At 37.3% G+C, this 60,948-nt stretch overlaps 3 protein-coding genes across 4 annotated transcripts in view; all 3 read left to right on the top strand.

Annotated features, from left to right (window-relative positions):
• Positions 1-660: 660 nt before the first annotated feature.
• ccdc6b (coiled-coil domain containing 6b) lies at positions 661-22,084 on the top strand. The gene is made up of 9 exons (XM_051914664.1): positions 661-922; positions 5,913-6,062; positions 7,518-7,646; positions 7,720-7,823; positions 8,091-8,251; positions 11,648-11,804; positions 14,643-14,737; positions 15,925-16,046; positions 19,086-22,084. The coding sequence occupies exons 1-9, from the start codon at positions 689-691 to the stop codon at positions 19,254-19,256; spliced, it is 1,323 nt and encodes a 440-aa protein (XP_051770624.1). The 5' UTR covers positions 661-688; the 3' UTR covers positions 19,257-22,084.
• A 1,291-nt stretch (positions 22,085-23,375) lies between these two features.
• Positions 23,376-32,683, top strand: slc16a9b (solute carrier family 16 member 9b). 2 transcript variants are annotated; one of them, XM_051914662.1, is made up of 6 exons: positions 23,376-23,624; positions 24,339-24,555; positions 25,080-25,223; positions 25,901-25,996; positions 29,123-29,959; positions 31,393-32,683. In XM_051914662.1, the coding sequence occupies exons 2-6, from the start codon at positions 24,351-24,353 to the stop codon at positions 31,575-31,577; spliced, it is 1,467 nt and encodes a 488-aa protein (XP_051770622.1). In that variant the 5' UTR covers positions 23,376-23,624; positions 24,339-24,350; the 3' UTR covers positions 31,578-32,683. The 2 variants fall into 2 exon arrangements, with proteins under 2 accessions (XP_051770622.1, XP_051770623.1); XM_051914663.1 differs by lacking the exon at positions 23,376-23,624 and having other exon boundaries at positions 24,408-24,555; positions 25,055-25,223.
• Positions 32,684-53,211: 20,528 nt separating this feature from the next.
• Positions 53,212-60,948, top strand: part of fam13c (family with sequence similarity 13 member C) — a 15,884-nt gene continuing 8,147 nt past the window's right edge. Inside the window, 4 exon segments of the mRNA XM_051915305.1 lie at positions 53,212-53,688; positions 58,421-58,613; positions 60,411-60,552; positions 60,835-60,916. Of these exon segments, the coding sequence (XP_051771265.1) occupies positions 53,520-53,688; positions 58,421-58,613; positions 60,411-60,552; positions 60,835-60,916 (586 nt within the window). The 5' untranslated portion in view covers positions 53,212-53,519.

Raw genomic sequence — 60,948 nt, 5'->3', positions numbered from 1 at the left:
GGCCTGGGTGTTCAGCTTCCTTTGGCAGGCTCAACTAGTAGTGACTCGCTGTCGCTGAAATGCTGATTACAGGTAGATAAATTACAATTTGCTGTTCATACAAACATTTCACAAACTACTATCGAAAATAATAATACCTGGCAGGCCAACAGTTGTCTTCCTCCAGGTGACGCTTTGAGCCGCTTTAAAAAAAAATGTATTGGGAATATTTGTACACTGAAAAATATATTATTTTAATTTAATATTTGAGCATTTGATTAAACTGATATATGCTAAACATACAAACAGACATGTGCCACAATAATCCTTATAAAAATGTAATAAAAGATTATATCTATATATTTATTTTTAAAATCTGTCTAATCCAGTAACCACAAACCATTGTGATTGGTCCAACCTTATCAGTGCTGAGAAAATGAACGGCTTGCACATGATGACGATGTCTGCGTGCTGCTTCAGCAAAAGTCTCAGAGAAAATTTACGACTGTTTAATGATATTATGAAACTTTGAATTGGAAGTACACATTAAAAAGTTAAAACTGCAGAATTATTACTGAGCCACCCCCACATTGTGCCTGAACTCTAAGCCCCGCCCATTTCTAGAATCAAATCAGTAGGGGTCGCTGTGGGGTTCTACAGCAGTATTTCATTCCTCATCCTCTCACTAACTCACACACGCTGATGCTCAATGATGGCGGATAGTGCGAGTGAGAGCGACACTGACGGAGCCACCCCTCATTGCTCCTCATCCTCGTCCTCCTCCATCCTCATCTCTTCATTCCGTCTAGAAGAGTTGTCGAACCGCCTGGCCTCTTTACAGCAAGAGAATAAAGTGTTGAAGATCGAGCTCGAGACGTTTAAATTGAAATGTAAAGCTCTGCAGGAGGAGAATAGAGACTTGCGCAAAGCCAGTGTCACCATAGTGAGTCATTCACAACTGTTTTTACAAATAATACTTATTTACCTGAATGCATATGGAAGCATACACTAACCATAACGAGTTTAGCGTGTTACTGAACTCATTTACAGTAGCTGCTACGGTTAATTTACGCGTCACTAAAGCTAATGTGCTAATGATTAGCTTTTATTGTCCCCTGTTTTCCGTTATGTATTGTTTTAAAAAATAATTTACTAAACAAGCACCCTTTAGTCCCCATTTATTGACTCTGCTGAAGTTTTGGTTGTGTTTAGAGTCTACGAAACTGTCAGTGAAATGTGAGTCTTAGCATAAGCTAGCAGTAGAATATTAAGTTAATTCGGTATAGTAATTACTCTGGGAATGTCAGCCTCATTTTGATATGTAACTAACTTGATTTAAATGAATATCTATATAAACAGTTAACAAAAGTAGTATAAAATACACGGTTCGTTGAAACTTGATCTTATTATTTTAAGTGACGTACAGTAGAATGTACCAATAGGAGCACGATCCTTATGACTCCCATAATATATTAAAATAATATGTTGTTGTATTAAAATGTGGCTAACTATGATTAGTTAGTGATGATGCTGTGAGCACGTTATGAGTCATCTGCCCTCTTGTTGATGATTTGACCATTAATATATAAAGTAGTACAGTTTAACCCTGTAGGCTAAAACATGACTACATTTTTTTTTTTTTTTAAATGGAACAATTTATTTAACCTTTAGATATAATATTAAACAATCAAAAAGGTTTTCATATGTGTTTTATGTTTGGTATCATCAGGCTTTTATGGCTCATCTAGTATGATATGTTGCTATTTATATGGTCTAAAAATTATAATAGCTTGTACTGTAAATAAACAAGATTTTTATAATAGTATTGCAGACTACTTACTTAAAATGCATATAAATATCAGTCGTTACTCTATATTCTCCCATTAATATGTCTTAAGATTATTTTAAAATGCTTAATGTTTTCTATCAAAGCTCTGTAGTTGTATTTGTGGGGGCGAAACATATAATGCAATGCAATACGATGATGATTGATAGATGTACAAAAAAACATTGCTCAAAAGCCTGATGTATCATATTTGATACTCCCATTTTAACATGATTTTTCTATTTAAAAAAAATGGATGAATGGATAATCAAGTAAACCTAAGTTGCTTCAGTAAATATTCATCTTGAAATGTAACTAACAACAATATAAAGGTTATTCTTTTGCTTGAATTTAAAAACTTCATAGCAAAAAAAAACACATACCACGAGCTGAAGGTAGATAATTTTTAGAATCGTAATAAAAGGCCTTTTTCTTGCTAAATATTATAAACTATCAATCAGACAATGTAGTAGATTGTGTACAAGTCTTTTCTGCAAAGTTTTGATCATACATAGTTCTGTCATGAAACTCTAGATGGCACAGGCTGATAGGTCTTAAGCAAGCTGATGATAATTACAGCATTAACTACTAGACGCAAGCGGATTGGTCCATGTCACATCTGCAGCCAATGAGCTTGTTGCTCACACATTTAAATGGCTGGTTACATTCACTATAGCAGTTTACAGTGCGCTTCAGAGTTCTTCTAAAACCCTCCACCTTCCCCAGCTCCACCTATACAGATCTGCTATGGGTTATTGATATATGCTATTTGTGCAGCAGCAGCGCTATGTCTTACTCACAGCAGCGTATCGGCGTATGTATTGGCAGTAGCAAGTTCCTGTACTTGCTCTGCAGCAGCAGCAGCATAGCAGATCTATTCTGCCAAGACCAAATACATTAACATTTTCATATCCATTACCAGAGAGTTGTCATAATAGAAATGTTGATATTTTACAGGCCTTAGAAATTTGCATATGATAATGTAGGCTTTATAGGGTTAAACATAAATCTATCATGTAGTACGCTGAGTACGTAATGTAAACCATCACACCTGAATGATGGATTGATTAACCTGTGAGCATGAAATATTGATGATATACTTTAAAGCACAGTACAGTACAGTCTGTCATCAGTTTGTTTTGGTTCCTAGTTAATATTTGATAATCATCGAACAGTTGTTCTTGTGTGTTGTGATCATATGCTTATGTATACACTTAAAAGTGAGAAAGCGGTTGGTCTCTGATTGGGCGGCTTTATCAGGTTTATTTCATTATTTTATGTATATAGACTCCATCCTCATGCACTTCCCATTCTCTCAGAGTTACAGTCTGCAGATGACTACATAGTAAGACCTATATGTAGAAACATATTTTCTGTTAGACTTTCAGTTCCTTATATGTAACTCATAAGGGTTTTGGAGCACATTGCAAATTGGTCTCTAAAAGTCAGATGAACTTGGCTTGTCGCTATAAATTATAACCAAACCATTTTGCAGAAAATGCTTTTGATTTATCTTCATGATGTTGCCTGTTTTCCTGCCCAGCTTTTCCTGCCTCCTGTGTTTCTCTAAATCATTGCAGCTGCAGTTAGAAACAAACTTCAGGCTTTTAGGTCTGTTGTGCTGCATTCATTAGTCAAAGAGGCCACTTTCTTATATGCTTGTAAAACTGATTCTTCAATGCTTGTGAACCTACAAGAAGTGTTGCTTTATGATTCAACTGGGATGGTCAGCATGTTCCAGCACCATTTGACTATCAAGTGTCACACATTTAAGCATTCTTCATAACATACAGAGAATTTATAAGACTCTAATGGCCAGATTTAATAACGGCTTGCACCAGCACAAACCCTCTTTTGGCATTAAAAAAAAAATTACTGTCAGGACACCATTTTTTTTTTTTTTTTTTTATTGCAATTTTGTTTTGTATAAGCATTTATAGGAGTTTCCCTGTCAGATGCAAAAATTATTGTAAGAGAAACCGCTGAGAACAGAGAGAGCGCGTGTTAGAAGAGAATGTTCTCCACTTTTGTTCGTTTATTTGGAATTTTAATTTGCTGTGTCTGTTGTTAGATTACCCTCGCCCAATTACCATCAGCTCTGCTCGTTTGCGACTCCATGCTAATTTGCCCTGCTCTTGGTAGATTGTCATTAGAAATAGGCTGCTGTCTTTGTATTCTTTAATTTGCGCATTGTCGGTTCATCAGCCACAGAACTTTACACTCCCATCTGCACTTTTATGGGATTGCGGTCTTACACTAATTTGCCCTGTTTAGTAAATCTTTCCCCAAATGTTTTAAAAATAAATTTAATTATTTGCACGTTAATAAGTTTTTGATGTATGAAAACTATTAAAATGCTTTTCTGGTGACCATTCCTGAGCAAATTGTGCATCCTTGTCTGCACAATGTACAAATAGCAGAAAAACAATTCAAAATGGTCACCACAATGTGATTAACAAAAAGCTTTTTACTGTTTTATTCAAAGTCAGCCCTTCATTATCAATTTTATGACCATTTATTACCATTTCATATGCGTCATATGCTTGCGAAGTGAAGGAATGGGTTTGTAGCCAACATTGTGCAATACAAGGTTTGGGGCCAGATTTATTAACAGCTTGCGTCAGTGCAAACACTCCTTTGGCATTGAAAAACTACTGTCAGGATTTACTAAAGACACGCAGTGAAAAGGTGTGGACACACTTATTTTTGCAGCTGACCTTATTGCATATGCATTTGTAGGAGTTTTCCTTTCAGATGCAAAATTTACGGGAGGAGAGTATTTAAGTGAATCATGCAAGGTGATTTACTAAGGTTTGTGCTAGTCAATTTACTGGTATTTGCGCCAGTATTTACCACCCAAAAAAAGCACGTCTTAAACCAGACACTAATTTGCGCTCCTCTTTGTAGATTGTGTTGGTCATTATGGAAATGATCCGGCTGCGTCTGGGTTCTTTAATTTTCGCGTCTTGAGTAGATCATGAGCAGAACTTTCCACTCACATCGGCACTTTTTTGGAATTGTGCTCTCACGCTAATTAGTAAATCTGGCTCTTAGTGTTGTCACTATACTGGAATTTGTAACTTCAATACAATACCTTGAATAATATCGATCTTGTGTGTCGAAAACTGCCATATTGATATTTGTATCAAATTTTTTTTGATAATTGGTAATTTTATAGCAATAGCTTAAACAGCACAGGGAGGCTTTATTTAAAATTTACCAAAAAAAGTAATAAAATAAGAACAAATAAGTTGCAAATGAAATACAATAGAATAAAGAGACAAATGAAATAAACATGGATAAGTTTTTTCAGGTGGGGCTAACAGCAGTAACCTATTCAGGTAAGAAATACTACAGAAATTAAATAAAGTAATAAAATGTAAAAAAAAACACTGGATAGTCTTCATTGTAAATTAAATACAGATCAATGCTTACAACTAAAGTTACAAAAGTTATTCAGTCAAGAGCAAGGTCTTTTGTTCTTTGGTTAACATGACAGACAGCAACAGGTTTATTAGGCTGATGTCGCTTTAAAAGCTTATATGCACAGATCCAAAATACTGTTACACATGCGTTTTCTTTCTTAACTATTTGCATTCCAAAACTGACTATTTACGTGAATACTCGCCAAGATGGACATTTTAACATAATTTTGTGTGTATTTGATAATTTTTAAGCACTATAAGCCATTAAAAAGAACTCAATTTGGTACCCGCAAGCTGTTTGAGAGGCGGCTTTATGTGCGCGCCACTTATAAAGATCAGTGTCAGCGCAAAACCTGGGAATAAGTAAAATGATAATAATAAATGCAGGCCCTGCAACACCACTATTCAACCGGAGCAAATAAGTGAGTGAAAAGAGGGAGGCGTATATCAGTTTGCCAATGGAGACGAGAGAGCAAGAACTCGCAGCTGGTATCAGTGTATCGATACTGCAGAAAAGGAGTATTGAAATCGCTTCAGATATTTCAGTATCGACATGTATCGAAATATTGATATTTTTGGCAACACTAATAAGGTTAATGAAACAACTACCATTTACTGATGTATTTTCAGTTGCTGTAGACTAACATTGTTGCGCTTTCTAAAACATCTTTTTTTTTTTTTAGCAAGCGAGAGCAGAACAGGAAGAAGAGTTCATCAGTAACACCTTGTTCAAGAAGATTCAGGCCCTTCAGAAGGAGAAAGAAACACTAGCAGTCAACTATGAGAAGGAAGAGGAGTTCCTCACCAATGAGCTCTCTCGAAAACTCATGCAAGTAAGTGCTCAGCTGTCTTTTGATATGTGTCTGGGATTAGCTTTCTGTGGTCAGCACTGAAGAAATGGCCGCTAACATAGATTACATTTGATGCATTTACCAGAGCATTGAGTGTTTCTCAAGAGCACATATTGCATAGCAAATGTAGTGCACTTGATAAGTAAAATAAGATGGTTTCCACCATAGTGTGCAGAGCTCGGTGATAAGTCACTAAGGAAATGTTGTTCAAAGTATGATTTATCGGCAGCCTTGAACAAGCCTTTTGGGATCAATTAAACATACACACAGCCTTGTTAATAGTGATAGATGGCTGTTTCTGAGCTCACCTACCTAGGAAATAACTTACTCAAAAGGCCCTTTCCAGTTCCACCACACTCTTGAGGTTCGTCCACCTTAGAGGTAGTGATTCATGCTCTTTTGGGGAACTGTTTCGGCAGTGCTGTTTTTAAGGAACTTCTTGTGGTTTAAGAGTCAAGGGAATTCTGTTTGTCCTCAATTTCCTGTGGAACATGAGAAAAAGAGGCAGAGAGGAGTGCGGAAGAAAGAGCTGCAGAAAAGCACATTGTCACCTGTGACTGCATATTTCATCACAGATGGGTAAATGTTGAGTCATGGTTGCAGTTTGTTGGAAATGCAGCTGTAAGCTCTCAGATTCAACAAATGTTCTCCTGAGCTGATGTCCAGAAAGCGTTTTTCATTAAAAAATAAACAAATAAATTACTGAAGCACAATGATTTTCGTGACGTTTACTTCCAAATGTATAATTACTTGCTAATGTTTTTGAAAGAAGTATCTGACGCTCACCAAGGTTGCATTTATTTGATCAAAAATACAGTAAAAACAGTAATATTGTGGAATTATTACAATTTTAAATAACTATTTTCTATTTAAATTTATTTAAATATTTTATAATGTAATTTATTTCTGTGATGTCAAAGCTTGATTTTCAGCATCATTACTCCAGTCTTCAGTGTCACATGATCCTTCAGAAATCATTCTAATATGCTGATTTGGTGCTCAAGAAACATTTCTTATTATCAGTGCTGAAACAGCTGTTCTGCTTAATATTGTTTTGAGGAAACTGTGATACATTTTTTTTTTTAAAGATTAATGAATAGAGAATTCAAAAGAACAACATTCATGTACAATAGATCTTTTGTAACATTATAAATGTATTTACCATCTCTTTTGATCAATTTAATGCATCTTTGCTGAATATGAATTTCTTAAAAAATATATATGTATTATGGACCTCAAATGATACAATGACAACTTGCATTTAATAAACAAAATACATACATACATACATACCCAGAAGTGGAAACAGAAGAAGAACCATTAAAGTCCTTTCCATAATAATACAGAGAAATATGAGGTTTGAGCAGCTTTAGTCTGGCACACACTATTTTCATAGTTTTATCTGTTTAAAGTCCATTTTCTCCATGTCTTGCTCAGTTACAACATGAGAAAGCTGAACTGGAGCAGCACTTAGAGCAGGAACAAGAGTTTCAAGTGAACAAACTGATGAAGAAGATCAAGAAGCTGGAGAACGACACAATCTCCAAACAGCTCACCTTAGAACAGGTAACTCCACTGAATTTTGCTCAGCAAGTCTTCTCAAATTTTTGCATATATTTGAACTTTCTGTTATTTTTAGCTCAGACGTGAGAAGATCGACTTGGAAAACACTTTAGAGCAAGAACAAGAGGCTCTTGTGAATCGGCTATGGAAACGCATGGACAAACTGGAAGCAGAAAAAAGGTCAGTGCTATTCTGTGTTCAGTAACTGCTGCTTTGGGTAACACTGCCACGGCTCACCTCAGAAATTTAAACACTACCTCGTAACTGAGAACATAGTGAAGCCACTTTGAATATTTAAAGTGCCCTACATGCATTTGCTGAACACCTGCTTTTGTGTTTTTTAGGTTTATTGTGCATTTAATGTTATATCTGTAAGTTTTCTTTCCTGACTTTAGTGGTTAGATTAAATGAAAGAGATTAGAGGTCTGTTTTGTTCCACTCCTGCAGGATTCTTCAGGAGAAGCTTGACCAGCCTGTCTCTGCTCCTCCGTCCCCGAGAGACATCTCCATGGAGATCGACTCACCTGAGAATATGATGCGACACATCAGATTCCTCAAGAGTGAGGTGGAGCGTCTGAAGAAGAACCTCCGCACTGCAGAACTACAGCGTAAGTTCCAGTACTGCATTACATTTACTTTTTGTCCTTTGAAAACATGAAATAAAAATTGAGCCTATTAAATGGCATTCATCAGATTCGTTCTCTAATGAATATGCCAAAGCATATGTTTGTCTTTTGTAAACTTTTTTATTTTTTTTTATCAATTTAAAGCTACACTATGTAACTTTTGGCCCTCTAGCGGTTAAAAAACAACACTGCATGCATTTTGCTGAAGAACATTGTTTTGATTGTGCTTCGGCTCTGCGTGACTGTGTGGATGAATATGGTTCTTTCTCACAACTAAAAAATGAGAGTAAGATTATCCTACTGTTCATAAAGCATTTACTACTAGGCTTAAGAGATATAACCGGTTTAGATGGAAAGGATCTCAAGCTGACTAGCTGAAGACATTACTGTAGATATACCCATTAATAGACATGGTACTTCCTTGAAAATAAATTCCTGCACAGCGCTACAACAACCATATTGAGACAACCCTTCACAGTAGATCATGCTTTACAATGAACTCTGTTAGAGAGCTACATATGGCAATTTATCTGTTCAATAAAACACCTTACTCGCCTGTTGAGTAATAAAAACGCAATCTCTACGCAATCAAATGCTTTTACAACTATTCAAACGCCTCAGTTTTTGCCATCTCTGAAAAGCCAAGCCAATGTTGATTCTCAAAAATCAAATCAAAATTTATTTATAAAGCACCTTAAAACAAAGTGTGTACCAAAGTGCTCTACAGTTTCAAAGGGATTAGATAAAACACAATAAAAATACAAGGAAAGAAATAATACAATATAAAACATAATAATGTTAGTAAACATAATAAAGATAGTACCATATAAACAAGAGAAAGATGATGATAATAATAATAATATAAACTTCTGATCCAAACTAATGGTCCTTACAAAGTAGCAAAGGCCTCATCAAACAAGTATGTCTTAAGATGAGTTTTAAACATGTTTACAGAGGTAGACGATCTGATAGACATTGGAAAACCATTCCACAATTTTGGAGCAACAACTGAAAAAGCGCGATCTCCTTTACTTTTTAACCATGACCGAGGAATTTCAAGGAGCAGCTGATTTTGGGATCTCAGAGCTCAAATATATTTTGGTGCCAGTCCATGCAGAGCTTTAAAAGTATACAAAAGTACCTTGTACTTTATTCTAAAATAAATTGGTAGCCAGTGTAAAGAGGCAAGAATAGGGGATATATGATCCCTCTTTCTTGAGTTTGTCCGCAACCTTGCTGCTGCATTTTGAACTCTCTGAAGACATGACCGCGAAGACTGACCTACACCCAGGTACAAAGTATTGCAGTAATCAAGACATGAAGAAATAAAAGCATGAATTACTTTCTCCAGATCACTGAAAGATAAGACAGATTTGAGTTTAGCAGTATTTCGCAATTGAAAGAAACTATTCTTCACAACTGAATTAATTTGTCTGTCAAACTTTAACTCTGTCAAAGATAAATCCCAGATTTTTAACATGCAAAACTAGCAAAACTAAAGCAACACTGCTACCAGAGTCAGTCTTTACTAAAAGGTCATTAGCTTCCCTAAGTAGAGCTGACTCTGTGCTATGACCTGATCTAAAACCAGATTGGAATTTATCAAAAACATAATTTTTAGTTAAAAATGAAGTACGCTGACTAAAAACTATTTTTTTCTAATATTTTAGATAAAAATGGTAGCTTAGATATTGGCCAAAATTATTTGGATCTGTAGGATCTAAGCCATGCTTTTCAAGAAGAGGCTCGACGACCACATGCTTAAGACTTGAAGAAACACAACTACTAGTCAGACTGCAATTTATAATCGAAAGAACACTTGGTAAAATTATTGATAAATTATGAGACATAGGGATTAATATGGAAGTTAATATCAGATTGAGATTGTGTAATCAATAGTCTCATATCCTAAATTTTTTTGAAAAAACATTTCAAGTTAGTTGTGACAACTAACCTGTGCTTCTCCCATATACATCAAAGTACCCCGAGCAACTTTTCTCTATTTACAAATATAACAAGATACGCATGGGCAAGTGATGTATGTATGCAATTTCAAGTGAAAACCATCCTGCTAGATCTAAAATATAAACGTGTATAACAGGCTTACCATAGTGAATCAAGGTAAGACCTTTTTGGAATAAGAACTGATTATGTATTGACTCTAATTCATTTGTTGACTTAAACTTTTAACAAATAAAAGTTACATAGTTTACCTTTAATAGTTTACCTTTAATAACTTGTGCTGCTCAGTAACTTGTGCTGCCTCAGAAACATTGTTCATTTTCACCTTTTCATCAAAAGTCAGGTTTTTTTTTTTATAAAGAAAGTAATACTTTTATTCAGCAATGACACACTAAATAGATCAAAAGTGACAGAAAATACATTTATAATGTTACAAATGATTTCTAGTACAAATAGATGCTGTTCTTAGGAACCTTCTATTCATCGAAGAATCCTAAAAATATTGTGTAAACCATGATCCTTTTTCAGCACAATTGACAAAAAATATATATTGAGCAGCAAATCAGCATATAATGATTTCTGGAGGATCATGTGACTGAAGACTAGAGTAATGATGCTGAAAATTATTTTTGCAAATTAATGCAGCCTTGGTGAGCATAAGAGATTCTTTTAAAATATTCAAAAATCAAATCAACCCCAAACATTTGAACGGGGGTGAGTATGTAATAAAGTAATTAAAAAAGCAAAGAATGTGTCCAGTGGGATATGGTGAACTTGACCTTCAGCCTCCACATCCCAATTAAAAAGCCTTCTCAAATCCTGTTTTCACCACTGTAGCCCAGTGATTTTTTTTTTTTATGCCATTCCTGTTCATGGCAACTAGATGGCAGTGTGTGCATTAACAACAAATACACATTGCTCTGATGAAATACTCTGTATGGCCCTGTCCTCAAGGGCACACTTGATGAGAACTTGTGGTCTCATGCTTTTTGTGTGTGTTTGTGAAGTCTGTGAGCGCAAAGGCTGTCCCTCTTTATTTTTATGGTTCATAAATTCCTAGTCTTCTACCCAACAGTCCTCACCTGTATGTCTGTAAGAGCTGAGGGTGTCACAAGTTATGTTGATATGTTATCACAAAACATTTTCACAGTTGCAAAAAAATTAGATAATGCTACCTTGATGACATTTATATGTACGTGTACATGATTAATAAATGTCAGACTGTTGTAAGGTAAGAACAAATGTTCAAGTGACCATTCCATCAGCTGGTCTAAAACTTTCTCACAAGGTCACATGCTTTTTGTCATATTGCCCTCATTTGATTTTCTCATGGCTGTGCATGTGAACCAATGCACTGTTACCATATGACTTTACCATAAAGATAAGCTCAACTCTTTGCTGTGTTTGTGTTTACAGATACAGAGAAAAGGGCTCAGTACATAGAAGAAGAGCGCCACATGCGGGAGGAGAATATCCGCCTGCAGCGGAAGCTCCAAAGGGAGGTGGAACGCAGGGAGGCGCTGTGCCGGCAACTCTCTGAGAGTGAGTCCAGCCTGGAGATGGACGATGAGAGGTACCCGCAGCCCAAACATCACATGTGACACTATGGGAGTGCAATATGTATCATCTACAATAATATTGTAAATGTTGTTTTACCGATGTGGAAGCTGACATTATTAAGCTTTGGTAGTAGGGCTGTGACAGTGGCAGTACTACTACCAAATAATAATAACAAAAACCAGGAAGGAAACATACAACCTAGGGCTGGGCGATACAGCTAAAAAAAATTATCAAGATATAATGTTTCATATTGATTGGTATTGATAATTATTGAAAAATTAATAACCTTTAAAAAAAAAAAAAAAAAAAAAAAAAAAAATACAGAAGAAAAAAATGTTTGAATTTAACCAATGCATTTTTAATTAAGGCAAACAACAAATCATTTTAAAACCAAATAAAATGTTAACAAATCTTTCTTATATTTTATATGAAGATTAAATAAGTGTTAAAGAAACTTAGAGCAGCACAATTCTGGATAAATTGAGAAACTTTTGTTTCAAACTGAGATCACGATTCTGAACTAATATATATATATATATATATATATATATTATATATATTAGTATAGATAGCTAAGGAACTGTGAACATTGGAAAATATTCCTTAGGAAAAAGTGACATGATGTGACATATTGTTCACAAGCTGTTTTATTGACGTCTTTCCGCGGTTGAAACACAAATAAAGTGATTACATGAGACATGATACATTCTGGTAAGTTGTACTATATCTTTCAACATACCTTTGATGTTCATGCATGTTTTTCGAGATATAACTATCGAAGAGGAAGAAAAGACTCGCGCTCCGCACTGCCGCCTGAACTGAGGCATTACAGCGATCTGACACGTCACATTTAAGAGCGTCAAAATGCCATTTATTGTTTGAATTTCATGATAAAATGGACAGAATTTGAAAACTGAAACTTTTATTCTTATCAGAAGTAACAAAGCACAAAGCTTTTTGCGATTATTGGATGGGAGGCGCTACAAATAATATTTGATGTAGGAAAAAAAAAAACGCAGACCTGGCAACCCTGGCTTGAACTATAGGTGATTCATAGGGTAAAAAAGAGCCTGCTTTAACGTCACTATTTTTAAACTGTTAATGCGTTAAAATTCAACACGAGTGATTTTCTTCACACACAGTATGTATGAGTTGCAGTCTGACACGTTTTCCTGCACCCTTTTGATTGACAGGATATAGTCGGCCCTGATCATCGGCAGTTTTTAAACAATCGGCCGATGGCCAATAGTGATAATAATAGCTTTTATCGGCCAATATCGATTGTTGGCCGATACATCGGTGCATCTCTAATGTAAAATAATTCTAGACAAAGACCAGACAGAAACAGAAGGCTTAAATAAATGGCAAACAGAGGACTAATAAACACACCTGAAACGAGGACTCTAATCAAATCAGTAACCATGCATGCAAACAGGGAGAGAAAGGAGGAGAACTGAACTAAATAATTAGGAGATAACTGACACTTAGGGTACATTTACACGACAACGATATTCTTAAAACAGAGAAAATTTTTCTTTGAGTTTTCCGTGTACAGACGACACCATTGTCAAAACTATCCCCATTCATTCAAATCCGTGAAAATGACTAAAAACGCTGTATTCTGCTAGCAGACCATTAGATGGCGACGAACACTATAGACTGCACGTGTAATGCGCTTGTGCATGATGTCATCGTTTTCACAAGTTCGCTTTTTGTTGTTTACACAGAGACCTTTTTCAAAAACTTGCACTTTGAAACCCGTTTTCAGACCACCAAAACGCTGTTGTCATGTAAATGAATGGCCAAAACGCATAAAAGGTTTTCTGTTTTTAGTTGAAAACGGTGTCGTGTAAACGGCCCCTCAGATATAAACTGAACAGAAAAACAGATCAAAAACACAGAGGCAAAACAGACAAAAAGGTCTGAACAGCAGATTTTATCTTCTGCAGGTGCAAGACATTTAGGCTATATCTGATGTTGCGCTGCCAGTAAAAGCAAAACTAAATTACTAGCTTGTGTGAAATGTGCTATACAAATAAAGCTGCTGCACCTTAACCAGTCTAATAACAAGCACAAACTGTGTTAAATAGAATTTGATGTGCAAGTAAAAAAGGTATCTGTCCTACAGCTTTTTCTACTAAATTCTTAACATGTGATTGCTTTAATTTAATTTTTCAATGTGTAATTATATTAAAAAGTACTTATAATCGCAATATTGGTTAAAAAAAAAAAAAAAAAAAAATCGCAATTAGATTATTTTCCAAAGTCGTTCAGCCCTAGAAAGAAAGGTTTATAATCACCTGCGAAAATGGGTGAGATGTAAGTGAAGATTTGGGAAAAGAAACAAGAGATTCCAGTGGAATAACGCATTGGAGTATTGTTAAATTCATTGAAAAAAAAAAAAAAATGGGTGACCAGATCGCAAAGCAGAATACAAAGCCAACAAATGGCTTAAATTTATGCCAAATTAATCCAAATATTTCCATGATTGTGATGTAACATTTAATTGCTAACCTATTATTTCTTTTGTAAACAAAGTTTTGTGCTTCACTCATGTTGTAATATTCACTTAAAACAGCATTCACATACAAAAAGTGCTTACAATGTGTTTGGCGGTTGTCAAGATGACCGGCCCAGCCCTATTTGGGAGTCATCTGTCACAGAAAAACCCACACAAAAACAAATTCGGCAAAATATTTTCTAATTACCGTAATCAACAGAAAATATTGAGATGATATTTTTTTGCCAATATCACACACCTTATGTAACACATACTGCTTCATTTAGAAGCTCTATTTTACCAGTTAATTTCACTCCATGAACATTTTAACCTCCACCTATTGTTATGCAGGTACTTCAATGAGATGTCCGCTCAAGGCCTACGTCCCCGTACCGTATCCAGCCCCATTCCCTACAGCCCGTCTTCCAGCAGACCCATTTCACCAGGTACACCATGTTTACTTGAAAACATGTACTTTATGCAACTTTCATAATTCATCAAAATCATTGTAATCTGCTATTGAAAGTTGTCTTTGAATATGGATCAGACAGTTTCTATTGTGGTATATATTTTTTTAATAATAATAAAAGCAATACATCTGTTTTTCCTTTTCCTTACACAAAGATAATTAAACTATTTTCTGGTTCTGGTTATTAGTTTGTTCATTCCAGGAACACGCAAGTTTTAATTTCTTCATAAACTGATTCTGACTTTTGTATGATTGTAGCCAGATTCAGTCAATACCTGTCTTCAGGAGCAGGTCTGGCCAACATTCCTTGTCAGAACAGAATAACAAGGCAGATACTCAACAACAAATCCACAAGCAAAGAGTTCTGAGAAGGGGTGTTACCATCACAAAGACTGTTCTAAACAATAGGCAGCAAAATTTTTTTGCCTGAAATCAAAGCATGTATCCTTCATGGATAAGCCAATTGAAATGCATTGCATTGAGTTCAGTGAAGATTTTCAGAGAGACTGAAAGGGAAATTATTCATCATCGTTAACTCATGTCATTCCAAACCTGTATGACTTCCTTTCTTCTGTGGAACACAAAAGGTGAATTTTTGAGTGGTACCTGGCTGCACTTTTCAACATAATGAAATTAAATGAGGGTTGGGTTTGTCGAACTCTAAACTTACAAAAAAGCATTGTTAAAGTATGGTAAAAGTGCCTTATATAACTGTGAAAGATTTTGATTTGTTCCTCCAACAAACCAATGTTTGTGTTCGGTGGCCGATTTGAGAATGAATGTTTTTTGTTGTTGTTGTTTTGTTTTTTTTAGATCAGATCTTTTCCGCGAATTGGTTATTTAAAATTGCAAAACTGGTTTGAATTATTTGTTCACTCATGTTCACTTGTAGTTAACTCATTGTCTCATGTCAAAAGAGATGAATTAAGACTTGAATTTCTGTTCTCACGAAACTACTCAGGAGACGTGGAATATATTGCAAAACCACAAGTCCCACTTTTACGATCCTTTTATGTTGCTTTTGTGTCTGTTTTAAATCTCGAAAGCTGAAGTCCCTAATGTGTGGGAAAAAAGCGACCAGTCCATCAACACTGTATAACACACTTCAGTGAATTTGCTAAAGCCTCGCTGACTTTGTGTACCCCATTATGTTTGGTTTTGCAGGGTTGTCATATGCGGGACACACAGTGGGCTTCACCCCGCCAACTACACTGACCAGAGCTGGCATGTCCTACTACAACACACCTGGCCTGCATGTCCACGTAGGAGCCTCGCACGGCATTGCAGTGAGTTCCTTCTGCTCTGCACCATCATGGCTTGTCTGGGTTTTTCCCCCTTCCTATTAAGCCCAAAGTTGTGTCTGCTAGTGTCATAAACTTTCAATTTTGTCATCAGCATGGAAATCCATCCTAAAATCTCCGCCTTTATTCCATTTCAGAATGATTTGATCAAGTGGTGTACACCAGATGTTGTTTAGGACATTCAGACTGACACTTTCATTTCCCCTTTCTCTTAAACATACCTTGTTAGACTGCTCTGCTTTTAATTCAAGTAAACACATTACTGTTTAAGATTAATTAAATATATTTAACATCATTAAATTTAGTGCATTCTTTCATTCATTCAGCTATTTTAAAAGACTGAAATAAGAGCACCAATGCAAACAATTTATCCTTTTTATCAGTCAAATTCATTTAAAAATGTCAACAGATATGAAATATGATCAGTAAGAGAAAAACACTGTTAATGAGAAGACTAGCACTGGACCGTTGCAGGTTAGTGGGGAAATATATTTATTTTTTTATTCAGAATGCACAGTTGTAAAAGGAAATATATTCATAGGAACATTTCAGCAGGTTCAAGATAATTAATGTTAACGAAAAAAAAAGTCATAAAACGAAGTAATAATCTGCATTCTCATGTATCTAGGTGCGCTGAGCACTGTTACCGGAAACTTCAGATTTGTAACAAGTAGAACATGGAAGTAGTTGTGCAAGTAATCCATAGCCTTAGCTGCTGACATGGCCCTTGACCTACTACATAGTATGTGCGTACTATGCACATGCAGCCTGAATTGTCAAAATATGTAGCTTTTCTCTGGGCCATCACACTAAGGAAAGAACTTTTTTTTAGTTCGGCACAATAATCTATAAAAACATTATTATGATATCAGCAAAATCAAATATTCATATTTATTGTTATATAGGTACATAAACCAATTTCAATATGTATATACTAGAGCTCCACAATTAATCATTAAATGATTGCGATCTGGATTCAAATACCCATGCAATTTTATTCCTAAATGACAACAATATGGCTATTTCTATTAAACCTTTGACAAGTACTGTCACAGTGGAACATTCAAATATGCGTTGGTTTCAAAAAAGATTGTATCAGTTACATCATTACACCAGTAGTGACTTAAATGTATTTGTCATTTGATTAATCATTCATGAGATTCATTCAAAAACGCAGTCGTCAAACAAGTGAAGTCTTTGAGTAAGTCATTGAATCATTCATTCAGACTGATTAAAAAAAAATTAAAATTAATTAAATATATTATTTAAATAGACAGAAGCAATTAACATTTTGTCATAACCTCTAGTAGATCACATGATTTTTGTTTAGTTGTCTATTCAGAATCATGGGACAGTTGTGAGCTCCATTTATATAAAAAAAAAAAAAAAAAAAAAAAAAGTAATTCACAATTTATCCAGTATTCTACAAGCTCTAGTGTTTTAAATTAGCAGTTGCCCTTTTTTGCTATTATTCCTTGTTGAATGTGTTCCCCAGACTGTTTATTTAAGTAAAAAAAAAAAAAAAAAAAAAAATTATTTTATTTTGAGATTAAAATGGGTTTGTTTGGTATGGACATACGGTATTCATTTTATTTGTGCAGGTCTTTAAAAAAAGTCTTACGTGTCTTAATTTTGACTTTAAAAACTGTAGATACCCTGTAATATACAAAACACAGAACAGTTTATTCAGTACAGTTTCCATGTGGGCCTAGTCTTTGTCTTGTTGTAATGTCTTTATTATGTGTTAAAGGTCATTTGGATTACATGTCAAACATTCATGATCTAGCCTGTTCTTCAACTGTTTTGAGCCAAAAACGTAACTGACTGTTTTGCTACATGACCTGCACACAAAATAATGGTAGCTCATCACAGCCATGTGTTAAAAGGATCATGGTGTTTTTATGTATTATGTTTTTGAGGTTCACTTATAATAGTTTTTTTGCACACACAAAACAAAAAAAATCTGTATGATTGAATATTATGTTCATTTAAAATATCCTGTATATATTTAAATGAATATAAATTTAACCATTTATTATTTTGTAAAACTATTTTTAAGATTTTTATTTTTATTTTTTTTTTCAAAATCTGTATTTTTAACAGCTGTACGTTTGTTTAAAATGCTTTGGATAGCATAGATCTTGCTCTATCAGCCCGTATGTTATTAATTTTATTTGTGCAGGTCTTTTAAAAAGTTCTTAAAAATCCTGAAATTTTATTTTAAAAATCCTACAGATACCCTGCAATTCAGCACTCCAGTCAAGTCACATCATGCTTATTTATATAGCGCTTTATACAATAGATTGCTTTAAAGGGTACCTATTATGCAAAATCCACTTTTACGTGGTTTTGGACATAAATCTCCATGTAAGGACATATCTCCATGCAGCATGTATTCTCTGGCTCTGTAGGCTGAACACCGATACTGACAGTTTCCGTCATTTTCAGTGCTTGAGATTGTTCTGTTTGTTGCATGAGCTCTTGAAGCTCCGCCCTCTTCTTGAAAGGGGGCTTGGAGCAGCAGCTCATTTGCAATTAAAGGGACACATGCATACGGTGTGTTTTTGCTCACCCCTCAAAAGTGGCCATTTTAACATGCTCTAAAAAATTATATGTGGAGTATTTTGATCTAAAACTTCACATACACACTCTGGGGACATCAGAGACTTATTTTACATCTTGTAAAAAGGGGCATAACAGGGGCCCTTTAAAGCAAGCAGCTTTACAATATTAAACATGACAAACAGGTAGTTTGAAGGTGTTTACCAGCCTGAGCAAACTTTTTCAGAAATTTCTCTTTGGCATACTGTTTTGAACTCCAGAAACAAACTCCAAACTCCTTAATTTTGTCCTGATTTTGTTCAAAATGACATCACGTCAGTTCATTCTTCGATTTTGCTTGAACTATATAGGGCTGATGTGAATCAGCTTTAGAACTTCAGCTGTTCTAAACATCAGTTTTGTCACATCCCATGACAAGTTATAGATGATTTAGTGTATTCATTGTCCTTTCTCACCCCACAGAGACCCTCCCCAAGAAGAAGCAACAGTCCAGACAAATTCAAGAGGCCCACGCCTCCACCTTCCCCCAACACGCATGCTGGCGTGCAGCCACCACCACCTCCTCCACCCACCGGACACCCAACATCATCCCAGGCAGCTCAACTGCAGCAACAGCAGTCCTTGCAGCCATAGATCAATGCGCCATCGCAGAGGACTCCAAACAGAGCTGCTTCACTGTAACATCCTTCAAGCCAAAGGCTTAAAAAATCCTTATTTTCATTGTCTTGCACTGAAACCATAAATTTGTCTTGTGTTCATAATTTTGTGTTGAACATCTCTTCAGTGTATAGCACAGTTTTAGCAAGTACTTAGTGCTTTGACATCAGTTTATGTCAAGCGATCTACGCCCATAGCAATCTCTTAGAAATTGCTTGGTCATAGATGGACAAAAAATACTATTGAGGAAATGATGTGGTCGTATATTTTTCATAGTTTATTATTTTGTTCAGACACTTTAAAAGTGTCAACCAGAGTAGAAAAGTAGGACATTCCAGAAAGCCACAAGTACGTTCAGTAGGTAGGTTCAGTACTCCAGATGGAATCATGGTCAAAGCGGCTAATGGCCTTTTATTGATAAAACTCTGGCCCAAATATTACTATTGAATTCTCAGTTAAATAATTCATAAAAAGTGTCTCAGAAAGTGATTAAAAAAAAAAAAAAATCATCCTGTGTATACAGCAATATGCATTTGATAGTTGCCTCATAAACATATTTGGAAAGCAAGACCGCAAAATATGTTAATCGTGCTGAAAATAATTAGCATTAGAAATGTCCAGGTCCTATTTCATCTCAAAATCAGAAAAAAAATTATATTTTGCATAAAGAAAATGGAACCTTCTAAGGATCAAATCTAGCCTTAAAATAGGCTTCATTTGCTTTATGCAAAATGTGTTTAATTGCATTTCTTTCTGACCTGAACAGTAATTGACTTTGAGCAGTGTTTGAATGAGAACATTTTGCGGCTGCTGCAGATGTAATGCGTTGTTGGCATCAGCCAGACTTTAATCCTCCTGATAGTTTCTAAAAGCTTTTTTATATTTCAGCAAGACACTTGAAACATGAAATGTTGTAGATACTAGTCTTTGTGTGTGTGTTTGAGTAGAGTTTGTCTTGTTTCTTTTTACAAACACACCTGCAGCTCTTTTCTGCTAAACAGTGTCTGGTACCACTGTGATATTTGTTTTTCTTACTTCAAAATATACTGAGTATAAAATTGAATTTGGAAGTGAATTAAAGCATGTGTAAATAGACTTTTTGTAAAATTCCCTTTTGAAAAGTGTTACGAAAATGTTTCATGCAGATTTACTGAAGGTCAAACCAATGATTCATTGCCTGGTACTAACCTGGGGTGTGTTTCCCAAAGCCAACTATGGTCGCAAGTTCCGTCGTTACCAACAGAGTTCAACAGAACTTGCGACCATAGCTGGCTAATGATGCTTTTGGGAAACACACTCTTTGTTGGTTGTGGTTAAAGGGTTAGTTCACCCAAAAATAAAAATTGTCATTAATTACTCACCCTCATGTCGTTCCACACCCGTAAGTCCTTCGTTCATCTTCGGAACACAAATTATGATATTTTTGATGAAATCCGTGAGCTTTCTGGCCTCTGATAGACTGCAACATAATTACCACTTTCAAGGCCCAGGAAGGTAGTAAAGACATCGTTAAAATAGTCAACGTGACTACAGTGTCTTAACCTTAATGTTATGAAGCGAAAAGAATACTTTTTGTGCGCAATAAGCAAATAAAAATAATGACTTTATTCAACAATTTCTTCTCTTCCCTGGCATTCTCCTACGCTGTTGACATAGTAAAAAAAGTGCAGCACTTCTGTGTTCGACGTCCAAACGCCGGCTCGTTATTGGCCGGCTCCTATGTCAGCATCACACGCGTGTGTCATGCTGCTCATGTGTACAAAGTCAGTGATCTGACATAGAACCTGGAAGCTCTGCATTACATCTACAACATAAAGAGTGCAGGAGACTGACACGGAAGAGAAGAAATTGTTGAATAAAGTAGTTATTTTTGTTTTTTGTGCACAAAAAAAGTATTCTCGTCGCTCCATAACTGTAAGGTTGAACCACTGTAGTCACATTAACTATTTTAACGATGTCTTTACTACCTTTCTGGGCCTTGAATATGGTGGTAATGTTGCAGTCTATCGGAGGCCAGAAAGCTCACGGATTTAATCAAAAATATATTAGTTTGTGTTCTGAAGATGACTAAAGGTCTCACAGGTGTGGAACAACATGAGTGTGAGTAATTAATGACAGAATTTTCATTTTTGGGTGAACTAACCCTTTAAGTTAGTTGGTTACGGTGGCCAGGTGAATGCTGAAAGTGTACAGCCTCCCACAAAAACATGACTGTATTCGCTGCAGCATGACATTAGCGCTTTTCACCTTTAATACAGGGTGTGTCTGTAACATTTTTGTCTTTCATTCTTTCACAATGTATTCTCTGAGAGCACAATTCATTAGATTGAGCAGGAGAACCAGGAACATATTTAATGTTTCTCTTTTGTTTACCTTTTTTTTTTTTTTTTTTTTTTTTGTCACTTGTAAATATTCATCTTTGTATAGAAAAATACTTTTTTCATTTGACTTCAGTTTTACCAGTGTTTGTCTTTTTTTTTTTTTTTTTTTTTTTTTTGGTCATTTCCAGCCCCACCTACCTTTTATTGATTGATACCTTTTATTGTTGACGAATGAATGTAACGTTTGCTCATTTTACTGCTATCATTAACAGATAGGACACCTTTGAGCCTTAACTCACTGTGGTATTGCTCTAGCTTATCCCCACATCAGACTATTAATGCCTTAATATGTGGTTCACTGATTTGTTTGTCACAACAGATACTAATTCTGGTTTGCATTGCATTCTTTGTAAAGTAAAAACTTGCTACATTATGTAATGGTTATTTTGGTTATTAAAAAAGATGATGATGATTATAACTGAAGATGTCGAATTGGACCCTACACTGTCTTTTAAACTATTATTTGCAGGATAATTTCTTTTTTATGTGAAGCTAAAACACCTTTAAGTCAGTTTGGATAAAAGCATTTGCTAAATGCCTTAAATATAAATGCTTTGACATTGTTCTGCTGGTTGAATTGCATTGCAAAATTGACACCTCTTCACTGTGTTGGTTGTCAACAGATGATATTGTTACACATCATACATTTTTTTTTCCCTAATGTTTCAGCCTAATCTGCAGGTCTTATAACATCTTCAAAAAGTAGTGTTTTCTTAAAGTTATTTGAGATATTTTGAGGGAGTACTTTGAGGAAACCTTTCTGGCAGCTTTTGGTCTTGTGATTTTCTTTTTTTCCCACAAGCTGTTGCAATGGGCTTTATCTTTGCAGTGCATTCCCTCTGTACAAAAGACCTTGGTCTGATACTGTGAGAAATTTAGCATGAGTGTCAGTCCCGTTGGCAGAATCTCAAGAGCCTGATTTGATAAATATGGATGATTTAAAATGTGCATTTTAAAGGTTTTATATTTATGTATGTGATCTCAAAATGGATCGTAAAGAGCTGGAAACTGCATGAGAATAGCTTGATCTCTTGAACTCTGCAACAATACTGTTTGCACTCGCACTGCACTAACTTTTCTATTAAGACATTGCATGCCTTAAATGCATTTTTCCTAACCATATGAAAAATGTAGTTGTCATTGATTTATGTCACATATTCTTAATAATTATTATATTACCTAAATCACCATTAACTTTCTCTTGATAGATAGATAGATGTTTTTTTATGACACATTATAAGTGGTGTTATAAAATACGCAACTGAACTGTAGTCGATGGTCCCTTTAAGATGTGAAAGGAGGCAGATGATCATGGTAACACGTGTCACTGCTGTATTGTCATCATCAACCGGTTCGGACTGGAACTGCAGCGCACATACATAAGGATGCACGTGGCATGTGTTTACAATTCAATTTACTGTAAGAGAATTCAAATTAAAGCAATCAAATTAATCTAATTCCATAAACGCAGTTGACATACATTGTCCATGTCACAGGAAAACTCCCCATACTATATTCGGTGTACACACAGCGGATGCTTCCTGTAAATATATATAATGGCATTTATAATTTTAACAGTGACGAAAAGTAATCGGTTAAGTGTTAAGGGGAAATTATCGATGCTGGGTTGACACTGCAGACAGGCTGTGTTTATTGTCATTTAATAAAAAAGGAAGTTAGAGCATAGAAATGTGAAGCTGGACCAGCGAGAACAGCTTCAAACCGGTTTAAACGCCTGGCAACAAAAGCCGGAGCTCGCGCAGAACACACCGCACAATGATGAAGGACAGACCGGGATGTTTCAGCCCAACACATCCACAATCAGTCATTTAGATCATAGCGCTCATCTCACATTAGGACACAATGATATGATAGGACATTTAAAATCATAACGGTGGAGAGCCAGTTCAACATCCTGAACTGAATTTACCACAGAAATCATCATCATTTCCCGGTCGCTGGGGTAAGACATTACGTTCATTATCTTTATGAGATGTTATAATGTTTTTAATAGTATTATTCTGTGATATATTGGATATTTCACATCACAAACAGGTCTTTAGCTTTAAATGAAACAGGCTGTACGTCGTTTTTCAATGTTCTTTTCATGTTTTTTTTATTTTATTTTTTAACTTTGATTATATTCACAACAACAGTTTGAATTGTACATTTGTGTGAAACTTAAAATAAATAAATAAATAAAAATACATATGCTGAAAATAAACCAAGAAGTATTTGAGTAGAGTTCAAGAGCGCGCACGGTTGCAGCTGTGCGCTCTCGTCCGTGCGCGTCTCCGCAGTCTTGCACTGCTTTCACGCGCGTTCCGCACATCCTGCCGTAGGTGTTGTTTTTTAGTCACTGTAAGTTGAGGTTGAAATGCAAGATATTTTCCTCTACGAATAAAATCAGATAAATTAATAATAACAATAAAGGTTTGCAGAATATCTAAGCTGATATTTTTCATGCAATTAAGGTGAATGGGGACTGATTACTGAGCACCATAAAAGCATTATAAAGTGGTCCATTCTACAGAAAGTCTGTGTGTGTGTGTGTGTGTGTGTGTGTGTGTGTGTGTGTGTGTGTGTGTGTGTGTGTGTGTAAAAAATTAAATGATCACAGAATTTTCATATATATATATATATTTTTTTTTGGTCATTTAACTCTTTTTCACCACAGGAAAGTGTAAACATGAGCGCCCGGAACAGTAAGCAAGCCCCGGACGGTGGATGGGGTTGGGCCATTGTGGTTGCCTCTTTCATGGGTCAGCTCCTGGCCTACGGCTCGCCCCAGTCCGTGGGGGTGCTTTACCCGGAATGGCTGAACACCTTCCAGGATGGCAAAGGCATGACAGCATGGGTCGGCTCTCTCGTGTCTGGGGTCGGACTCATTGCTAGTAAGTTTTCAACACTGATATGAGATACTTTATGCTTAATAAATCTACTCTGCATAAAGATATGCTTTCCATTGCATTTTTTTCCCTTTGTTTCAGGGTAAATATACCATGGTAGACAATAAGCATAAACATAATGAACCACAATAACTATGCTTTCCAACTCCATATGATCATAATTCAACTTCAAACAATAAATACTAAGCAATTATTGAAAGAAAAGCTTCTCATGCTTTTGTTATAAGCTTTGACCTTGTTTTTCATTATGAAACTTGTTTACCAATAAAAAAATGAAGAGTAGCGTGTCAAATCAATAGGGCTACAATTGTGACTAATGATTTTCTGTTTGTGTCAGTGGGCCATTTGACGTCATGTCCTGTGTTTTCATAAGTCAATCAAAATATGCACTTCAAATCTGACTAGTTAAATGCCTCGGCTTACAGTAGATCATTTTAAGCAGTTATTGACTGTATTTTTATTGCGTTTCCCATTCTCTAATAAGAGGATGCTTTCATCCTTTTGCACAGGTCCCATCTGCAGTGCCTGTGTTGTGAACTTCGGGGCCAGACCTGTGACCATCTTCAGCGGGGTCATGGTCTCCGGAGGGCTTATGCTTAGCGCTTTTGCACCCAATGTTCAGTTTCTCATATTTTCCTATGGGATAGTTGTTGGTAAGTGTTTCATGTTTCAGAGTTACCTTGGGTCATAGGTCACTCCAGATGTGGGCTTATGGATGATATAATGCTGAAATATCCAAAAAATTGCTAAAATTAAATGCTCTTATTTTCATACTATTTGTTCAAAATTTACTAAAACATTACAAGTCGCCATATTTATTGGGGATAGTTCACCCAGAAATGAAAGTTGTGTTGTCATTTTGTCATTGAATTGTTCCAAACCTGTATGAATTTCTTTCTTCCGCTGAACACAAAAAAGAAGACTTTTTGAAGAACATTTAAAAAAAAAAAAAAATACTATGGAAGACAATGGTGCCACATCAGTTTGATTACCCATATTCTTCAAAATATCTTCTTTTGTGTTCAGCAGAAGAAAGAAATTCATACAGGTTTGGAACAACTTGAGAGTGAGTAAATGATGACAGAATTTTCATTTTTGGGTGAACTATCCCTTAAAATCCTATTTCAAATATCTATTATATCGATAAATGTATTGCTTACTTAATTATTCTGTTGTTTAGGGGATATTTAGAGTTTGAGTATGGTCTTGTGCTCAAGTCCCTTGGAAATCTTGGAAATCTGTTTACCTTTATTATACGTGATTATAAGATTATAATTAAGATTATATGAGCAGGTGAACTTTTCTTTAACCTCACACTTTTATTATACAGGACTAGGCTGTGGACTTGTTTATGCTGCTACTGTAACCATCACTTGCCAGTATTTTGACAAAAGACGAGGTCTTGCTCTCGGCATTGTTACAACAGGTAAATATATGATCAGTCAAAAATAATACACTACTAGTCCAATGTTTGGACACACTTGACTGAATTTATGTTTCTCACAATTTTAAAAACCTTTTGATCTTAAAACATGAATTTCTCTACAAAACTGACAGTTTATTTATGTGTTCATATATATTTGTGAATATTAAAAATATGAATATAATGTGAATATAAAAAATTATGAAATTGTTTTCATGACTTTTTCTAAAATGTGTAAAATAGGGGGGAAAAAAGTGTGATTATTATAACAAAAATTGCTATTGTGATTTAAAATGTGACTTAAAAATATTCCAGGTTTGCTGTGCTTGTTTGTAGGGCTGCACAATTTAGCCTATATATATGTGTATGTGTGTGTGTGTGTGTGTATATATATATCAATATGGCTATAATATAATAATGTATTATATGAGCAATATCACACGAGTAGCTGTACAGTATCGCTCTATATCAACATGGCTGTGATTCAGTCATAGAAGGCAATCGCAACCGTGCTGATATAGAGCCATGCTGCATGGCTACTTGTGTGATATTGCATTTATACAACAGTTCGACGGCGCACATGTGTAAATAAATAAGAAACAACAACGGAGTGTCTTTAAAAACTCTCTTTTGTGTGAAACTACTTCCTTCAAGTACTTCTTTCAGATCTCAAGTTGACAGTTTAACAGTTGAGCCCAAGTCTTCGTTACTAAAACATCACTTTAGAAATAGTAATGAAGGAACATTACATAATACAATAAGCTTCAATGAAGTGACTCAGAGTTATGAGAGAGAGATCAACTAAGTGAGTGCATTACCTGTATCTAGCTGATATATTTCATGTCAATCTTATATTCATAATCACAAAATCAGTTTGAATGTCCCCTGAGGAATATCTTTGTCTTTGACCTTTTAACAGTTAAGGGGATTTCCCATGACAGTGCTAGTCGATGCATTTGTAAGTTGCATCTTATTATGTGTTGTTTAAAGTAAAATACAACCTTGTTTCAGTTCCTTTCAAAATACTGATACAGTCAAAAAGACAGTTTTTGCTGACATCTAATGGTGCAGTAATGTCACTTTCACTGAAGTCGAAATCACAATCACTAACGAACCCTTTCTCAATACCAAATACAGCATGTTATTATAGATATTATTTATTGAAAAATAATAATTAAATAAACAATATTAGCCATTATGAAAGTATAATAAGTTTGTACAATAGGAAATCAACACATCAAACAGTTCAGTCAAAAGTACAAAAGCAGAGCTAGGTATAATACAGGATTTCAGTTAAATAAAAATATGAAGTTATGAAACTTAACTTTGCCCTAAGCCAAATCGATTTGCTCTGGAACAAGTAATAGATTAACAAGACCAAAGATTGTCCATTTGATATACCCAAAATGAATTACACTTCATGTTTAAACACCATCTACATAAGAGCCAGCGGCAAATCTGTTCTCAGCGGGTACATGACCTGGATCTTACATCTCCAAAAACATCTAAACAAATCGTCAAATAGGCACTACGTTTATGTATAGGTTGCATAACTGAGGTCTGAATAATTACATTCTTGCCTAAAAAACTCTTAAAACTACATTCTGTGACACAACAACAGCAGTATTTGTAAAATTATAGTGGGTTTGCTCGTCCGCCATGACACTCGCTGTGAGAAATGCTGCAAGCGTAGTGATACAAGCGGAGAAACGGTTCCCATGGTGATACTGGTAGAATATCGCATGGCTGAAAAAGACTCTCAGTCAATCAGATTCCCAAATGCACGTTAAAGTGACCCAAGCTCAGAGCAGATGCAGAGATGGAGTTTGTGTGGAGCAGCAACTACTGTGAACTGAGCCGCTCTAAGCTGCTGCAAACACTAGCAGATACAAAGTTTCAAAGATCAAAGTGCACAATAAATGGAGTTATTGTCTCCCAAAAGAAAGAACCTATTCTGAACTGCCTGAAATGAGTCATCTGTAATTTTAGTCTTACTTCCTGCACAAACCTAAAGAGGTTTGTTACAAATTTGCATAATGCCAGCATTAGCTTCATTGGCTGCTCACAAACAACGTCTAATTTGACCCATCCTCAAACACTGTAGTTGTAGCTGAGGCCTGGAAGAGTTTGGTTCGTGTTGTTGGAATGTCGAGAAGACGCTGTTTTCTGCGGTACAAAAGCCCTTTGCATACACTTCTAAAGAATGAGGACTCGGGCTCAAATTGATACGGTAAAACTGTATTGTTACTGTTCTAATCACTGTGCATCAAGTGCTGAGGAAGACTCTGGAGCTGAAATTCAGATATGGAAATGGGGATTTGGTTTCCTACACACGCTCTAAAGGCAGAAACACACCAAGCCGACGGTCGGCCGTCAGGCAGTTTTTGTTCGTCAGCCGACTAAGTTTTCTCAACGTGTTCCGCACCGTTGGCTGAAGTTGGTCCTCATCTGCTTTTTTTCGGCCTATTTGACATGTTGAATTGGCGTCGGAGCTCGTCGGTCCGTCGGGCCATCTGATCATTCCGATTGGCTGTTCAGCTACTGCCACCTACTGGTACGGAAAGGCATTTCATCTTACGCAGGCGCAGAACGGACGTGCTACTTGGCCGTCCGGCTGTCGAGTGTAGGTTTGGTGTGTCAGGCCAACTTTGGACCCAGACACTGCCAACGTGAGCCAACCCCGGAGTCTGCTTTCGTCGCCACTAGTTCGTTGGCGTCAGCTCGGTGTGTTCCTGCCTTAAGCCAATCAAAACAGACTGGGCCATCTGACCAATCAGAGCAGAGTAGGCTTTCAGAAAGGGGAGTTTAGAGAGACTGAATCCTTTATCGAACCGTTTCAGACACTATGAGAAAAGAGGTGATGATGCAATGAATATTATGAGAAAATGTTTTTTGACCTAGTATGCATGTAAACCTATTGTGGGAATTTGGAAAACTTCAAAATAGATTAATTAAATCACAGCCTTTGCAATTTTATAATCGGACTAAGCCATATTACAGTTTCGGTTTTATTTCTATTTATCGTGTAGCCATAGTACTAATAACATTCATATCCTATAAAAGTAAAACAATTCAATCCCAATACTGGTAATACCCAATAGGAATGCATTAACCTTCTCATGTTTCCAGGTACAAGTATTGGAGGTTTTCTCTACGCTACGGCGCAGAATGAGTTCATTGCACTCTTTGGACTCGACGGCTGCCTTTTGCTTATTGGCTGTTTTGCACTAAACATCATCGCCTGTGCTGGACTCATGAGACCACTGCACCTGCCGGCCTACTACCTGAAACAAAGAGCAGCGCTGGCCGAGAAGGCCGAGGAGAAGGTTCTAGAAAAGACCCCTGTTGTGGAGGACCCCATCAAAAAAAATCAGTCCGTCAACGTTCTGATCACAGGAGAGACGAAAGAGCCTCCACCGTACGAGAACAGCTTTCTGAGTTATGTGGCGTTGGTGCGGCTCACGAAGAAGAAACAGAAGGAGTACTCCGAATACTTGAACTCGACAGGGGAACTGCTTCAGAACAGGGTCTTCTTGGCCACATGCATGTCTTTATTTGCGTATTGCCTAGGTGCGTACACTCCTCTTCTCTTCCTGGAGGATTTGGCCCAGAGCGAGGGTCTCATCAATGGCATCAGCACCATCCCGCTGGTCTCGATCATGTCCATTGCTGCTGGAGTGGGGAAGCTGCTGCTGGGAGTCATGATGGACATCCGCTGGATGAACAGCATCTTTCTGTACGCCTTCACCCTGCTGGGCACGGGGGTGGCTCTTCTCATAATCCCCGTCACCAAGAACTACGCTGGGCTGCAGGTCATCTCAGCGGTGCTGGGGTTTTTTTCCGGAAACTGGTCCGTCATGCCCTACATGACCACTAAGGTTGTGGGAATGGATCGTCTGACTGAGGCATATGGGATCTTGATGTTCTTTGGTGGATTTAGTATAATGCTCGGACCACCTGTCGCAGGTAATTTTTTAAACCTGTTGTCTTGATTTTAGTTCTGTTAAATTAGGGCTCAGATGCAATGCAAGCCTTTAAAATGAACTTCACTCACAAATTAATTAGTACAGATCAGAGGTTGGAAAATTTTGAATTTCCGCTTCTTTTCAGTGAATCAGTCGGAATGTGAATTGGAAATTCACTTCAGTAATTAGTAGATTAATTAGTACAGACCAGAGGTTGGGAAAAAATAGCTTCTTTTCAATTCATCAGTGGGAATTGATCACATTAACCACAGGATGTTGAATTGGTATGTCTTGGGGATGAAGATTTATTTCGAAGATTTTTTGGGACATTATGTGTTTTTCCACTATACTACATTAAAATAAAAGTTAATTAAATATATATATATATATATATATATAAATAAATAGTTTCTATAAGTGGGTCAATGACATACCTTTTTTGTCAGGATCTATTTATCCAAAACATTAAAATTGCAATTCAAATTAATAAAGGATAGGTTGATTTTCAACCAGCTAAGTAAGTAGTATATGTAACTGAACAATGTGTACTCCTTTCTCTGTTACCTATTACACCCAGATATTCCTGTTTATTTCTGAGCAACAGTCCGTCAATTGATGCAAAATACATCATTTAATAACTTATTTTAAAATAATGATTGTACACTCACATGTATTTAAATTGTAAGGAAAATAGGTTATTGCTTTTAACTTAATGGTTACACCACATTTTGAACGGTCAGATCAACAGTGGAGCAGTGTCAAAATCAAAAGTGCTTTATGAATGTTGAAGTTTTTGGCAAAAGGGAACTCTATAGTCACGTAGCACCGATTTCAAAAATGTTTTAACATTTCTACAGCATAGACAGCCAAGTTCTATTAAAGGCCCATCTTGCCATCAGTGAATGACTCATTTAATTATTTAAGTATTTTGGCAGGCATAAATTAAAAAATGTCAGGGTGGAACAACGGTCCTAATATCATAATGAAGAAAAAAGTCTCAACAGAATAAAAATTTTTGAAAAGAAACCTGTTTTTATTAAATGTATATTAGAAATACTTGAAAAACGTTTGTCTTTTAAATTACAGTCATTTGGTGCAACCAACATGCAGATAAAAAAAAAAAAAAAACATGAAACAGAAATAAGCCCCTCTTTACTGGGTCAAAAATCTCTTAAAACATCAGATAATTTGACCTTTTATGTGAAGGCAAGATTAGTTCAGTTTGTAAAATGTTATTATATGGAAGATATTTAATTCTACTTCCATAAATTCAAATTATAATGCTGCATCCTGTTTGCTGTATCAATTCAAATTCAGGAATTGAATTAGAATGTAAAAGACAAAGTTCTAAATTTCAAGAGAGTGTAAAGATTCAGTAAGTTTACCTGTGGAGTGATACAGTATGTAACTCTGCCATTTGTTTTGTTTCTACAGGCTGGATTTACGACTGGATGCACTCCTACAATCTGGCGTTCTACTTCAGCGGGAGCTTCATGCTGCTGGGAGGAGCTGGCCTTTTTCTCTCGGCTTTGACCTGTTGGAACAAGAACCAGGAAGAAACCAACACACCAGACACAGAATACACAAATGATTTTGACAAAGTGGCAACGGTGGCCTGAAGCATAAATACAAGATTAACTGCTGTACAGAAGATGAATCCTCACTCTCCCTATTTACAAAAGGCTGAAGCGTACAATATTCTGAACATGTCAGCTGGATGTTTTTCCTCAGCATGATACACTGAAGAATTCTAGAAAATGAAGAAAGGACTGTGCTTAGACTGGTTATTTGTGGCCTTGTTTTAAGAGGCTCTGGTCCTGCATTCAGAACACATAGGTTTTCTTTTAGATTTGTCTTGTTTACTGTATGGATGGTAGTTGAGTAAATTGAGATAGGAGTCTTCAGTGCCATGTGTCACCAATCTTAGAAAAACAAACATTTCAACCATCTCAAGTTTTCAACCATCTCAAGTTTTATGAGATGACTGTATTGTTTTTTTATGTATAGACCTACAGAACTTCACTACACTAAACTGCAAATAAATATAATTTTTGGCATTTGTTTAACTATTTCACAATCTGAAAAAAAATCTGCAGTATTTGGAAGGGTGATAATCAATGTCTTGTGCTGTACCAAAGTTTTGATTGTCGTTGGTTTATTTATTGTATTTGATTTGTGTGTCTGTTCATAGGGGTCAGACATGCAGCACTAGACTAATTGTGCTTTTATGTTGATACCTTGGTTTTTTGTTGTTTTTTGCCTTGTTATGAAAAAGTTGGATTTCTTAGTGACACAGACTATAGTCTGTAGCTGATTTAAAACCACATGCTATAAAGCAATATGTATTTGTGAAAATGCTGTCAGATTGTTTTTTATAGCAGTTTAGCTATCTTTTAATTTCTTTATTTGTATACTTTTTGAAATACCAGTTCTTATTGACTGTTTTACACATTTTGCAATAGACTGTGTATGTTTGTATTTGTACTGCTTTCTGTTTGTTTTCCTTTTTTCAACTGTGGCAAGATATTTTAACTTGAAATATGTTTTTATTATATTAATATTCAAGGAAAAGTTTGTTCCACCACTGTTAATATTGTTAAGGAAACCATCACAGAAAACATTTTTGTTATGGCACCTTTAGGTGTAGTGCCATTATTATTTATGTTCCTTTTATTGTTTTATTTGCATTTTTATGGTTTTTATTATTAAAGTATTGATGAAATAATTGTTGCTTGCTTTATTTAACAGCCTAATTTTTCAACACTAGTCATGACCAATGCAAACAAACCTAGACTTAACAGTAAAGATTTGCACTCGGTTTCATTAGACTGCCATGATGTGAGGTGGCCTTGCCATCTCCATGGATACAGTAACCATAGTGAATGCAATCAGAGGTCTATTTATGCAGTCACCAGTGTTTGTTTACCTTCAGGTTCTGATAAAGTCTGTAAAATGATGATACATATAAATAGTTTTTGATGCTTATATATGTAATCAAATCCAAGCTGTGATAGATATTACTCTATATAACCTAGAACAGAATAATGTTAAACATAAATTTAAACCAAAGACTAGACTGATTCCCAGATGTAGCTATGTTTATGAAACGTTTCCAAATGTCACAAAAACAAATGGGGAGATTTTTCAAATTAAAAGATTCTCCTCAACTACAGTGCAGAACATATTAAAGGCACAATATGTAAGATTTTTGGATTAAAATATCCAAAAACCACTAGAGAAATAAGCAATTTTAACCAGGACGTCGCCTATCAATGACATCATACCTGCGTTACCCTCGATTTCAGTTTTATTATATAAGGGAACATCTGTTTGGATACATTTATAGACAGAAAACTAATCATTGTTATATAGTTCAACACATTTAGTCTTAGGCCTATTGTTTGAATCCTGTTTTCTTGATTTTCCGCGAATACCATGTTTTTATCATGCTTCAGAGACAACACTATTTTATTAAGTGGCTAACATAGCATAATCAGATGCAGCTTTATTTTTAGTAACAATAATACAGCATTTTCTCTGTCATACGATATGTTTTAAAATTAATTGCATGCCATTTATCAACACAAACCATCCAGCATTTATTAATATGATATTGTAATATCAATCTAGCTTACTGCAGTGTGCAACAAGTCGCCCAATCAAACGCACAGAGTAATGTTATAACATTATTTTCAACACACTCAAATGTATCTAATATGATAAACAGCACTGCTTTACCCCACATACGCTTGACTGGAAGAAGCGAAGCGGCGACTGTGACTTAATAAAAGTTCAGCTGCTCTCGAGGCGTGTGTCGCACTCGTCTCTCATTATCACCCGCTCCAGCGGCCTCATTCTGCTCCCACAACACTCGGTCCTGCTCTGCTTCATACTACAGTAACGCAAATAATCTCATTTATGAACGTGAGTCCCGTCCCGATTCGTTTCCACCAGCTGTGAGGTGAAGACGACATCTCCCATGATTCCGCGATCAATCTCGGCGTCATCAAGCTACGCCTTTGTTTTCAATAGGCGACCTCTAGTGGTGAAAATGTGCATAGTGTGCCTTTAAGTAAAACTTTAAACAGTCATAAATGCAACACTTCTAAATTTTATTGCTTCTATTATTGATTATATTTACTTTAATACTGGTTCAATATTGCTATGAGCATTTTATTGTGGACAGATAACCAGCTTTCACCCCAAATTATTCAATAAAGAAAGAGATTTTAAAGTGTTTGAAAATTCTGTCATTAATTACTCACACTCATGTCGTTCCAAACCCGTAAGTCATTCAATCTTTTTCAGAACACAAATGAAGATCATTTTAATGAAATCTGAGAGCTTTCTGTCCCTCCATTGACAGCCTATGCAACTACTGCTTTCAAGCCCCAGAAAAGTAGTAAAGACATTATTAAAGTAATCCATGTGACTTCATGTAGCAGTTTAACCTGTTTTATGAAGTGGTGCTCTCATGAACGCGTATTGGAGATTAATATTTTGTAAATAATGTGGTAAATTATTATTATTATTATTATTAGTGCAAACAAAGCACCCGTATCGCTTCATAAAACTGAGGTTAAACCACTGGAGTCAGGAGGGTGAGTAATTAATGACAGAATTTTCATTTTGGGGTGAACTAACCCTTTAAAATCAGTGATTGGAATATAGTGAATGTATTATATAGAGAACATAATATTTCTTTATTGAATAGTGCAGTATAAAAGTAAAAAAAAAAAAAAAAAAGGCTGTGTAAAAGTATTTTACATAAGGGTAAGATCTTAAAACAGTGTGTAATCATGGCAAAGTAATCATAAAATAATCTTGTATAATAAAAAAATATTTATTTATTTTAGTTTTAAGCAAACAATTTCACAACTATATTTTGTAAGATGTATGCTTTTGGACTTTACTGAGCAGCTCATTTTGAATAGTAGGTACTTTTCTGTCTGTTGGAAATAATATAACAGCTGACTAAGTGGAAAGAGTGTAATCCATCTGCAGTCTGGGTTTGGCAAAATGTCTAGAGAGGAAGAGGATGGAGACTAAGGGCAGCCAAACACTTCCTCTCCTGCATACAGAGTTGAAATGAATAGTGGTCCTTAACACAATTAATTATAAGTTAAATGTAGTTTATCTGCTTGTACTGTATCTAGAATAAAGTTATTATAAACAAAAGCAAAACAGGCAAAACATGCATCACCTGCAGTCACCAGAGGGCATCATTGAACAAGGCAGACAGTCCTGCTATAAGCAACTTCAGCCTCAATAAGATGTTGACATCATTTTGTCAGCAAATAATAACCTGATAAAATGTATCAAACATTAAAATATTCAGATTAATTGTTTAGTATGTATATCATAGCATATTTTTTGTGATATGCATAGAAAATGTCATAGGGTAGAGCACCGTTTAAATGTTTAGACTGATTTGAGAATGGCGAGCCGTTTGTCTAATTAAATTAGGCAAAACATCAGAGACACTGGAATATTTTTGTCTTATGAAGATGTACCTACAAACGCAAACTGTATCACAATAAGTGGCCAATTCGTGACCATGGTAACGGCTAAAATGGATGCTGTTGTCCTCTGCTGTTTAGATTGCCATGTCTGATGAACTTATTAATAGCCAGCGTATCCCAGTGTTTTTGCACTAGTCTTCAGCTCTATATGGTTCACGTGGAAGTAGGCTATTTTAAATTGTTTTGCAGCACATTTTATTTCGGTATTTGATCCACTTTTGCCTGTGTCTCATCTTCACAATCACATGGCAAAACAATAGCTGGGTTTATTTTGATCCGAAGGACTCTGACTAACACATCTTAGTGTAAGAAATAACAATAATCTCTACAGTAAATGAACATAAGATCTCTATTTCTGGCTTTTGGCTATTGACAAAATATCCATTAGCTGAGTCACTCTGTAATCCCATATTTCATGTAATAATATATCTAAGTGAAATGGCTTCTGTTCAACAGCACTATAAGACTTGGGTATCCCAGCTGTCTTTTAATTTTGTGAAAGCCCATGGGAGGCTTTCCAGTGCCGGACATTCCATTTTCCATTGGGGCATTATATCTCTGAGTATTAGCATACTGTTTTTGCTTGTGCAATATCTTTGTGCATCAAAGATGGTAGCATTCATCAATGTCAAGTGCAATAATTCAGCACTGTAACAGGTCAATCAATCTCCTAGCAGGCACTAAAGCAACAGCTAAATATTTTGCACTCTATATTTTAACAGAGCTCAAATATGTGCTATCATACTATTTTCAATATTTAAAAAATTAATAAAAAAAACCAACACAAAACGGTGTGACATCAGAGGGAGTGAGGAAAGGTAGATTTGTTTAATAGGATTTAGAAGGAAATATTTAGTAAGATTTAGAAGGAATTTTTTGTTTTTTTACAATTTATTTATTAGTTTATTTATTTATTTCCATACTCCAGCCCAGTAGGTGGCAGGAATGCAGCTATCGTTTGTTTGCCAATCACCATAAAACGGCAAAAGAAGAAGAAAAAAGGACAATGGAGGAGCCAGAGGGAAGGAGGAGCCTGGTGGAGCTGAAGGGGTTGGCGGGCTAAGGTGTAGCTGGAAGCCCGGAAGTCTGCGCCAAAACTAGGATGACAAGTGACCAATGCGGAGCCGGAGGGACGAGGGAGCCTGGTGGAGCCCGAGTGATGGTGAACCACCTCGGAGCTAAGAGAGCACAGAGCTAAATTGGAGACGAAGGGCTGACAGGTGAAGGTGGAGACATGGTGAAGGTGTGAGATGGTCCTCACTGCAGAACACGAGATTTACAGGGCGCGGTTGGATCCAGGTTCAAACTCCTCCCACTTTACATATGAGAAGAGTCTCGCTGCAGCCGCGCTGGACATCCAACCCGGCCCACATCCAAGTGTGACGTAAAAAAGCCAGGCCAATGCCACCCTGCAGCTGATTCTTAAGATTTTATTGGTCATGTCAATCACAGTACTGATTGCCTACACCAAACACTGATCCCTAAACCTACCCATCTCCACCCCCTGGATCTGGATCCAACCTAGCCCCCTGGATTGCGCCTTCTGCAGTGAGGAGCTACTGCAAAGTGTAGCCAGTGGATCTGCCTCACAGAGCCATGCTGGTGGAGAAGGGGCACGGACGGAGCCAAGGACCTATGAGGCACCAGCGGGGCAGACTAATCCAGATGAATGGATGGAGCCAACTGAGAAAATGGGAACAAAGAGGTGGGGAGATTGCAGTCCTCCTCCACAAGCAGCATCTGGCCTAAGATGTCGTCTATTCTGCTCCAAAAGATGTACTTGACAGACTCATCATCAGTGCACCTCATGGCACAGATCCAGGATCTCCTCTGCATACTCCTCCAAAGATCGGCCATTTTGCAATGGGCAATCCATTTTTATACTTGTTTTGAGGGTCAGTTATTTTGTCACGTGTGTGTAGCAATCTGACATGAATAACTCAGAATGACAGTGCTACACGATTGTGTGGGGTGCCATTTTAGTTTACATGACATGACAGACCAGCAACAGCCCTGTTGAAAAAAACAGAATATGCTGGTTAGGTATGTTTTGAAGCATGGCAGCTGGTTTGAGCTGGTTTATGCTGGTACTTAGGTGGTCATGAGCTGGTTATAAACTGGTCCTGAGCTGGAGCTAATTGCTAAGGACCAGCTTAGGACCAGCACGTGACCAGCTTAAACCAGCTCATGACCAGCTAAGGACCAACTTAAACCAGCTCTAACAAGCTCCCATGCTTCAAAACATACCTAACCAGCATATGCTGTTTTTTTTCAACAGGGAGGGGGTCACACATTACACAATATTTCAATAGGAAGAATCACCGACAACTCTTGCTGCATCCGAAAACTGATAAATGCTGCTTTCAGAGGACGCATTCCAAGGTAGGAAGGCATCAAGGAACATCCGAATCCAAAGTTAGCTTCACTTCCTGTCTTATGCAATGCCTTCATCTGATGGATTTTTGAAGGCAGCATAGATGTATCCTTCGCTACCTTTCATATCCCATAATCCTGTGCTTTCTATTCTGTGACAGTCGAGCTAAAAAATAAAGATGGCGTCTGAAAGTTGCAATTGGTGGTTTGTGTGTAAATGTATTGTTTTGAAAATTGTTTTCCACTTTTGATGTCATTTTTTTTGCAAGAAGGATCAGAGCAGGATCAGAGAAGAAAAATAGTGCATCCACCATTGCAACATAGTTCAGAAGTTACACCAAGAGAACAAGAATCAAAAACAATGAAGGATATGCTTCTAAGTTTACTTGTTTTGTTTTTGAATTGCTCTTTCCAGACTCTTCTTCGATGACTGCACACCGTGCTCAGTACTGTGCACATTGCCACCTAGTGGACTCTTCTGTCCTGCTTGTGCATGTGATGTTGCACGTGCACCGTCTGCGCGGTCTCGAAATTTGGGCTGCATGCGGACGGGATGTCCGCCAGCCCTCCGAATGACGAAAATTACGTCATGCGGACGGTGCACGAACAGGGACGGTCGAAGTATACTTTGGGCTGAAGTTTTTGGATGCAGCCTCTGTCTGGTCTACAAAACTACGTTTCACAACCAAACATGCGAGAATTTGGCGCCACCAACTGGCATAACCAATGTAACCAACTAAGCATTGTATAATTATACAGTGTTATACACTATAGTATAGTATTATGAAAAAAATGTGATTTATGTGATGCTTGCCAAAATGTTGATTTTGTCAGAATATATGGATAATTTTTAACAGCTGTGAATTTAATCCATTTTTTGCCAGGTTATGTAGTTACTGTATCTACCAGCAGGGGCTAATTGGACTGTGTTAACCAGCTGTATCTTGACCTCTTTTGGATGAACTTCTAACCTACATTTCAAGTATCTAAAGTCATGTTTTTATTTTTACCTGAGGCCTGTTTTTCACTTATTTTGCTTTGGTCGGGCAGCTGTTTTTCATGACCTTATTCTTTTGTCCAGACCAGACACTCTCTTCACTATAAGCAGGGCAATCTCTCTTGTTCTGTCTCTCTGTTCTTTCAGCTATACATTATTCATTCGATGTGTCCACTCGGCAGAACTAATCTGGCCTTCTGGTGATGACTGCACATTAAAATGCACCAAAATGAGCATGTTTCTTGTGTTTGGCCATTAAAAACCATAAAAGGATGGGAAAGATCTCTGGAGTGCACTATAAGGGAGTTCCCAAAATAGAAGGTTTACAATTCACTTAGACCTGAAATGTTGACTTGAAAAATTTGGACATGCATGACTGAATTATTGTTTCTCATGAACATTTTGATCTGTAGGTTTATGCTTGAATTTTTTTAAATGAGTTTCAAATAGTCAAATATAAATTGTGTCTATGGATGAATTTCTTTACAAAACAAATTTTTACAGATGATTTGGACTGGATAGTAATGGAAAAGCAACCAACAAGTGTCCAGCATACATATGATCTCCTTCAAAACTGTTTTTGTACCTTTGAAAACAATCATCATAGTTTTGAAACATAGATCATAGGATTATAGGTGTACCAAACAGACTGTCAGTCAGTGCATGGTATTTTTCAGTGACTCTTTCTGCTAGTTCTACAATGTTACATAGTTACACCAGTATGTGGCGACAAAATGACTTTGTGTCTTTATGAGTGTCATTGAATAATTCATTCAAAAACTCTGATTCATTCAGGAACAACAGACCACAGCTCTGTGGAAATGGTTCTGCTGTGGTGTCGTTGGAGGTATTTTCGCTGGTGGAGCAAAGACAAACAACTGTAACTGCCAATATCAAGCCTAAAAAGTAAGTTACTCAATAACTTATTGTTTGTTAAACTGCTGTATAAACCAATATCACATTTGTGCTGTTTTGAATAGCTATCTGTTGAGTACGTGCGTTTCTACACATTCGTTGCTTATTTTCAGTACTACTGTACTGTACACCACGACGGCGAATATAAATTACTGGTTTATTGTGAGGAAAAAATGATTCTAATCATCTGTCAAAATTTCAAGTGGTGGCAACTTTCTCCACCTCTGAAATGTCTTTCTCCGACTGACCCCATGCAAGCCCTATTTTCAACCCTTCCCTCTAACTGTCTGTTTAATATGAAGTGTATTCAAATTTTTACTGGTTTTGCTTTTTGTAACTCGAGTGCTGTTCACCACGGACCTTCCATGCATTGGAGCAATAGCCCTATAATCAATTTTAATATAGAGAAACTTTTCACAATCCAATCAATTCCTGACAAAACACATATTTGAATATTATTTCTCAAAAATATGTCACTTTACGGAAATAAAATGCTGCAAACAGTTTGACATTGATTAAAATCCTTCCAGTCTCTCACTGAAACTTGTGTTTTGGCTCTGCTATACTGTAAGTTTAATGTCAAAAATATGGACTTGTTGATTTGAAATTAAGTAACAGATGGATATGTTTACGTCACAGGATCAGGGGTTGATTATGTTCAGCATAACACCATGTTGTTTCACTGTTTTTTGAATCCAGTTTTAGTATCCTCTTTACACCTCCCACCCTTCCTTAGGCACATATGTTCAATAATTCAACCCATGATTCTTCTGAATAACCAAGTTATTGAAACAAGTCAATAAACTCTATTCTTGTAATTAGAATCGGAATGTTTTGGAAACTCTTTTGAGTTTGTTTCAACTTTATTGTTGATCAGAGACAGAAATTACCCAAGACTTGACTTGAAAATCTCACAGGAACTGACAAAATGCCCCAGACATTTAAAATAGCCTATATGGGGGTAAAAGAGATGTCTAACTTTTTACTTTATTTCAGAATATTTTTGATAAATGCTGCCTTGGTGAGAATAAGAGATTCCTTTCTAAAACATTACTTAATCTTACCGACCCCTTACTTTTGAATGATGGTCAGGGGCGTTTCCTCCGAGGAGGCAAGAGAGACAGTGCCTCCTCAAAAAAAAAAAAAAAATAGGATGAGAAAATAATCCATATTACATATAAAACAACACAAATATTACAAATTATGACATTAAAAAGAGCGAAAGTCACTCGTATTTCTTAAGGAACACTGCCCAACAGCGACACCCACAGGTAAAGTTACAGCAGGAGTCATGCCTCCCTTTGCTCTCATAGAAAACCATAGAAAACCATCAGACCCCCAGCGTGCGGTGGGTTTTGTGGGGGGTAATTGAGAATGAATGGGAGAAAGTCACGTGAGAGGAGGCAATGTCTCCATCGTGCTATGATTGGATATAATTGGTTATGATTGGATATGATTGGTTTGTGCGATAAATCCCGCCTCTTGTTGACGTGCACGTTCTGCGCGTCAGTTTGAATGAACAAATGATGGCGTCAATGGGAAGACTAATTGAAAAGTAAGTAAACAGATCACCCAGTTAGATATCACTGCTTTATGTCACGTCAAAATCAAACTTGAAATGGACTGAAAACACGATGACTACGGGGTTTTTAGTGCAATCAGCTTGGTGAAATTAAAAATACATCTTCGTGTCTGTGACAGACGGTGTTTACGGAGCATGACTGATGATCCAAAATAGCCTAAGTTAAAAAGAAAAACATCAATACACAAATAAAATATATTGTTTAAATTATTATTGCCTTTAGTTATTATTTTGGAATGAATGTTGAAATGCTTAAAACACTAACTTGATGAGACTGACTTGGTTTTGATAAATAGAACATTTATTACAATACATTGTTATTGTAAAATTACAAAATAGAATTGTATTTGGTTTCTTTTTTTCTTTTTTGATGTAATGTAAAGTAATGTTCATTTAACAAGGAAGATGTGTCAACGTTAAGAGTAATGCACATGAGTTTACATTGATTCATAAATAAATAAAAATTTTGCCTCTTCATTTCAGAACACCACTGCACGCCACTGATGCTGGTATACATGTGGAATACAATTGAGAAGAAAAATTTTATAAAATATTAAAACTTGTTTTCAGAAAAGTACAAAACTCACTAAATATTTGTTAGATTTGATCATTTCAATCATGAACCCTTAATGCTCATTGCATGAAACGACATTATCAGCAAGCATAATTTATTAATTCCCCCAACACAATGTCATTGCAATTCATAACTTGTTTTTGCTATATTATACTATATAATTAGTGGCTATATTTGTATGAATTAGTAATTCATGCAATATGCTTGTGCCCCATCCAGTGACAGTTACTGTATGTTTAGTGCTGTACCTTCATGCTTACTATTAATATATATATATATATATATATATATATAAATCATACATTTTCGTGCGAACACATCACACAAATTCACTACCTCATAAAATAGTTATGTTTTCCTGTAAGATTGGGTTGTTCCCCATGCGTTTTTGTATGAATAATGCCCTTGAAGTAGAGCTGCACGAGTCACGATTAATCATGTGATCTTATTCCTAAATGACAATGATTCGGCTATTAGGGTTAGGGTTATTTTGTCAGAACCTCTAGTAAATTACATGTTATTTTGTTTAATTGTCTATTCAGTATCATGGTAGAATCGTGATATTTTAAATAAAAAATATTGTGATTCTAAATTCATCCAGAATTGTGCAGCTCTACCCTGAAGACAAGAAATATTACCCCTTAAAAGTTAATTTCTGGTGCCTCTCACTTGGCTGGTCACTCACTCACACGTTTCTTCCTGTTCCACAGGATCTGGTCAGGATAAAGTATTGCAGCTACCCTGATTCTGCCAGTAGGCTTGGGTCACCATCTCTACACGTGAGCCCTAGTGCACCAGATCTGTCAAAACACATCACACCATATCGAAAGCTCACCCTCTCTGTCTCTTCTACACACACGGGGTATGTGGGACTGATCAAGACCAGTTTTTGTAGATGTTTTTCAGTTTCTTCCAAGTCAAGCCTGGGACATCCGCACCATGCAAATGAAAGCGCTTTGAGGCAATCTGTGGGGATTTCACAAACAACAACACCAAATGACCAATCCAATGATGCTGAAATCTGTGATCTTTTACTGAGGTAAGACTTTTCCCAAATTAATTGCTCATAGGTTGCTCTTTCTTAGCATAGGAGTTATCAACATGTACCAACAAGTACCTGTATGTATATACAGTATATATATATATATATATGTATATATTAGAAAAATCATGTTAAAAATGGAAGTATCAAATATGATACATCAGGCTTTTGAAGAACATATTTGTTCAGCTCTCATTCATCATTGAATTGCATTGCATTATATGTTTTGCCTCCACAATGAAAACTACAGAGCTTTGATCATAAAACTAAGCATTCAAATACCATCTTACTAAGACTTTTTATTGGGAAATATAAAGTGAAAACTGATATTTATATTCATTTTATGTAAGTAGTCTGTTATACAGTTACAAAGATCTCATTGATTTATATTACAAGCTATCAGAAATTCATCTTATTTTTTGGTCATATAAATAACATCTGCACCAAATTGCAGTTTTCTCAGTTTGGGCCTCTGAATAAAACTGAGGTGTTTGTTAGGGCTGCTCGATTATGGCAAAAATCATAATCACAATTATTTTGATCAATACTGAATTCACAATTATTTAACAAGATTATTGGTGGGTGATATGATCAAATTCTTATTTCATGATATGATTAATTTGAAATGTCAGTTAAATTTCACAATCAATACTTTAGAAAAAACTAATATTAGGTTAAATAATGTAAGTAAAAAGTCCTCAAAACAGTTGCAGAAGACAAGTAAACAGTCAGCAATACAATAAGAAACAAAACAAAACCAACAAAAAATACAACAGAAAAAAAATTAAATAAACAGTGCTTTAGTTTTTCAGGAAGATGTACTAACAGGGGTATTCGAATAAGTAAAAGCCTACAACAGAAACTGAATAAAGTAATCAAAAGTTATTAATTCAAGAGCAGTGAGTGATTTTGTCTTTGATTTTGTTGTTTGATTAACAATGACTGCAGCATGTTTATTAGGGTGCTGTCACTTTAAGAGCAGCACGGATCCAACATGTATTACATTCTAAACTATTTACATTCCAAAATTGACTGTGTTTACCTATATACTCACCAAGGTGGACTTTTTGACATAATTTTGTGTGAATTTGACCATTTAAGAGATATAAGCCACAAAAAAGACTCAAAAACTCAATTTAGCTCACAGTATACTTTGCTTATGCGCGGTCGGCTCCGTCTCGGAGCGCGTTCAGAAATTTGCCTGGGGTATCTCTTTCGTGGCATAATTTGCTTTTAATGACACTGTTTAATATCAAAGACATCCCGCAGTTTATCAACAATAGACTGCATTTTACAACACTCACTTATTTGGCTGATTTTGATGTTATGTTTGGCTTAGGGAGGAATGAAAACGCACCGCTGTGAAGGAAAGGAAGGGGTGCTGGACAGAATGCGGCAGCTGCACAATAATCGTTTTACTTAGATTATCTTGTTTTCATAATTATTAGAAGCCAAATTCGAAATCAAACAATCAGTTACGATTAATCGCAATGCCCTACCTTGAGTATGTGCTCCATATTCTTCTATATCATACTACACTCACTGGCCACTTTATACACCTTCTTAGTACCAGGTTGGACCCCTTTTTGCCTTCAGAACCTCCCTAATTCTTTGTGGCATAAATTTTGGTCCATATTAATATGATAGCATCACACAGTTGCCATTTGGATATAGTGAATTCATTGTCATGTTTAAGAAACCAGTTTGAGATGATTTGAACTTTGTGACATGTTATCCTGCTGGAAGCAGCTATCAGAAGATGGGAACACTGTAGTCATAAAGGGATGGACATGGTCAGCAACAATACTCAGGTAGGCTGTGGCATTTAAACAATGCTCTTTTTTCAAAAAACTTTTTGAAAGTGGTAGTTCTGCAGACTGTCAATGGAGGGACGGAAATTTCATTAAAATTAGGTAAAATTAGATTTCATTAAAAAATAGGTGTGTTCGATTTGAAGCACCACATCAAAGTACGAGCACGAGAGTGATTCGAAAGTACTCTCAATAAACTATTCCATTAAAAAAAAAAAAAAAAATAGATTTTTCTGACTATTATTTTATGTCAAGCTTTACAGGGTTAAAGGATTAGTCCACTTTCAAATAAACTTTTCTGATAATTTACTCACTCCCATGTCATCCAAGATGTTCATGTGTTTCTTTCTTCAATCGAAAAGAAATGAAGGTTTTTGATGAAAACATTCCAGGATTATTCTCCTAATGGACTTCAATGGCCTCCAGACAGTTGAAGGTCAAAATTACAGTTTCAGTGCAGCTTCAAAGGGCTTTAAACGATACCAGATGAAAAATAAGGGTCTTATCTAGTGAAACGATCGGTCATTTTCGAAAAAAAAATGTAAATGTATATGCTTTATATAAACAAATGTTCGCCTTCTAAGTGCTTCCGCCAAAACCGCATTTCCGTATTCTCCAAAGAGTTTACGCTGTATGTCCTGCATATTTGTGATATATGAAAAGTGCTGCGCGAGTCTGTCTCTGGTTTAGCGCACATTTGAATTTGGCAGTTGATCATGTGATGCACTGAACCAAAGTCCCTTTAAGACAAGTCATTTCACTCGGCGGCCATCTTTGAAACGCCTCTCGGGCATGGAAGTGCAACTCCTATCTCTTTGAATGGGGAAACATCAAATTCTCCAAAGCTGTTTGCCAAGCTTTTGATTAAATTTCATATTTGAAATCACCAATGAAATCTGACAACAACTGTCTCATAAATTATTTTTTCAAACGCTCGAATCATGACAAAAAAACTATTTTTTAGGCTGGATCAAGCTAATGCGCATGCGCAGACCTAAATGCGCGACTCTTCTGCCTCGTTTCGGAGGCGCGCGTCTGACTGTTTCTATAGAAACCGGTGCTTCTAACGGCCGCTGCAGTGACGCGATGACTTTACCGGTCGGCGATTGGCTCTTATTTTGAAGGCGGGATTTATTCTGCCATATTGCGCGTTACACTTTCTCCCATTCAAAACAATATGAGTGACACGTCTTGTGTTATTCTATCCACCTTATTCCTAACTAGCCTACTGCGTTTCGAATTATGGGTTGCACTTCCGGTTTGGGGAACTTCCATTTAAAAAGACTGAAACGAATCGTTTCAAATCATAAGGTTGCCCTGCAAATAAAGCTTATCTGTCAGTTTGACTGAATGAGCTGTCAATTTTTCTTTCATGTTTTATTTTCAGACATCATGAGAATAACTTAAGGCTTGGTATTTTAACGTAACATTATAACAAGAATATCTATGGCAAGAGCTCTTTTCAGTCGCTGCTTTCTATCCTTGTGATTATTTTCTTTTGTCCCTTTGCATACCGCTGTAATAGTATGAAAAAGGACAACATATACTGCACATCTGTGGTCTGGTCTCCCGATATAATTGAAGGGTGAGTAGAATAATGTCATCTCGTTGTACCCAAACATATTATTGCGTTCACTGAGCGAGCTTTTCACTGACTGTTTACAGCTTAACGGAAGTTACACCCATAATTCGCGCAAAGTGTCATGGGGCGTAGGAATAAGGTGGATAGTCTTTGACGGAACGTTCTAATCACACCGGGACCAGCCAAGACTGATCACACCGGTGTGATCGTACGCGCCAAAGGGTTTTTAATTTGGTATACATTAGAATATGATGAGAAATGTTTGAGTTCATATTGAGATCTCATAGTTTGAGATTCTGAAACTCTAGAGGAGACAAATGTGAGGCTTTTTTTAAAGTTAAATATCTGAGTGTTGGGAACCTTTAGAAAAAAGTCTCAATCTGCTCTCCATTTAATCTCATTGCTGTCTAGGAAAAACAATTAAGATCTCATTCATGATTTTTCTTTCTTGTCGGTTAACACCAAGCAAAGCATATAACAAAGACATCAAGTAAAAGAGTACAAATCGGTCGTTTGTGTGGTACATTATTGAAGGTACTGTAAGCTCTCAATATTATGTTCCAGTAGACCTGGTAAAGTTAATTGGTTTGTAGTAGCTGCACTCTATGCAGACTGGTTATTAATTATATTAATTATTCATGAGATTTCAAGTGGATGTGCTTTTAAGTTATGCGTGTACTGAGATACAAGCACGATTTTTACGTGACAGGAGTGCATACTGTGTGAGCATGTACTGTGATTCCTTTCTGGTCCTCATTGGAGAGTCCTGAGATGTGAGAAGCATTCCAAGGAGAAAATCTGCGGGATTTTCCCACATCGGCAGGCTGATCATGATTCTCACTTTCACACACACGCTTTTCCTATGGAAAAAGCGTGGTTTTTTTTGCGCTTCTTGGAATGTATCAGATTATGAAAGCATGTCTTTTGACAATTAAACAAAATGATCACATGTTCTTGAACTTTAATATGATACCTGCAAATAAATATTGTGGACAGCGTCTGATCTGATTGTAACTCTTTCTAGTTGTTTTTTTGGGAGATGGAGACTGTGTGTGAAGAGAGAGATCCAGGTTTGCACGGGTTTGTGGGAGCTGTGTGTGTTGATTGGAGGAACCGGTTCTGCGTCACCCCACCAAATATAAGGTAAGAAGCAAAATGCCAATGCTGAAACAAAGATGAATTCATTATCTACTGGATCAAGTCAACAGCTTTTTTTTTTTTTTTTTTACAGCCGAATACAGTGACAGGATAATTAAAATGTTAGTGAATAGATAAAGATACAATAAAAGTTATATTGCATTTCTCAGACCTGCTTCTACCCATTTACCAGGTCTCCTTTCTTCTCTCCTTTCTTTTAGCTTGACATTCTTACTGACAGAGGAAGACATACCTCAAACGCCTGAGGTAAAACACTCTGTAAGTTCCTTCTAAAACAGCACATCATCTATTCATATCTTAATTTTAAATGTCATAAAGCAATTATTTTAATTTGGCTTCAAATGTAATCTTCATCACTTAAAGCAAAAGTTCTGATAAAAATTTCGATTCTGTCATCATTTACTCCCCCTCATGTTGGTCCAAACCTGTATCACACAAAAGGTAATTATTTAAAGAATATCCTGATTACTCTTTTTATAATGAAAGTAAAACTAAAATTTGAAATAACTAAAATTCACATTTTCGATATGGGTGTATGTAATTTATGCTGTTGAGCAAAACGTTCAAGTATCATCAAGTTATGTTTACCACAGACCTTATTTTACTCATAAATTAAAAAACCCCATTAAAAAATTCCACAAGAAAATCTTGAGGGACCCAGAGGTGAATTAGTCTTCCGGGTTTTGACGTCATCCTTGCACCACTCTATTTCAGTTCTTTTGAAGTAGGTCTTTGTGGTACATTGACGAGAGAAGTAGCGATGTCTGAATTGTTATTTTGTGTTGGATCTGTTCAATGAATCAGTTCATCCAGTTCACAACGCAGGTCTGAATGATTCATTCTCAAATTGGACTGATGCTTCTTGATGCTCATATCACTGACTCAGTAATCTGATTGCAACGATGGTTACCAGCTCACTGGAGGGGAAGATTAACAGTGAATTTATCAGTGAATAACGTTCACTGAACAAACATGCATAATGTGTAGAATTCTCTCTCAATCTCCTCCCCCTCTTCTCTCTCGAATACGTGCTCACGCAGCTGCATTCCCTAACTGTTGGAGTCTTCATGAGAGGAGCAACAATTTAAAAGAAACAAATTCAGTCATCCGCTTTCTTGTCTTCAGGAGCCGTTTGTTTGTTGTGACGTGTTGAAGACAGTATGGCAGCTATATCTGACACCTGATGACACATATGAGCTGTGCTTGATTTGCTTGGGCGGGGAGCGTGCTCGCTCTGTCATCGAGGGGACTGAATATGAGCATTGCGAGAGTTTTTCTATGAAAAAACTCCGCTCTCGTTTGTCCCTTTTCTCAAGGAAGTTGGGACAATCATCTGTTCAGGACCTGTTTCAGCTGAGGCAAAGAGAAGACTGAGATCTTGGGGCTCTTAGATGAAGCTAGCCAAGGAATTCAAGAGAGGTATAGCTATTTCTCATTCTTCGGTAACTAATGAGGGTGAACTGCCGGACGAGGATGTGTTATCGCCGTCAGCGAGTGCGCTCCTGACTTCAAGCCAAGATGTGGCTGTTGAGGATGATGTTGTTTCTGAATCCTCATAGCCTGCCTGCCCTGCATACGACAAGTTGCTAGAGGTTATGTCTCACGCCACAGACAGATTAGATCTGCCGTGGTGGCGCGAGAGATGCGAGCTCAGCACTCAAAATCGCCCAGCACTTGTGAGCCTTCCGTTTCTACCCGATCTGCATGCTGAGGTGGGAAGATCATGGAGGAAGCCATATTCAGCCCATATTCATTCATTTCAGCATGCTAATTATGCCGGACTGGAAAGGATGTGTGAGCATGTATATGAGTCAATGCCACCAGTTGAAGAGACGCTGGCTAGCTATCTCTCGCTGGGAGAGGCATCAACATTGAAGGCTCCCACTCTGCCGACCAAACCGCTGCACAAGACATCACATTTGAATGGCAGAGAGTACGTGGGTCAGGCCGGGGCTGCACTGCACACTATGGCAGTGTTGCAGGCTTACCAGGCCGATCCGCTGAAAGACCTGGACCAGGGTCAGGGTCTCCCCCCCCGAGGCTACAGATCTTGCCCTCCGTGCCACTAAACAAACTGCTGCTGTGATCGACTGATCGATGGTGGCAATGGTGGCCACAGAGAGGCATCTCTGGGTGAACCTGGCTGACATCAGGGATAAAGAAAGAAACTTTCTCCTTGATGCGCCGGTTTCGCCATCTGAATTTTTTGGCACATCTGTTCAGATAGTGGTCAGAAAGTTCAGAGAAGCGAAGGTGCAGTCTGCAGCCTTTAAGACCTATATACCTTGCCGGTTCAGGCCCACACCCAAAGTCTCTAGGGGGCCTGGCCCATCTTGGTCTGGGAGAGGATGAACGTCGCCACTCGCGGTCCTCCTCCGAGTAGATTGCAGAGGAGGTGCGACACAAGGAAAAGAAAGCAGGTTTTGAGGGAAGTCATCCAGAGTAAACGGTCCAAGCATTTTCAGGATGCAGAGGCCAAATAACATCTGCCTCCTTCCTTCTTTTCCTTCCCAACCCAAGCCCCCCCCCCCACACACACACCCACACTGACTGAGTTTAGGTGTGTTAGAGACTTCCTACATGCACTTTCATCAGGCCCTGAGGCTGGACCTATGATGTTGTTTGGCAGTGTTTATTATTTATTTATATTCCTGCCTTCTGATGGTTCGGCACAAGATACTGATTGTGAGTGTGTTGTTGGGTTTCTGGGTGTTTTAATTTTGCATAGTCAGGCTTCCTCTCATTTAGAGTAGTTTTATTGAGGCCTCCGCTTTTAGACCCCACCCAGGTTGGTGATATTGGGTCGTTGGCTCTCTTGAGCCTCCTCAATAGAACTGGTTGAGGTTCCTCTCGATTTTGCAAGTTATTTTGTGAGGCCTCCCTCTTTCAGAGATCAGCCTGGGTGGGGCCTCCATTGTGTATGGCTCTATGAGCCTCCTTAGAGTGATTTCCAGTGGATGCGTTGTTAGGTCTCTTCTCGAGTTGTCTGCTGAGGCTTCCGCTCCTTAGGGCTCCGCCTCAATAGCAAATCTTTGATAAGAGGTCTTGGCGTTTTACGTTGCTAGGTCTCTCGTTTAGAAATGTTATTCTCAGACCTCCATTACAAGAACCCAGCTGGTGAGGCGAGGTTGTATGGGTCTCTTTGAGCCTCCTTGGTGCAACCACCTTTTTGAGGATTGTTGCCAGGTTTCCTCTCAATTTAGAGAGTCGTCATGCGGAAACATTAGATACTTTTTGAGCCTTCTTGGTGAAGTGGTCTTTTAGTGTAGAGCGTAGTTAGGTTTCCCCTTGCTATAGAGGGTCGTTATGCTGAAGCCTCCTCTCTGAGCACTCCATGAGGGCAGTAAACTGGGTGGTTGGTTCTCTTTTGGAGTCTCCCTGTTTTACTGTTTTCATGGTGGCATTGCTAGGCTTCCTCTCTTAAAGTTTTTCTGCAGAAAGAGGCCAATGTCATTGTCTTGTTTTTACACATGCTTCAGACTCCAGCATGCTGGAGGCACTCCCCTGTTAGCGTCCTAGGATGCAGATTCGCGTTCCCCTTCTCAGAGAACCATGGTTACATTCGTAACCCAAGACGTTTTCCTTTACATCATGTGGATGGCTGTGTACGTGTACGCCATTTACCTGGGGAAGTGATGGCACCAGGATGCACTGTGGGATGACGACAGCTGGCAGAGGGAGTGTGCAATGTTTTGCTGGGAAACCAGCCATTCATGTGGATGTCAGTTTAACACATGCCACCTACGTAAACATTGCAAACTAGGTACACCCCTTCATGGCAATGGTGTTCCCTGATGGCAATCACCTCTTTCAGCAGGATAATGCACCCTGCCACACTGCACACATTGTTCAGGAATGAAAACATAATAAAGAGTTCAAGGTGTTGCCATGGCCTACAATTCCCCAGATCTCAATCTGATTGAGCATCTATGGGATGTGCTGGACCAACAATTCCAAGTTCTTTACATGTGCTTTAGTTTGTTGTTCAACACATAGAAATTGCATTTCTTTAAAGCATGACAACATATGTTAAAACATAATGATTTAAAATGAACTTTTAATTTGACATTATTACAAAGTGCACTTTTTGTTACTTTAGTCTAAGAAAGGTAGTTATGAAGTGTACTCTTTTTGAGTACTTTTAATTGCACACAAATATTGATATAAATTATTAAATGTGATGAATCTGATCAATTAATCACCATATTATTTTATTTAAAGAAAAAGAAAACTTTGCGTTGTTCTCGTAATTAATGACTTTGAATCAATGCAGCCTTTGTCAGAATTTCCAATATTTTCTTTCTTCAAAGTTTATAATGTGATTCTTCTGATTGGTTTGATTAAAAGCTTTATTTTATGTAACTCTATATTGAAGCATTTTTAATGCCTATGAACAAAATGAATGGAAAAATACTAAGGACACTGTAAAAAGGGCAGTTGCTGTACTAGGATCCTCAGGTGCAATGTCAGAATATGGCAACAATGTCCTTTTTGATGGCTGATTGCATTCCAGGGATATTGTACTTTTGATTATGATCTCTTTATTGGTCAGTGCATGATATCAGCAGGCTTGATCTTTACATAAGACCAACACTGTCGGTTTGATGAGCGTCAGTGTTGCTTGAGGGGGCGTTACCCTTTCCACACAACCACGCAATCTATTCCCCCCGGAAAAGAGGGGATGAGCAAGGGAAAGATGGATAGAGGAGAGGAAAGGGGAGGGCAGGAGAGGAGAGGAGAGGAAAGGGGAGGGTAGGAGAGGAGAGGGGGATGACTCATCCTCCGTGAGCAGTGCATCAATGTCTTAACCCACAGACTTGCATTTACAGTCATCCCACAATACTGACAAATGAACTGTGAAATGAGGGAAAAAAGGAGAAAATAAAAGATGGAAGGGCTCAGGGCAAATATGCCCCAGATATTTAAATTCAGAGGGCTAATAATGAATTTCAAAGTATCTAATCATGAATTTTGACCAATTAAATGGTTCAAATGTATTTATTTGACATAAATGGACATGGTGTTATACAAAATGTGTCCTCACATGTAGATTGATACATGGGGCAAATTTGAATGGCACATTTCTGATATTGGTATACCTGCATATGCTCTAAAAAATAAAGGTTCCAAAAAGGGGGTTTTCACAGTGATGAACCATTTGGCTTCCCCAAAGAACCTTTCAGTGAACAGTTTCTTAGTGTGAAGACCTTTTTAATAATCTATAGAACCTTTTCCCACTATAAAGAACCTTTTGTGCAATGGGACGGTTCCATGAATGTTACATTTTCTTCATGAATTTATTTACATTGAATGGGCACAGTGTTACATGTTTAAAACAAAATGTGTCCTCAAAAAGGTAAAAATGGACTTGAAAAAATCAATACCTGGGCCAAATATGGACGTCACGTTTCTGAGATTGTATGCGTATATGCAACCGCAACGACTGTTTTCTATTTTATGAATGGATGCTGGGAGGGGCCATGATGTCAGTACTCTTAGTGAGAACCTCCCCCCACCCCACCCCCCACACACACACCTCCAGATGCGGGAAAAGCCTTCATAACCGCCGAGCAAAATCTGAGAATCCCCCCCCCGCCTCCCTCCATGTATCCCACGCATCCGTCTGCATGCACTCGCCTCCTCTCTTCCTCCAACCACACCTGTTCTCCTATCAGAGAAACCAGCTTCAGCCAGTCTGCTAAGGGGCTTGCTGACGCCAGAAGACCCCCCTTCCTTTTCTCTCTCTCTCTCTTGCACGCTCCCTTTTTTCCACCTAAAAGAGTGGCATGAATAATCCATGCCAGATAAAGAACTGCAGCAGAGAGGGACGTGATCACAAGCCTCGTTTGTGCACGTAAGCACACCCTCGGACACACGCGCGTGTATCGCAAGCAGGGCTGATGGAGGCAGAGCAGAGGGGCGTGTGAGACTGCAGTGGCATCCTTCCTTTCCGTTTGACGTGTGCTGAACAATCTTCCTCTTACGCTCCAAGAGCTGAAGCCGGCATGTTCTGCTTCTGCCTGCAGGGCTCTCTGCTGAAGCTCCAGGCTCTGGAGGGAGACTCCAGCCCTTCTTCAGACCCCTCTCCTGAAGACAGTCCACCCAGCCTGGGATTCAAAGACGAAATATTGCTTCCTTCATGCAATGGCGTTGGGAAAGAGCACAGCCCACCAGGTATGAGAGCTGACAGCTTCATTTAAGTCCTTCTTTTACGGCAGCATGTGTGTAGTGATGCCAACCGAATGGTGGGCTGTTACCTTGCATGAATGAATGAATGAATGAATGTGGTCTGCTGACATGAAAACGCACTGACTGATTTAACAGGACTGATGGCAGGGCTGGGCTTGTTTGTTTATGGGTTTTGTTAAGAAGATGGCTCTTGTTTTTTGGGCACATGTGAGTCACTTGTCCGAGTCGGTTCACACTGGCTTCTATTAATAACGCAGGGTGATGGAGAGGCACTGAGATCGCAAGCACCTCCGCACAGCACGACTTTAACACACACATAGACGTATACATCCCACATATTGGCGATATTTTTTATGCACTACCTCTTACATACGCCATTTCGTTATTTTTTCCTCTGCCCCGAAAGCAAACAAAGATGCTGGAGATTCATTCTTCTGAGCAGTTACTTTTAGCCAGCTGGTAATTTTTAGCAGCTGTATGAAGTCAGTTCTCCTCAAGTTCACACAAGTGTCCTAGCAGAGGAACTACAGTTGTAGTTTATGTTCAAGTGATTTTGACAACCATAAAGTAATTTTTGAAAGTAAGTATATAATGGCATCTAGTGAAGTGATATTTATTCACTACCGTTCAAAAGTCAGAAAGGGGTCTGAAAGTTTTTTTTAATGTTTTTGAAAGAAGTGACTGTGCTTATTTGATCAAAAATACAGTAAAACAATTTTTAATAACTGTTTTCTAATTGAATATATTTTATAATGTAATTTATTCCTTCGATGGAAAAGCTTAATTTTCAGCATTATTACTCCAGTATTCAGTGTCACATGATCCTTCAGAAATCACTCTAATCTGTTGATTTGCTGCTCAAGAAACATTTCTTATTATCAATGCTAAAGCAGTTGTGCTGCTTAATATTTTTCTGGAAACCCTGATACTTTTTTAAGGACATATTTAAGAATAGAAAGTTCAAAAGTATTTTTAATAGAAATGTTTTTACTGTATTGTTTGATCAATTTAAAGGCACAATATGTAAGATTTTTGGATTAAAATACTGAATCTTGTTTTCTTGATTTTCCACGACTACATGTTTTCACCATGCCTCAGAGGAAAAACACTATTTTATCAAGTGGCTACTATAGCATAATCAGATGCAGCTTTATTTTTAGTAACAGTAATACAGCATTTTTTCCGTCGTACAATATGTTTTAAAATTAATTGAATGCTATTAATCAACACAAGTCATTCAGCATTTATTAATATGATATTCTAATATCGATCTAGCTTACTGCAGTGTGCAACAAGTGTCTCAAAGCAGCTGCCGAGTGAACGCTCAGAGTAACGTTATAACATAATTTTCAACACACTCAAATGTATCTAATATGATAAACAGCACTGCTTTACCCCACATAAGCTTGACCGGAAGAAGCAGAAGCGGCGACTGCGGCATAATAAAAGTTCTGCTCTTCTCAAGGCATGTGTCTCGCTCGTCTCTCATTTGCAATCGCTCCAGCGGCCTCATTCCGCTCCCACAGCACTCGGCCCTGCTCTGCTTCATACTACAGTAACATTAATAATCTCATTCATGAACATGATTTCTGCCCGAGTCCCGTCCCAATTCTTTTCCACCGGCTGTGAGGTGAAGACGACATCTCCTAAGATTCCGCACTCAATCTCGGCGTCATCAAGCTACACCTTTGTTTTGAATAGGCGACCTCTAGCAGTGAAAATTTACATAGTGTGCCTTTAATGCTTCCTTGCTGAATAAAAATGAATTAATTTCCTAAAAACCGACCCCAAACTTTTGAACACTAGAGTACATTTACTACTGTTAGTGACTAACCCCCCCCTTTTTTTTTTTTTTTTTTTTTTGGAGGGGTGGGGGTGGGGTCTCAGTCTCTGGATTGTCTTAAATTGTCTTATAGTTTCAGTGGGTCAGAGATTTTACCGTGACTCTTTACTTGTGTGTGTGTTAAGCTCAGCAGTTTGTCATTTGTTCACTCCATTAATCTGAATTTCTGCTGTCTCTGTTCATTTGTGTCTGCTATATTTATATTTTTTGGAAAAGTGTGGAATGCTAAAGTTTACTTGAGTCAGGATGAATGGTGTATTTGCTTTATTAATCATGCTCTAAAATTCTTCTGCATTTGGAGTTTTTAAGATGTCCTATCCCAAAAAATGGTCTTTTTGGGGGCTATGAAGTTAAAGCAGTTTATCTTAAAGGGATAGTTCACCCAAAAATAAAAATGTTGTCATCTTTTACTTACCCTCAAGTTGTTCTAAACCTTGAGGGTGACTAAATGAGATAAATGACGAATATTTATTTTTGGATTTTTTTAATTATAGCATCTCCCATTTATAAATGATTGTTTGCTAAGACAAGCATCACTATTGCTGTTTAGTGTTATTGAATTGAACAATCCAAATCCAAAAGTTTTAAACATCAGCATGTACACTAACTTGCCCCACTTTGTTTATACTATGGACATGAATGACCCCTCAAATTATGCAGCTTGTTTAGGCTATTACTTTTCTAACTGATTTTCTTCTTGTAAACATCTAAAAAAAAGTATGAAAATGTCCTATAGAGCCTTGAGCAATATCTAAAGCAGAATAAATATAAACAGAATATCATAGGGTTTTTTGGGGACAGGTTTTCAACTAGGGCCATTAAAGGTGCAGTAAGCGATTTCTGAAAAAAACACTGTAAATGTTTGAAATCACCAAAAAAAAAACAATCCCCTTCCCAAAAGGATCACACCTCTATCTTGATAGCTCCACCCCCAAACTCACGAACACGCTATGCAACACAGGCACCTCTTACTGCTGATCGGCTACAAGTGTGCTTTGGTGCTCATTGAGTTTAAAACACCCTAGCAACCACCTAGAACACCTTAGCAACTCTTAAGTTAGCATACTGTGAGCAAAAATTTGCTAGCAAGAGAAGTCTATGCTTACTAGTTTTTACAGTACATTGTGGTAATTTTTAAGGAACAAACATTTCAGTGCACTTAAGTGGACTTAAATGTTTGTTAGGATTGGATCACTCCCTTGGTAGTGTACTTACTACCGAACTAGAGAGATGACTGAAGCGCAATTTCAGAACACCCTAGCAGCCATACAGCAATGCATCAAAACAACCACTCAGAAAATTTAAGAAACCACATAGCAGCTTTCTGGCAACCACCAACAACTCCTTAGCAATTGCATAGCAACACAAGTACAACCACTCAGAACACATTAACAACAGTAATAGCAACTCCCTAGCAACAGTCCATAACACCTAGTAATTGCAAAGCATCACAGCAACAACCCATACAGAAAATCTTAACAACCACTTATATACACCCTGGCAACCACCCACAAAATCCTAGCAACTGCATATCAGAACAATAACAACACTCAGAACACATTAGTAACCACATAGCAGTTCCCTAGCAACAGCCCAGAACACCTTTGAAACTGCAAAACAATACTCAGAACCAATAGGAAGCTAGCATAGCAACTCTATGATAACAACATTCCATAACACATAGCAACTGTATAGCAACACAACAACCTCTCACAATAACAACCACACAAAAAACATTAGCAACCACATAGCAACTCCCTAGCAACCGCCCGAAACTCCTTTGAAACTGCAAAACAACACAATCACTCTGAACAAATAAGCAACTCCTTGGGCATAGCAACATACTCTAGTAGCATTCACTCAGAACATCTTAGCAACCAGTTATAAACATCCTGGCAACCACTAACAACATCTTGGCAACTGCATAGCAACACAATAACAACCACACAAAACACATTAGCAAACACATTGCAACTCCATAGCAACCGCCCGAAACTCCTTTGAAACTGCAAAATAACACAGTCACTCAGAACAAATAAGCAACTGCATAGCAACATACTAGTATCCACTCAGAACATCTTAGCAACTACATAGCAACTCCCTAGCAACAAGAACACCTTTGAAACCGTACAACAACACAATATCAATTATTCCGAACAAACTGGCAACTGCATAGCAACTCCCTAACAGCCCAGAACTTCTTAGTAACCACATAGAACATCCTAGCAACCAGTTATACACATTCTGGCAACCACTAACAACATCTTGGCAACTGCATAGCAACACAATAACAACCACACAAAAAACATTAGCAACCACATAGCAACTGCCCGAAACTCCTTTGAAACTGCAAAACAACACAATCACTCAGAACAAATAAGCAACATCTTAGCAACCACATAGCAACTCCCTAGCAACCACCCAAAAACCTGCAAGCACCACATTTTCTTCAGAGAATTTAACCATCAAGTTGTATTTTAAATGGATTAGTTTGAATTGTAGGCATGTCCTGATTTTGCAGAGTTAGATGCAGTCCTGGGTCAACATATTTTGTGATCTTGGAACAACATTCCTGTCTGAACATGTAATTCTAACACTAACCCTACCCTACCCATAACTTATCCCTAAAATCAGAGGGAAATGATAGGAGAATAACACTGATGTAGAAGCACCTAACCCTGGTTGTAAGCCTAAACTTGACATAAACTGTAAACTTGTCCCTCAAATCTGATTGGTTGATCTGAATGTTGTTCCAGGATAAAAAAAGATGTTGATCCACGAACATGTTGCACTTTGTGAAATCAGATTTTGCGAACTGTAGGACACACTGCTTTTATCACAGTGCGGTGCTCTGATCTGTGTGTGTGTGTTTAGACTGTAGGCTGGCAGAGGGTGACTGTAGCAGTGATCTCCAGCAGAGCCCGGGGCCCAGTCGACTCATCCAGCACATCACAGACGACAACAGCCCCCTGCCCTCCCCACGCTGCTCCAGCCTCAGCCAGAGCCAACGCTTCAACACAGACCCTGAATCTGCCCCGTCTCCACCCTGCGCACAGCATCTGATCATGTACGAACACACACAGACACACACACACGGCTCTTTTGGTTGGCCTGTTCTGTCGCGATTACCTCCTTTTTCCTTTCCTAAAGAGCAAGTCTCTGAATCATCCAACTACAGCTAGTAACACAGTGACCCACTTTAAACCTGAATTTAATTTCTCATTATTAACATGACTTTCCTGCTGACTAATGCTGTAGTGATGGGAAGAGACATCTGTGACAGCCCATACTGTGTGTGTGTGTGTGTGTGTGTGCTGAGATGGGACATAGGCACTGACCTTTCCGAAACAATTTCACTGTTCTGTCTCTCTAGTTGTCTATGTATGATGTCCCTCTGACTTACTGTGTAGTACTAATAGACCCATACATTACTGGAGTAAATAAATAGAACAAAATAAACCAGACAGGACTTTGAAGCAGATATCCTGCTGATTACATGGCTGCTTAGAAAATAAATTAAGTTTAAATAATTTTGTTATTTAAGAAGAAAGAGACCACAGGAGGTTCAGCATTAAAAAATGTTACCGACCCCAAACTTTTGAACAGTAGTGTACATACAGTACAGTGTCATATATAGGGCTGGGTATTCACACAATTTTCACGATTCGATTCGATTTCTATTCACATGCTTGCGATTCGATTCGATATCGATTATTTTGGATGTAGTATATCAGTTACTGTACATAAATTTTCTAAAGGAAAAAAATCTCTCAACTAATGCTGTAAACTACACATGGGAGTCAGTTGGTACTACATTACTATAATATTGAAGGTTAAAATTAACTTATTTGTATACACATACTTAAATAACACTCAATTATGTTTTTTTTTAATAGCCTAATAAATAAAGTTTAGAATTACATAATCATATTTCTACTCCAATTCGTTTTTTGAAATATAAACATTTAAATCATGGCTGTCTTAACTATTCAAACATGCATTAAACATTGAAGAACATTATAATGAATATGTAACGCTGTATAGCTATATTTATCAGAATGCTGCTTTCTAGAGTTCACTTTTCTAGCTGACTAATGAGTTTATGGTCACTGAATATGTTTTTCTGAGGTAAATGTGACGTTACATGACATTGTTTGCAAGCTGTTTTATTGACGTCTTTCCGAGGTTGAAACACTGAGCTATTTCATGTGACATGATACGGATTTCGGTAAGTTGTACTGTATATTTTAACATACCTTCAGATGTTAGTCATGTTTATCTTGCGCTGTAACTGGTATTAAAGCAGAGGAGAGGATGTTCACATGCGCTCCGTGCTGCCGCTTCTCTTTAACTGAGGCGCTAAAGCGATCTGTCATGTCACATTAAACAGCACCAAAACGCTATTTATTTTTTGAATCTCATAATAAGATGGACGTCATTCGAAATCTGAGACTTTGCTTCATATCAAAAGTAATAAAGCACAAAGATTATTGCGATTTATTGGATGGGAGGCGCGCTACGTGTTCTGTTCATTCATCAACTGAAAACAGACTAGACTAATTGATTCTTGGGATTTAAGAATTGATATCGGTTCGTAACAATGAGAATCGATTAAAATCGAGAAATCGATATTTTTTACCCAGCCCTAGTCATATATGCTAAATACACTTTTTTTTGTACACAATATTTGTTCAGAATTCACAAACAGTAGTTCTGAAACCTGAAAATATGCATTACTGCCAACAAGACTGCAATTTTAATACCAAATATCGGTCGATTAATCCACCTGGCCAATGTAGCCTGTTCTATACTATCCTTGTAGTTGTATGAGACAGTGTTTATATGTTTGTTTTCATCTCTTTAGGGCTCGTGGGGTTGTTAGAACGGAGGTTCCTGGAGACGCTAAGGAAGCTACTTCCATCCCTCTCCTCGCCAAACACATCCAAACACTCAAGAGGAAAATACGCAAGTTTGAGGAGCGCTTTGAGCAAGAAATGAACTATAAGGTCAGATTAATTTAAAAGCCATCGTATTACTATTGTACAAGTCAAAAACATGAAAAATATCATATCATGGACAATGTAACATTCAGTTCAACATTCAACATTGCTGTTTAGTAGTGCCCTCTACTGGAGAAGAATAGTACTGCATCTCTGTGCTGCCTGACTCCGATGATTACTGTTTCATTAAGATGAAATAGGATCAGGACTCAGGAGAATTTGCTGAAGACTTAATCTAGATCAAAAGTTATAGCTTCTGAATTGAATTGTGTCTGTTCTCTCCTACAGCCTTCACATAATGATAAATCAGCCAATCCGGAGGTTTTCAATCTCATGAGTGAACTAGCCAGGTCTCGCAAGCAGCTCAAAGGTAAGATGCCAGTCTATATAATGAATTGTAAT

Source organism: Ctenopharyngodon idella, chromosome 12 (genome assembly GCF_019924925.1).
Source record: "Ctenopharyngodon idella isolate HZGC_01 chromosome 12, HZGC01, whole genome shotgun sequence".
NCBI lineage: Eukaryota > Metazoa > Chordata > Actinopteri > Cypriniformes > Xenocyprididae > Ctenopharyngodon > Ctenopharyngodon idella.
This window is presented reverse-complemented; position numbering and strand designations above follow the sequence as displayed.

Excerpts from the sequence above, each read along its gene's own strand:
- ccdc6b (XM_051914664.1), top strand. The coding sequence starts at position 689 with ATGATGGCGGATAGTGCGAGTGAGAGCGACACTGACGGAGCCACCCCT. Across the intron at positions 7,647-7,719 it reads AACAGCTCACCTTAGAACAG|CTCAGACGTGAGAAGATCGA; the intron begins GTAACTCCACTG and ends TGTTATTTTTAG. Across the intron at positions 11,805-14,642 it reads CTGGAGATGGACGATGAGAG|GTACTTCAATGAGATGTCCG; the intron begins GTACCCGCAGCC and ends ATTGTTATGCAG.
- slc16a9b (XM_051914662.1), top strand. The coding sequence starts at position 24,351 with ATGAGCGCCCGGAACAGTAAGCAAGCCCCGGACGGTGGATGGGGTTGG. Across the intron at positions 24,556-25,079 it reads TGGGGTCGGACTCATTGCTA|GTCCCATCTGCAGTGCCTGT; the intron begins GTAAGTTTTCAA and ends CCTTTTGCACAG. Across the intron at positions 29,960-31,392 it reads GCTCGGACCACCTGTCGCAG|GCTGGATTTACGACTGGATG; the intron begins GTAATTTTTTAA and ends TTGTTTCTACAG.